Here is a 70,844-nt window from a genome sequence, read left to right as displayed (position 1 = left end):
AATATTATCAAACTATTAGAGCATTTTCAAACGGTGTTGGCTAAATTAGGCCTGTAAGATATTATATAAAATTTTCTGCACATGTATGACATTGTGTTTCAATGGTATTGCTATATCGGTTGATTATAATTTAAAAATAATATATTATTAATATTTAGATTGTTATAAATCTAAAATATCAGTTTAATATGGTAATAAATAATATGTAATTTTTTATAAATTTCTTGCAAATCGATAGAAGTTAGACAAATATAGTCATTAATGACAAAAGATGCATGTGGTTGGAGTGTGTTTTTCTCTAAAAGATTGATTATATTTTTTTATTAATGATACGCTAACATAATTTTTAGTTAAGAGTTATTTATGACCGGAAATACTGTTATACATGTTATATTTGAAGATGCTCTGAAAAATAACCGTACTCCCTCCGTCTCAATTTATAGGTCCAGTTTGGAAAGAAAATTTGTCCCAAAATACTTGTCCCTCTCTTCTTTCAATACAAATTTATCTACATATTAACTGTGATTTTTTTGAAACTCAACATTATTCTCATTTCTCAATGCACTAAATCCCTATATTTATTGTGATTTTTTTGAAACTCAACAATATTCTCACTTAATTAATGATACATGAGATAAGATTCCATCTAACTAACTTTTTTCTTAATATGTGTGTTTATTCCAAAATGGACCTATAAATTGAGACGGAGGGAGTAATCTGTTTCGTAAAGGGTGAGGAAGTAGTAATTTAAAGAATTAACATACGCAAGTAGTATTGCTGTACTGCTGCTACTAATAACATTCGGTTCATTAATACTTAAGCAACATTCTTCTTTTTTACAGCTTTCCAGACACTATGACTTCTTTAAACAAGTAACTTCACTATATTTAATTCATTCAATTAATGGGTAACAGCGTGCATCAGATCCGAGGCACAATCAAAGTTAGGACTTTATCACGTCCCCAACACTGCACGTGGACTCCTCTTTATCGTTATTACTCGTTCCTCTTTATCGTTATTACTACTCGTCTACTCCCATGACCCATCGACTGTAAATTTTAAGCACGGAGAACTATACTGTAAATCTGTAATACATCATCCGAACCAAATTTCATATTAGTACAACATCAATTGGGCGAGGCGAAAATTTGACAGCACTCTAAAATTAAAATATATCAGGATTTTGTTTACTTATAAATTAGTTTTCAAAAATTTAAGGTTAATTTGTCATAAAATAATCGACTTTTAAATAATATTATGCGTAGAAACTCGGAATCATCACCTAAGCTGGCTCAGAGATACTAATATACATATACTCTTGATTATGCAAATATGTGTCACTTGACTCACTTCTCATACTACAAACCTTCTTCTTATGAAACGCTGCTGAATTATAAACAAAGGGTCGACCCAAAAACGACTGTGCACTTTCACATGAGATTGGTGGATCTGTACACTAAAGTTTCTCTTTTTCTATTTCAGTTACAGCAGTGTATGTGCATGCATCTATCTGTTTACTTATGACATTTGATTATATTTCCCATGATGCCCTTGTCACCTTCTAAATTATGACGAGTCTTCACAAATTCTGTCTTGCGGGGCTCTGCTTGTTTCCTTTATACTTCGACTTATTTGTTAATCTCTGTACTTCAGATAAATAATTGCTTTCATATTGCTACAAAATTCATCTTAGTTCTAAGTAATTTAATAATATATTGAACTGAAATTTTGTTTCTAAAATTCGGAAGCCTGCAGAAACTCAGAGATAAGTTTTTCGTTCGTTCCTTAAATAATTCTGATTCTTGAAAGTGAATATTCAGAAAGAATGGAGGAGTTTCTGCATATGGAATTCTCAAGAGGTTACAGAGAAAAGAGTAGTAATTTGATCGGTTTCTTCGTTGCAGTAGTCACTGTTAAGTTGTGACAGACTTGCAGCTCAGCTGAGTAGCATAATGAGATGAATAGGAGTATTTTATATTCACATGCTTGCTAGTAGTAACATGCAGAATTAAAAAATTTGCAAATTAAATTAGTTTAAAACTGTTCTATGCATTATTTTAAAAGCTATAAAGAGTCCTCACAGAGTTAAATTTTTCGGAAGCTACTTTTTTTTTTTTTTTTCAAAAAGTTACATTCGCTGCAGATGTGAGTATGACTATATAAGAAGCTACTCCTGCACTGGTACAGCACAAGTGGGAGTGGGTTTAAACTTTTTATCACAATCATCACCAAAAAAACACGAGACATGAAGCAATTGAAATTGAGCATAAATGTCATGGTGAAAACAAAATGACCCCACTGAAACTCTGATTTGCACAAAAGAATCAATTCACTTTACAATGTAGAGAAAGGAATATATGCAATTTAGGGCTTGAAAATGCAAAGAAACTGACAAAATAACAAGAAAAAGCCAAAGCACACCCAAACGAAACTTGCTTTCCAAACGTAACAATCAAACTCCAAAACAAATTCCCCACAAAATTAATGTCACTCTGCTACCACTATCAATACACCCGGCCCAGACATGGATAGACAAAGATATCATCATCATCTTCTATACATACATGTTTAAATCTTCTGCAAACAAATGGGGCTGTATATTGTTTAATGTGTGTTTATATATATTGTCATATTGATTGTGAATATTCATGTCATACCAACCAAAATGGACGTTGCAGAGAAGCGAAGCTTCTGCTTGTTTCCATAGTACCTAAATATATCAACTTTTTAACATAAATACTGCTACATATTTAGATAGAGATGTATCTCTGTACATATTATTTTCAAAAATCAAATTCTTTTGAACAATGCACATACTTGGATTCCTGTAAACAATTTGAAATTTATAGATCTGTTATCGTTTTCACAATTCACTGCTTTATACGAACCCACTGGTACTTTCCTTCTAAAGGCACATCCTTCACAATATCGAAATTGTACCTGTACCAAACAATGCATATTCATCAATATCTTGTTGAATTAATTTAAATTAATTTCACAATTCTGTTACATGTATCATGCATATTGAACACACTCACTTTTCGGCAAATCGTTTAGCTTCGTACTTCTCGGCTACGGAGAAAAACTCTTCGATCTCCGCCATAGACGGCTGCTGCGCAGATGAAGCCTTGCTCTTCGTCGTCCTCTTTGTTGTTGTTTCCATCGCGTCCAGCCTCAATTCTCTTCTGCAACCAACAGTTCAGCGAGATATTGAGATATACATATACTAAAACATTAGGAGGAAACTGAAACGCTGAAATACTCAAATTCACAATTTGCTGGAAAGAAACTGTCGGTTTAGATTTTACACAATCGAAGAGATTTATGAGGAAATTAAATACAAAATTCAGTTATACCTGTTCATAAATGTTGAATTATTAGCTTTCGAATTCTCAACCTGAAAAATTAAACATCAAAAATTCAAAATCAGCAATTAAAGCGATAAGAAAGGAAAGTACAAACAACAACACAGAATTATGTATACGCTGTACAAGTACATACTAACATTCATACAAAACCTAGCTATAATACATGTAATTAATTAACTAATTATAATGCTAAATTACGAAGAATTCAAGCAATTTAGACAAGATCATGCACCAATATTTAAAATTCCAAGCAAACTTAAAAATTGTGACCTGCAAATGAGCGGATCTCGAGCTGTTGTCGCATAATTCGTGACTACAAGGCATGTCAGCCGGACTTTGATCGGAAGAAGCTGAATTTCTCACCGGAGACTTTGAATTCTCAGGTGAATTGATCAGACAACTGCATTTACTCAAATTGTCGAAACTCGAAGACGAAGATTGGACAAGCTCTCCAGCATCAAGCTTTCGTCTTTTAGTCGTGGAGTTGGCAGCGCTCTTCACCTCCGCAGCTCTCGCATGCGCGATCTCCATATCTCTACGAGCTCAATTCTAAATGTAAAGCTGGAGAGTGTTTGTATGTATATGCTGTATGTAGTTGCGGCGTGTATACGGTTGAAAAAATGGATGGAAATCAAAGGCAGGTACATGTACATATAGGAGAGTAGTGTGGGAGAAGGAAGGGTAGGAATGTAATTTGATCGAGCAGAGTGGTCCCGACTCCGTTAACGGTGACGGACGGAATTACAAAGCCATGTGCAATGGGCGTTACGAAGATCTGGCTGTTGAGTGTTGAGGATCACAGAATAAGTACTGCCCATGTGAGCACAAATTCACCGCCACGTGTCTTTTACACCAAGATAATCACCGGATGATCCGGTCTTACTCGCCAGATTGACAAAATTAGTGGAATCTTTTTGTTTTTTTGGAAATTTCCTCCATCATAATTTATTAAATATATTTATTCTGGACGAATCAAAATTTTATTTTTTTTCTCGATGATTAGTATACCTAAAATTGTGCCAGAAAAATAAGTTATTTTAAAAAAATTTCTGGCTTGGCCAAAAGGTTGGGTTAAATCAACAACATTTGAAAAAACATCTAAAAATAATGACTGCTGTATAAGATGGGGCCAGTACTTTACAACGACTTAACAGAATTTTTACTGCATCGGGATTTGTGAAGAGGCAAAGTCCTTTTAAAATGGCTGGTAAAGTGTAGGTTATGTGAGCTCCACGGAATTGGGGACCGTTATTTTAGGACAAAGTCTTCACCGAAAATGCATGTACAAAATATAGAACTCATGCATTTTAGTGTAGAATTTTGTACTTTTTCTTGTCTTGGACTAGAAAGAATTCATGTACTTGGTGTACGCTTTGTTATACAGTTTCATTTTTTTGTGTTTGGTGGTGGGACTTCAAATTTCAAGCTTAATTTAGAAGCGGCTGAAGATTTCACAAGTTAGGCCGATACATATATTCTTATATCAGCTGTTACAGTTTATATTTATATGTATGTGAAGTAAACATAACATATGTTACATTTTTGTTTTACAGAAGCATCCAAACCGAGGATTTTGAGCTCATGTGCTCAAAATAAAGAACAAAATGACATTCATAGTGACTGACATGTGGGGTTCAGTTAATCAATTGTTTTAAACTTCAGTAGTTTGTGTGTACTTGTGGCAGGGAAAAGAAAGTTAGAAGAAACTTCAGTCGTTTATTATTGCATAGTTAACCTTTAATCAAGACATTTTGTAGGCTAAAAATATAATAGGATAACTATGTTATCAATTTTTATTTTTTTTGAAACTACTATGTTATCAATTTTTAAAATGAGCTTAAAACTGATGTCGGAGCTATACGTTCAAGCGCAGAATTCGTAATGACGGGCTTTAAATTTTGTTCTGTAAAAATTTTATAAGATTATGGTTAGAGCGAGGGTTTCGAATGATGCTCATGAACAAAATATATTCGGGTTGTATTTTAAGTGAATTTTTTTGTTAGAATTTTTAAGTGAGTCTAGTACTCGATTCTTAATAAAATTTGAATTTGGACATTAAACTCAATTTGAAATACCTCGATTCTTTTAAAAGGATCTCTTAGTAAACAAAATCGTCTAGTTGTATATTTTTTTAACTCCAACTCGACACATATAGTTCGAGATCAGTTCAAATTTGTTTGACTGGACTGAGCTCAAATAAAATTGTTATTTGAGATTATTAGATAAATATGAATAGTTTATATATTATGATTTCATCCTAAAAATACTTAAATATTCACCCAAAAATTATACATAATTTTACATCTTGAGCTTATAAAATATAATATAACTATGTGTATATAGTCATTTCAAAGTTAGCTAAATAAATCAGAATTTTATTTTGAAGTACCTAACTTCAATTATATATGACATTTCTAATTTAAATCAAAATTCATTTCATATTGACTTGATATCCAACAATCACCTCCTTACTTTATAATCAAGACATAAATTTTATAATTATCATCTAAACATGTAATTATTATTCATATTTTTGATTTCTCAACCATGTCATTAATATAACAGGCTAATACTTAACAATCTTCCTCTTGAACCTAATACAATTTCATAATTAAATATCCATCTATGCAAAATCATGTGCATCAATCATAAGTGTCCTTCAATATTATGAGTCCCTTGGTTCTTGTTTTCACAATCATTCGGCCTCTCGAATAACATCATTAATATCATCCAAATAATTCATATGATTGATTAAGATATTAAAACAATTTTGATGATCCTTTTCATTTCGAATCCGAACAAATCTTTCTTGGTAAACAACTTCTCAAGAACATTGCGATCGATCCACGTTGCAAGGGTCAAACGCCATAACGTAAGTAACTTTGTTTCTTCCCACTTTCGTTGGTTTCTTGTCAACAAATCCTTTAGCGTCACTAGTCATATCATTTGAATTTTGAACTTCCTTCCAACCTAAAACATCACAAATTTGGACAGTATGTTACCAGTTGTTAGAGATAAAATTTTGCGAGATTTACTTTATAATGTATAACACACACAAAAATATGTAACACAGAAATCCACCTTCTGTCTTATATTATTAATTAAAGTCTTTATTAAAAATACCATCAATCAAACTAGAATACTGAGCATCTGCGCACAAGCGGTTCATAAGTCTATTTATTGAGCAAACATAATAAGTATAATTATGTACATATAATCATCTTAATATTATCTGAATCAGAATCTTACTATGAAATACTTAATTGTTAAAATCCAATTCTATAATTTTAAACTAAAAAAAAAATCTATTTCATATCGTGTTGATATCCAACAATCTTCCTCTTATTTTATGATCACAACATGTCTTTTAAATATATCTCCTCTCTGCACATAATCAATTTTACCTTTACCGATTGTTTCTTAAACACTAGTACATTGACCGAACAATAAACTATAGGAAGAAAATGGGCATAACAGGCTAACAGCAGCCAGCTACACACATGATACACATATTTTGTACCAGTCCCAGTTATAATAACCTAACATCGGATTCCTTGGGTATATTTGTTGGGATGTAGATGGGATTTGTGTAAAGGAGCAGTGGATGGGGTTCCCTATTGTGTGGGCAAAGTCCACTAAAGTTATTTGGGCAAACCACATTCACCCCCCTAAAGATAAGGATACTTGTCTACCTTCTCTAACTTCTCTGTCTTGGAAATTGTCACTAAGCTCCAAGCTTTTCAAATTTGATGCTGCTTAACTCTATGTCAGCATTTGGATCTGGTCCATATGAGAATTTTGGTTATATTAACCTTTTATATTCAAATGGATAAGCTATTCAAAATAGTAAAAGAATCCCGTGTTGTGCAGGTATTTTTTAGAAGCGTAAAAGGTCAAATAGTTGATGGGGTTGTTTGGGTTAGTTTAAAAGAAGTGATTACTTACTTAAATTAAAAAAGTGGAGTAGAAGTGAGAAATAAATAAGTTAATAAAGTGTTTGGAAAATAAGCATAAGCTCTGTGAGAAAAGCTAACATTCTCAGTTTTTTAAAAGTGCTTCTACTTATTTACAAAAACGGGTCAAGAAAAGCAGAAGCCAGAAGCAGGAGTTGCTTCCGGGAAACAAACACCCCCTTAAACTCAAATTATTTAAATTTCGATTCAATTTTGAGCTTAAATTACTCAGCTCATGAGATTATGACTAATCAAGCTTATATTTATTTATATATATTTATAAATATAGATATATAATTATAAATAAGTTAGGGTAACACCCTAGTTCCACATTGAGAAGTGCAGAGACTTCAGTTCATTTTATAACACAAGTACAGTACTACCAATTGCACCAACAAATCATGATCTTTTAGGGGCATGCGGTGGGCTTGTGGATTACCGAAGTTGTTGCAGTTGAGCCAGTGTATTTGGCTTATTTTCGGATTTGGAGTTCGAGACTTGACCCGATTTTTGAAAAAGACTCGGGATTTGACTTGGATTTTCACATATAGTATCAGAGCTAACTCTCGAAAGCTTGATTCGTCAAGTTGCCGGAGGTGGGGACACAAAGGCTGGCAGTATTATCCCACAATGGACAGAGATCCGGAGGCGGGAACACGAAGCTAGCCGGTATTATCCCACAATGGCTACAGAGGTGCGATCTGGGCCTATAGGCTATCCGTTTCGGCCTAACGTAGGACATTAAGAAATTAAGTGGGGGAATTTGTAACACAATAGTCTCACATCAAGGAGTGTGGAGATTTTAGTTGAGTTTATAAGTATATATACTACTACCAATTTCACCAACAAATCATGATATTTTGTGCGCCTGTGGTTGGCTTGTGGATTACCCAAGTTGTTGCACTTGGGCTAATGTATTTGACTTATTTTCGGACTCAGAGTTCGGGACTTGACTTGATTTTCGAAAAAACTCGGGATTTGACATGGGTTGTCAGAGTTAGAATCTGATTTAAAATCAAGAGTTACGTAGAATGTACTTTTTTGATAACTTTTTTTTTTGATGCAAACTTTTTTGCACAACTTAATTTATTTTTTATGATGTTTTGTAATAAAAAACAATTCCAATACTAAAATAAATAATCTATCAAATTTATATTTTAATCATTATGTTAATAACTCATAAATCATCTATAATATAAAATTATACAAATATACATAATTTAAATTTATCCCACACATACTCTTATTCGGACCGGCTTATTCAGATAACATTAAGGTCTGAACTAGCTCTTGACTTCAAAGCCCATGAGCCTCCGAGACAACCTCACCGAGTAGTAATGGGCCAAAGCGACAAGTGACACTTGCTTTAGTTCTGAACATTTCTCTGATATAAACATGTTCCACCCTCTCACAGCAAGTCCAATGCTAAATGCTATATATTTATTGCTATTGTTATAATATAGCACCAAAAAATGTTTTTTATTACTAAAATAAAACTTGCACTCCAATTCTAAGTTTTATAGTTAGTTTCAAATTTAACCAACACTTTAACTTTTATCTAATTTTTATAACTTTCATTAAATATCTCAACAAATTTTCACCAATTTCTAGTTGTTGATGATGTGGCGACATGGATGAATCCATCCTTAGTTTCAAATATAGAACCAAGGATGCAGGATGCATTCAAATATAGCATCTTTTTGGAGTTTGAGATTTTTTTGTTTTGATGCTATAATATAGCAATAGATTTAAATATAGCATTGCATTGGAATTGCTCTACATCCCATTAGAACTCCATTTTACTTGTTTCTACATTTATACGATATGCATAGTCACATAATCCCAATAATTGTTGGAAGTGTTTGGCAAACAAGCCAAACTCAACATAAACATATATAGTTTGTGACGCAAGCCAGGTCTACTCCTGATTAATGAAAGAAGCCATTTTCTTGAGAAGAGCCAAAGCATTATCAGAAGCCGGATCAAACAAGTAGAAAACATGGCCCTCTCCTTCACACTCCATGATCTCTATATTCCCTTTCCAACCACATTTTCCCAATACACCACCGTAATGCAACTGCCATTCCCTCATAAAATCATGTTCAGCCACCACAAGCAACACTCTTTCGCACCCGAACCTCGAAAAATCGGCTATCTTATCAGGATTCAGTTTCGGGTCATCAGTCCCGCTAGTCTCCGGATACGTAAACCGCCATAATTTTTCCATGAATTCTTTTATTCCAGCATCAATCACTTTCCCATCAACACTTGCATCACTTCCCCAAACCATCGGATGGTTCAAACAAACTCCCCTAACTCTTATATCATCGCGTGTTTCATTTCCCACGGCCATTGCCACATTGTGCGCGAGGTTACCTCCTGCACTATCACCTCCTATAAAAACTCGTCCGAAATCAACATGCTCGTTGAGCCACGGCTCTTCACCATTCCCCGAGGAATGAGAAGCGACCCAATTAAAGGCGAACCACGAATCAAAATACGGGATCGGGAGAGGATGCTCCGGGGCTAATCGATAATCCACCGAAACAACCACAATATTTGCTTGTTTCACAAGCTGATTTAAATGCGTGTTGTAAATACGAGAGAAAGCGCTCTCCACAACAAAACCTCCCCCGTGAAAATAAATTAGAAGAGGGAGCTTTTCACCTGGTTTTATACTTTCGGGCATGTAGAGCCTAGCTGATACATTCGTTTCTTTTGTGACCACAACATCTTTCGATTGCACACCTGTGTTGGGATCATTGCCAGCAGGTACAATCTCCGTGCAAGCGAGTCTTTCGATTTTACCATCTCTGTATACTCGGATAAAAGGAATAAAGTCTCGGAGAATTTCGTTGCCTTCATCATATTCGATAACCTTTGGTTGTAATATATTTTTTGCCGCATCGTTACTGCTTGAGTCCATGGCAAAGGATAAGAAAGAATACAAGAAAATGTGTTTAGAGCTCAACTGTCATGAATTATTAGAGAGCTGATGTTTATACAGTCTGTACCTAATTTCACGGCTAACAATTGCAATTGAGTATTAGGTACTAATATAACGGCTAATAATCGCATTTGACGGTGAACTAGCGAAGAAGTACGGGATGTTAGATCACGGATGTAGCTGATCATGCAAATTAGGACGACTATTTCATAGTCGGTAGAAAAATAATTGAATGCACAACAATATGCTAATCAGTTGATCGCAAGAAAATGGATGTTAATTCGAATTAATTAAAAAACTAATATATTATTTATTAAGATTTATATTTTAACATGAAGACTTTCTCCGTGCCTTTCATATTTTGAAATCGCGGCATTGACTAAAATTTTTATATCTTTTTAAAATTTAATAATATATCAAGTGACGGAATTAGTCGTTTAACTTAATTGACAGATTTTCAGAAGTGTATAGAAGGGGTGAGATTGATTTTTGAATAATAAAAGATTATGATTTTTGGAAAGTTTTGAAATGTGAAGTTGAGAATGACATTCAAAAATGAAAAATACAAATGTGATAATAGTGAATTAACATACGTGTTTTCTGAATGTATATACCTTCTGTTTGATGATTTTCTTATACTTTTTCTTCAGATCTCAGTTTTAATTCTAATTTTTCAAAAATTTCTAAAAATAGCAAAATTTTATAATATAAAACTAATCTAACTAATTATTTTCTTCCAACTTTCACAATAAAATATAATGGGTCTCAATATTTTACGGATTATAGTTATTCTTTGATATAATTTTATATAATGTTTTTGACATCTGTGTTTAATATCAATACAAAGAACCGTAGGACAGAGTCGGAGGTAGTATTAATGACTTTTTAAAAATATAGTATTTTCCCATTTTTCTAATATCAACTTTGATCAATTATATCATATCGAAAATGTTAATTATGATTTGAACTGATATTGTGTAACACCCTTATACTTTCTAATATATATATACACGCATCCTGTTAAATCCAAGTTTTCGCCAAGAATTTGTTCACAAAACCGTACTTCTATCGATATGGCAAAAGCATCATCCTTTTGTGTGGTCTTCGGAGGCTTAAAACTTTTGTAATACGTGCAAACAAATTTAAAATCAAAAATTAACTTAATGTTGGAGGTTTTTTTTTTTGAAAGAAAAGATTTTATTAACTAGAATCAGAAAGCAAAGTCTCCAACACATATTGTGGAGGAGCAGAAAACAAATTGAAGCTATCCAACAAATAGAGAATTCTAGCCATAACATGAGCTATCCTATCTGCTTGCCTCCTAACATGACTGATGACCAGGCAATCTCTATGTCTCATTTTAGCACGACACAAATCCAGAGTATTACCTACTTCTGAAAAGTACTTCGAATTCTTGTTTAATGCATTAGCAAGTACTTCGAATTCTTGTTTAATGCATTAGCCACCTGGAGAGAATCAGTTTCAATCACCATCTGCTGCTGAGTTGATCTTTCTTCCATCCAAATCAACGCCTCATGAACACCTATAGCTTCAGCCTCAAGGGCTGTCACTACTCTACTTATCTTCATATTTTTGCCCACAATAAACGCACCTGCACTATCCGTGAGGACCATTCCAACTGAGAACAATGTAGCGCCCTCATACAATGAAGCATCCACATTGAGTTTCGTGCACTCTGCATCTGGTTTTTCCCATTTGACTTCTACCTGCGTTGTTGTGTTTCCAGGCCCTCGGTCATGAGCTTGTTTCCTTCTTTGCGCGTCCTTCCATTCGGTTATTTGACGAGAGCTAAGCAAAATTATAGTGTCTGGGGCAATCAACTTAGACTCCCACACTTTTTTATTTTGACCAAACCAGATACGCCATAGAACCTTAGCAATAGTAGTCAGAGTTTCTGCTATGCCATTGCTTAGTTTGTCCAGAAGCCATTGGGGTGTATCCTCCACTGCTCTCATATCGTAAACCAAGCCAGCTTCTTCCCAGCATTTCTTAGCATAATGGCAGTCAAAGAATACATGTAATAAATGCTCCACATTAGCTTCACACACTGGACATGTAATCGGACATAATACTCCTTTATGCCTTAAAAGATACCTGATAGGTAAGTTATTCCTGCAGAACCTCCACATGAAAATTTTGATTTTATGAGGCAAATCAAGATTCCAGAGCCTATTCCATCCTCTCGATTCAACTACAGCGGTCATGTCTCCATTACGGTCGTACCAAAAGTGATATCCAGATTTAACAGAGTACTTGCCATCAGCAGTAGCCATCCATGCAACTCTGTCTTTGACTTGGTTTTGAGGAATTCGAGTTTGCAGAATACACTTGACGTCGTCATCGTGAAAAGTTTGGCGTATCTTATGCTCGTCCCACTCTTTAGTATTAGAACAGAAATATGCACTAACTTTATCATTTCTGACACTATTAACATGATGATTCTCCACACAAAAATCTCTTTTTCCCCGTAGCCATTGATCACTGAAAATATTGATGTCATTTCCATCTCCTAAAACCCACTTGAAACCTTTACATAGCTCTTCTTTAGCTTTCCACAATCCGGTCCAGATAAAGCTTGAGTTAGAACCTTTTTTCGCTTTCAGTAAGTGGCCATCATGAAAGTATTTAGCTTTGTAGATACTAATAACCAGAGCATTAGGATTTGACATAAAATTCCAGACATGTTTCCCTAGTAAAGCCAGGTTGAAGCCAGTGAGGCTCCTGAAACCCATCCCTCCTTTACTTTTTGCCATGCACATCCTTTCCCAAGCAAGCCATCGAACTCCTTTATTGTTGCTATTACTAGACTGCCACCAGTACCCGTTCATCATTCTTTCGATTTCTTGACTTAAGGATTTCGGGATTAAAAAACAAGACATACAGTAAGAAGGTATTGACTGAGCAATATTCTTGATCATGATTGTTTTACCTGCTCGTGACAAAGTTTTATTACTCCATCCTTGAATTCTCTTCCACACTCTTTCTTTTAGGAAACTGAAGACCCGTTTCTTTGATCTCCCCACCAGCGAAGGTAGCCCCAGATATTTGCTATTTCCCAACGCATTCGAAACACCCAGAATATCCGTTATCTCCTTTTGTTTGTCACGCCTGACATTCACACTGAAAAAAAACCCTGACTTCTGATAATTGATCGTTTGTCCTAAATAATACTCATAAGAATTTAACAGCCTTTTGACAGTGTTAGTTTCCTCCTTCGAGGCTTTGAAAAACATGAAGCTGTCATCCGCGAACAGAAGGTGAGTTACAGCTGGTGCTAGTGGACTGATTTTGCATCCATGTACATGCCCTGCTACTGCACCTTCGTTAATATATGAGACAGCCCCTCAACGCATAGGAGAAAAAAGTAAGGAGATAATGGATCTCCTTGCCGTAAACCTCTGCTAGGAGTTATAGGGCCTACTAATGAACCGTTGAAGCACACGTTATATTGCACTGTAGTCACACAAAGTAGCATCCAGCGAATCCACTTATCAGAAAACCCCATTACTTCCATTCTGTGTCTCAAGAAAGACCAATCAACACGATCATAAGCCTTACTTATATCTAGCTTTAAGGCCACCTCACCATCGTTTCTAGACTTTTTCAGTTTCATGTGATGAATGATCTCAAAGGCAATAAGGACAATATCAGTTATGCTCCGGCCTGGAACGAATGCAGACTGATTTTTCAAGATTGTGCTAAGGGGAATCATCTTCAACCTATTTGCGAGAACTTTTGCAAGAATTTTATAGAGGACATTGCATAGAGCTATAGGCCGCAAATCTGCTAAATTTTCCACATTTTCTTTCTTTACTATAAGAACCAGATTCGTATTATTCAACTCAGCAGGGAAAGAAACATCATCCAGCCACTTTTTACAACAGTTGAATACCTCCAACCCCAGGAGCTGCCAAAAATGTTGGAAGAAAGCCGGACTAAATCCGTCCGGTCCTGACGCCTTATTAGGATGCATCTGCTTAACAGCCACGTCAAATTCTGCAAATGTCAAGGCTGCAATCAGATTAGCATTCTGAGTATCCGTGAGCACACCCGTCTCAGAGTTGTTTTCATGGTGAATTCCTGGCCTCGGGCTGTTAAAACACCTTTATAGTACTCCTTCGTCAACTCACACATCGCATCGTGGTTATCAATCAAGTCCCCCTCATCATTTTTCAAATGACTAATATGATTGAGTTTCTTCCTCGATGATGCCTGGGCATGAAAAAAATTTGAGTTAGTGTCTCCTTCCGTAAGCCAAAAAACCTTTGCTCTTTGCTTCCAATATTGTTCTTCATGAAGCAGTAAATCATTCAACCGATCCCTTTCCTCGAAATACTTTCTGACACCATCTTCATCTTCTCTATTAACAAACTCATTCAAAACCTCTTTCTGTTTTTTTGACTTTTTCTCTAAATTTGTGAAATAAATTCCTTCCCCATTTAGCCATAAAGGAAGAAACCGAAATGAGCTTTGGTAGCAGATGAGTTGGAGGTAAATCTTTCCAGAACGTCGACACCTCTTCATGAAAAGTTTGCTCCTTTAACCACGTATTCTCAAATCGAAATCTGAACTGTTTCCTAGAAAAAGAGAAAGCTGCAAGGTCTAGTTTTATAGGATCATGATCAAAGCGAGTTGTGTGTATTACAGAGAGATTACACAGGGGAAATTTATGCCACCATGTGTCCGTTGCAAAAGCTCTATCAAGCTTCTCCCGCACCCAATTCGGGGTGCCTTTGCTCTTTTCCCAAGTAAAGTCACCTCCAGTGGGATCAATTTCAGAAAGAGAACAATCTTCAATAGCCGATCGGAATCCATCAAAGAGAGCTTGAGGATGAGGATGAATCCCCTTTTTATCAGTGACATACAACATGTCGTTAAAGTCTCCGAATATGCACCAAGGGATTTGATCCTGCCCTGCTAAGTTCCTTAAAAAATCCCAAGATTCTTGTCGATGAGCTCTTTCTGAAAATCCGTAGAAGCAAGTTAATCTCCAAGCAGGGAGATTCCTTTCCATTACATGAACATCAATGTGATTAGAGGAAGAATTCACTATCTTACAGCTAAAATTATTCCTCCAGAAAACTGCCAAGCCACCTCCTTGGCCAACTCTATCCACAGCAAAGTAATCTGAAAAGCCAAACTTCGAGCATAATTCTGCTATACTCTCACCTGTTACTAAAGTTTCTGACAAAAATAACAAAGAGGGTTTATGGGACTTAATCAAGTCCCCTAGAATCCGAACTGCGCAGAGGTTCCCCATCCCACGGCAGTTCCAGCTTAACAGAATCATTGCGACTGGCTAGCTTGCTTAGCAAGCTTAGCCAAAACATGATGAGAGGATGCTGAACAATCCATTTCAGAAAGAACAACTTCCGTATGTGTACCCTTTATGATTTTCGAACTATCATTAATATCCATTACAGTGTTTGATGCATGACCACTTCTCCTTCTCTTCATATCTTCTATATTCAGCCCACTACTTTCCTCCGCATCAGGTCCAATATAATTATTTGAAATTTGGATAACTCCCGCCACTACAGATGGTGATAGCTGATTTTCCGCAAACACAGGATTGCTAACCATAATTGGACCAGAATCCCTTGAAACTCGACTTACAGTTATATCTTTATTTTGTTCTCCTGAATTCTCGCCCGTGAAACCTGGGCCGTTATTATCTCCCCCCATTTTCGCCTCCCAATCCTTATCTCCCTCCTCCCTCAGCCACTTGCTCCTCCCCTGCCCGGCCACCCTTCTCGGCGGCGCCCTTAGCCAGACACCCCACTCCTTAGCCACTTCATCTCCTCTTTTGTCCATGAATCTCCTACAGAATCTCTCAGTATGTGTTACAAGTTCGCACACAAAGCAGAAATCTCCAAGTCTTTCATATATACAAGTAACTGTAAATTCCGAACCATCTTTTCTTTTAATCTTCTTTCTCCTCTTGAGTGGCCTCCGGACATCAATCCTTATTTGAATGCGCATGAACTCCCTCCTTATGCTTGTATTGTTCTTAGCATCATACATAAGAAACTCTCCAAAAAAATCCCCCAGTTGCTTGCCCACTGCCTCCGACATAAACCCGGATGGAAGGTTATGAATCTGTACCCATATGTTCATGAACCACAATGGAACTTTTAATGGTTCCTCACCCGATGGAATCCTCTCAAGCAGTAACATTGCATTATCGAATGACCAAGGCCCTTCATTCAACACCCACAACATGTCTTCCTTATGGTAAAACTGCAGTAAAAAGATGCCTGGATCAATTTCTTTAATAGTCATTCCCATCGCCGGTTTCCAAATATCTGTCATCTTTGTCTTCATGGCCCTAGTGTTGATATTCTTCTCCGTGAGATACCTCACAATCAAGCATAACTCATATTTATTGACTTCTTCCTCCACATCCTCATCAAAAACAAAATCCTCATTCTCCTCTTCTTCGATATTCAAATCTGCCATTTGTTCATCTAGATTTTGATATCGAGCCATCGAACTCTCACAATTCTGTATGACTAGAAAGGAGAGAAGAAACAGAACTCTCACAAAGAACTTTGGAGAGAAAATTATTTTAATGATTTACTTTCGAAAGAAACTTTTGATAAAAATTGCTTACAAGTTACAAGTTACCTGCAAATCATTTTTTTTCATTATAATATTTTTAATAATCTAATAATTAATCATAAATTAAAATTAGTCAAGTAAACATATCAAACTTCCAATTTAAATTTATCTGGCTAAGTCACGTTCAATCATGTCCAAGATACAACTTTAAACTCAAACAAACTCTCTTATACTCGCTTATGTAGATGACATGAAGGTAGTGTTTGGCGTTATTGTTGTAGACAACAGTAGTTTTTTGCTGAAAAGCACATAAAAAACTGTTTGGTAAATCATCAAATTCTACTATTTTTTTTCTCTCTTTTCATTTGTACTTTTGACAATTCTTAAATAAAAATTTGTTCCAACGGTTGGCACCCAAAAATGCCACAACTTTGTACAAGTATAAGTATCATAAGATAGGAAACTATATGTTTTTAGAGTGATATATACAATTTTTCTATTTTAAGAGGGCGTCAAAATTTGACAACTTTACTTGACATTTCTTCCACTCCAACGGAGTTCCAACAAAAATGTCATGCCACATAACACTTTAACACTCTTTTTGACACCACGACCGGAGTTGTTCTAAAGTCTCAACTTGATCTAGCCTTAAAAGCCCGGGAGCCTTTGAGACTCCGTGCACGGAGTAGTAATGGGCCAAGCAACAATTGACACTTATTTTAGGTATTGTTGGGGTGGTTGTTTCAGACAGCAACAACAGTTTTTTTTGAAAAGCAGGTGTTAAACTGTTTCGTAAACCTGAAAACAGTGTTCCTGAACAGCAGTTTTTAACTGAAAAACTGCTTTTAGGAAAAGCAGGTCCTCTCATGTTTTTTGAAAAACTGCTTTTCAGCTTTTGCAAGAAGCTTTTACAGATTTGACTATCAAACCTCATAAAAACATTATTTTTTATATTATAACTCAAAATAAGCTTTTATATATAAAATTACCAAATAATTATTTAATTTGTACAACAACACTTCTTTTAGCAGCATTTTTTTTATAGCACAACAATTTGTAAGAGCACTCCCTAACAGACCGAATATTTCTCTAATAAACAATATTCTATCATATACCGTACAACATATTAACATATTCTCACATGATTTGAGCTCCTTAAACATAACTGCCTGAGTACTCCATTTTACTTGTTTCTACATTATTATACGATATGCATAGTCACATAATCCCACGTAATTGTTGGAAGTGTTTGGCACACAAAGCCAAACTCAACATAAACATATATAGTTATATATATAGTTTGGGACGCAAGCCAGGTCTACTCCTGATTGATGAAAGAAGCCATTTTCTTGAGAAGATTCAAAGCATTATCAGAAGCTGGATCAAACAAGTAGAAAACATGGCCCTCTCCTTCAAACTCCATCATCTCTATATTCCCTTTCCAACCACTTTTTTCCAGTACACCACCGTAATGCAACTGCCATTCCTTCATAAAATCATGCTCAGCCGACACAAGCAACACCCTTTCGCACCCGAACCTCGAAAAATCTGCTATCTTATCAGGATTTAGTTTCGGGTCATCAGTCCCGCTAGTCTCCGGATAGGTAAACCGCCATAATTTCTCCATAAATTCCTTTGTTTCGGCATCAATTGCTTTCCCATCAACACTCGCATCACTCCCCCAAACCATCGGATGGTTCAAACAAACTCCTCTAACTCTAACATCATCGCGTGTTTCATTTCCCACGGTCAATGTCACATTGTGCACAATGTTACCTCCCGCACTATCACCTCCTATAAAAAGTCGTCCGAAATCAACATGCTCGTTGAGCCACGGCTCTTCACCATTCCCTAAGGAATGAGAAGCCACCCATTCCAACGCGAACCACGAATCAAAATACGGGATAGGGAGAGGATGTTCCGGGGCTAACCGATAATCGACTGAAACAACCACAATATTTGCTTGTTTCACAAGCTGATTTAAATGCATGTGGTAAGAAGGAGAGAAAGCGCTGTCCACAACAAAACCTCCCCCGTGAAAATAGAGTAGAAGAGGGAGCTTTTCACCTGGTTTTATACTTTCGGGCATGTAGAGCCTAGCTGATACATTTGTTTCTTTAGTGACTACAACATCTTTCGATTGAACACCTGTGTTGGGATCATTGCCAGCAGGAACAGTCTCGGTGCCAGAGAGTCTTTCGATTTTACCATCTCTGTATACTCGGATAAAAGGACTAAACTCTCGGAGAATTTCGTTGCCTTCATCATACTCGATAACCTTTGGTTGTAATATATATTTTTGCGAATCGTTACTGCTTGAATCCATGGCAAAGAATGAGAAAGAACACAAGAAATCTGTTCAAAGCTGAACTGTTTATTGCTACAACTATGAATTGTTAGAGAGCTAATGTTTATACACTCAGAGACTGGCTTGGTGGTATATATTTATAATGCCACCACTTCTACTTGTTATGTAAAAGGGTAACCAATTTCACGGCTAATAATTGCAATGAAGAAGAAGAAGTATTAAGTACTAATTTAACGGCTACTAATTGCATTTGACGGTGAACTGGTGAAGAAGTACCGGATGTTAGATCTTGTTAGGTCACGGATGTAGCTGATCATGCAAATTAGGACGACTAGTATTTCATAGTCGGAAGAAAAAAAATTGAATGCACAACAAATTGTTAATCATGATCGCAAGAAAACGGAAGTTAATTGGAATTAATAAATTAAATTAAATATTATTTATTTTAGATTTATATTGTAGTATGAAGACTTTCTTAGTGCCTTTCATATTGAAATCGTAACATTCATTAAATCTGTATTATTTTTCAAGTTTAATAATACATAATTAAAAATTAATTATTATATATCAAACTCTAGATATAAAATTAAAAATTATTAATTCATTAATTTTGTGATTCATTCCCCACCAATCAAAACTTTCTTCTTTTCGGCCAACAAAATCATAAATCTTCCCCGCGAGGACAATTGATTTACAAACGCTGTGTCACTTGTCTGTTTCGTTTGTTAATGTACGTATCTTTTTATACGAAAATAGAATGATATATTGATGGTATTTATGATTGCAGGTCTAGTCTATTAGGTCGTATTTTTTTGACACAAACAAAAGCAATTCCATTAATCAGAACATAATACAATCGGGACAAACCCCCAACTGACTATACAACCAGGTTGGAAAACAAATATCATACTAAAAACAACTAGCTGATTTGTTTCCTGATCGTTTGACACATAGAATTTAAAAATTCTTAGAGTTAAAAATGAAATCAAAGATCTTCCAAGCGATCCAAATTGCACCAACATCACAGAAAGCAGCAATATCACAATTGACCTTATCACATAAAAACTGGTGTTAGAACAGTGTTCGAAAACCCTAATCTCATAAACTGAGATTGAAATAACGGCACCCCAGCTATCTACATGCCGGATACCAATTACGTACGATTTGTAAGTTGCGTATATTGTCAAAATTGATGGTGGTGTGGTGTTGTGACAGATTTGAAAATATTATTTAAAGTTTTGAACTTTTTATATAATTTTTTGCATTTTAATTCGGGTATGTTTTTAGTTTGTTGGTTATGTTGATAAGGATATCAAATCTTTTTTTGTAATAATGATCAATTAGTTATCAGTGATAATTATTAATTGTAACTGATTTTTATTATTTTTAGGTTGAGTTTTAATTTTAGTAATATTCGTATTGCCATACTAGACTATTATTTTGTATAATGATATAAATCAAGAATTCAATATTATTTTTGTACCATTTGTTGTGATCATAAATGACGACATATATATGGGATCATTTTCAATGTCCGTGATTGATAGTGTACACACACATATCGTTGACTGACAATCTAGTGTGATTTTAATGGTTTATTTATATATTTTATTTTTTTTTATAATTTTATTGTCTGGTCTTTTTATTTATATGCATTATGATATATGTATGTATTATTATTATTATTTAAATTTTCATTATAAAATAGTTAAATAAATTGAGAGAAAACAAAATTTTATGTTTTCTCATTAAAGATAGTCCCTCCCCTTAATTGTTTATACTTTATATTGGGGGCTGGAGCTCGACACGCATTTTAATGCTCTCATATAATATATTTTGATAAATTATTTTGAACATTTTTTTCTTTTGAATAAAAATTCAATATCTAAATTTTGATTAGAAAAAGAAATTTTTGAAAAGAAGTCATCAAATTATGTTTTATACGAGTCTTAAAATGCGCGTCGAGTAAGGCAAAAAATTTGTAAAGAAATGAGAGGGACAGAGGGAGCATGTGATTAATATATTGTCCTACAACAATTTTTTAGCATTTTTTTATAATTATTAGATTTTTTATAAGTTAGTCAAGTGTCTAATCAATGAAATTATTTTGATTAAAATATTTTTTCCAATCTCTTTACAAAATTTTATAGTTTTCTTATGTGTAGCAGTTTATATTTTGTCAAAATTTAGCCTTTTTTCACATGTTATAATTCCGCGACTTATATTTGCATCTATTTTTCCAGTTTGTTCACAGGACAAAACGATGGAAACCTCGGTGTAAACAGGTGTTTTCATATGAGAAACTAAAGTTTTACTATTTAAATATTTTTCCTCAATATCTGCAACAATTAGATGATTAAATTTCTTACACAAAATAAAGACGGAGATCCTATTATTATATGCTGATATAATTTATTGATATTATCATCTGCTCCCTCTGTTTTGTTTTAAAGAACGTTTTAGAAGCTTCTGCTTTTTTAAAGATATAGGTTGTTTTCAGTTTTCAGGGGTGGGTCATCAAAATTTAACCAAAACTATACTTATTTTTATTTCTATTATCACGTGCTTATGCATCTAAAATAACTTAAACGTCTGCTATGATGAATCTCATCTTGTTTTTATATCATCCTAGTCTCTTTTTCCTTACTTATCATTCTTTCATACTGTACAATCTTTTCTTCCTCGTAATATCATTCTTCATATGAAACACCTTCAGATAAATTCAGTGACACATTAAGATCAAAATTATTATTACTGTCCATATTGCGAGCATATGATTTTTGTTCATATATTGTGAGTATATGATATTGGAGATGTATCAGATTAAGTGGTGTTTGCTCTTGTTATACATACACAACTATATATATTGATATCAGGTGAAGTAATATTGAAGGGATATTTGAAAATTTTAAAAATATAATGTAAAGTAGATCAAAATATTTGGAGGCAACTAAATTTGAAATAAACGAAGGGAAGTCTAGATAATGAGAAGAGGTTTGAAATATTTTGTTAAAATTTAGTGCTGCTATATTTATCGTGCATAAATAATGAAAAGAGAATATTGAGAATAATAAGGGTAAACGAGAAAAATAAACAGATATTAATGACACTTCTTAACCTCACTGCAAAAAAATTCATTTTTAATGACAGAATTTCCGTGGGCGGAATAGGGATTTCCGTTGGTAAATGACCTTGCCAACGGAATGATAATAGAAACAATTGATAATTGGCATATAGCACGTCGGGAAGTTCATGCTGACGAAACAAATTCGTTGCTAAATTTACCAACGGAATACGGACACACTAATAACAGATTTATGAGTTTTTACAATAATAATGTTACAGCGAGCATGCCCATGGCATGCCCACGGAATATGTGGTTAGTATTGGTAGTAACGTTTTCCCAACGAAATTCTCTTGGTATATTTAGTAACAACAATTATGTTGGTACATTTGGTAACAGAATTGCTAACGAATTTATGTTTATATTTAATAAAAAAAGTGCCATAGAATTATTGGGCTTTTTCTACGACCCAAATCAATTTAATCAACTAAAGCGCATTGGGCTTTAGCATTATACACATGTCAGTGAAGAATAGCATAGCATCCATGTATGTGCTCATATTAGTGTGATGAAAATCTGGAACAAGGTAAAACAGTGTAGGTGTTGATTACAACACCACAAACTAATTAATTAATAATAGCAAGGAGCGATCATATCTATACATAATGACAAACAAATTTAATTAATTTGACAAATAGATTATTAATCACAATAAGAAAAGTAGGTTGATAAATTAATTAGAAATAATAGGTTGATATATATTAATTGCCCTTCTAAAACTAACAAATTATTAACGAAACTATTAGTATTTATTAATGGAATACCAACGAATGTAACAATTGCTCTTTCCTTGGCGCTTTGTTACTATTTCATTGTGTGGCTATTGTCTGTTGCTCATTCCTCGGCACTTTATTACTATTTCATTGTAAAGCTATTTTTTCTAACAGAACGTCTCATTGGTAAAATAATCATGGGTATTTTGTTGCGAATTAGTTGGCGAAGCATTGACAAGTCAAATCGTCACAAATCCGTTGGGAACTACCAACGGACTAATTTCCCTTAGCATTTTCCATTGATAAAAACACTTTCTCTTGTAGTGCTCGATGATAAAGTTAGAACGTCTTTTAAAATAAAAGAGTGAGATATTTTGTTAAAAAATGCCCTGATATCACAAGGATAGCTGGATTTCTAACTTGCAAAATATTTTTAATTATTTATGACAAATAATAATTTAAAAGACATTACTGAAAGGAAAACATCATAAATTTCCAACTAATGAATTACACTTAACATGAGTCATGTGCTCCAATATTATCAATGAACCTTGTCATCTTTCACGAAACATGCTACCAATTTCATCATTGATACGGCTTTTTCACAGTGCGGATCAAACAAATGAAAAACATGACCCATCCCCTTTGTCTCCACAATCTCAACCTCTCCTTTCCACTCACTCCTTTTTAGTGCCTCGTAATAACTCCAACCTCTTGTTCTTAAACCATCATTCTCAGCCGTACAAACCAACCCTTTGCCACACCCAAGCCTTGCCAACAAACCCGGGTTCGCAGCTGGGTTCAGTTTCGGGTCATCTAGACCCGTTTCGTCGGAGCAACAAAAATCCCACAACTTGTTGGGTTTTCCATCCCCGAAAAACGGATGGACCAAAATAATACCCGAAATCTTAACACCCGAATCGAGTCCTTTTACCCCCGCCCAAGTAGCCACTGTATGCGAAATAGTCGCTCCGGCACTATCACCCGCCAAGAAAACCCGCCCGAAATCAGCATGCTTGTTTACCCAGGGGTCCGGACCCGACCCGGATGCATGAGAAACAACCCATTTCAAGGCTTCCCATGAATCATCATAACAGGCTGGAATTTTATGTTCCGGGGCGAGTCGGTAGTCAACGGAAACAACAACCGCATTGCAATTCGAAGAAAATGACGCAGCATAAGGAGTGTAAAAATAGGATAAGGCGGATTCTACGCAGAATCCGCCACCATGAATATACAGTATCACCGGGAGTTTCTCTCCCGGTGTCAAAGACTCCGGCAAGAAAATACGAGCAGTAACTTTGGGATGAGATGAAACCACCACATCTTTTGTTCTGACGCCGTTTAGATTTTCCGGGGTAGGCATAAATGGGCTGCCAACGTTCCTCTTAATGGTTCCATTTTTGTACACGGTCATGAATGGAGGGAAGTCATGAGCAATGTCAGTGGTTTCAGTGTTAGTTTCCGGCAGAGAATTCACCGTATGAACAAGAGAAGTCATGGTAAGAGAAGTGAGAAATTATTAGGTGTTGGTGTTTTGAAGGGTGAGAGAGAATGATTGAGAATACTATGCAGCTCTGTGACTGTGAGTAGGGCTGTTTAACGAACCGAGCTGTTCGCGAACAAGCTCGAGCTCGGCTCGTTAAGAGCTCGTTCGGCTCGGCTCGTTAAGTTAACGAGCTCGAGCTCGAACACAAAAAATTGTTCGTTAAGTAAACGAGCTCGAGCCGAGCTTTTAGTATGTTCGGCTCGAGCTCGGCTCGAGCTCGGCTCGAGCTCGTTCGGCTCGAGTTCGGCTCGTTAAAGCTCGAAAAAATGTAATATTTTCGGGGTTTTTTTTATAATTTATATATGTTATTGGACTGAGAATTCAACATAATATATATATATATATATATATATATATATATATATATATTTTAGTGATGTAAACAAAATTTTAGGAAATAATAATTTTATTTGGTTTTTAACAGGCAAGTAGAAGTTTGACTAGTACCGCTAACTAGTGTTTAATCCTAATTTAGTGTTTCAATATTTTAAAAAATATTTTTTACCGATCCAACTGTATGGATGTTAACATATATACATTTTAGTGATATAAACAAAGTTTCAAAAAAAATTGAAATTATTAGGTTAGCTATTTTAAGAGTCAACTAGCGGTTTGTCCTTATTTTTTTCTGGCTCGGCTCGACTCGACTCGACTCGGCTCGGCTCGTATTTGTTCGCGAACAAGCTCGTGTTCGGCTCGTTAGTTAACGAGCCGAGCTTGAACACAATTTTTGTTCGATTAAAAAGCTCGGCTCGGCTCGGCTCGTCAGAAAAAAAATTAAAGCTCGGCTCGGTTCGGTCAAAACTCGGCTCGGCTCGGTTCGTGAACAGCTCTAACTGTGAGTAGTTTATATAGACATGCTACGAGGCTCAACTCTTGTGAAGAAAATTACGAGGTTGTCCGGGTTAATTTTAAAAAAGATAGAAGTCCTTAAAATGTTTAAGAAATAAGTAGGAGTTGTAAATAAAAATTTTACTTCCGATTTCCTTCTGACGACTTCTTAAGAATGTTTATTTACACAAAAGACTTCCTTCTTAAGAGTGTTTATTTACACAAAAAAAATCAAGAAAAACAAAAATCAAAAGCCGAAGTTGCTTCCTCCGCCCAAACAAGGGCATTTATAATGATACATTATTTGTCGTTTTATTGGCTCGAATTTATTAATATTTACATAAACTTTTTTATAATTTAATATAATTTTCACAAATTTCATGTTAATAGTAAATTATAAAGCCCTATATTAATATTAACTATAAATGAACCAGTTTCGTTACTTGTGATATATGTTACTAATTCAATAGTAATATTTTTTCATTAAAACCCGGATGATGACATTAACCTAAAGCGTTGATTAAAATGAAAACGTTAGTATTTCTAAAAAAAAGTTACAGAACAGACTCATCTCCCTTGGCCGCGTTGGTTATAATCGTTGGCTAAATTATACGTGCAAGACATTACACGTAAAATTTGCTCAACCTGTAAAATATTGTGCTTCAATAGTATTGGCTATATTGACTGACTATAATTTAAAAAAAAGTATGTTATTAATTTTTAGATTGTTATAAATAGAATATATCAGTTTAATATGATAATAAATAATATGTAATCAGCGAGAAGGAAGAAAATAAATTGCAGGAGATTAATTGGAATTCAGTACAGATCTGTAGTGGTTCGACAAATATTATCATCCATGAGATGGCTATAATTATAAATAAGAGGTTTTCTATGGTTGAACTGCTGTTATTGGTTATAATTGTTAATTTTGGTGAGCAACCTAGACTATTAGCTAAGAGTTTCTCATGATCGGAGATACTAAACTCTCTGGCCAAGGCAAGACTTATTTGACACCAATTGCCGTCTAATTTGGGTCATGTCTATTTTTCCATGCAACTATTATAATTGAGATTAATAAAACTGTAAAAATAATACGTTTGGTCAAGAACGGGCGTCACAGCCTCACAGGCACCCGACTTCCCCACAAACATTTAGAAATGTCGTTTTCATTTTTGAGTAAAATTTGAAAAATGCTCAAGAAACACAGATGAGAAAGATACATGCATGTTGATGTTTGGTAATAAAATATCAAAGTATTTAGAAAACAACATATACGGACACAATTTGTGACGCATTTGTTTCTCATATTCAGCGAAAGCTTACTTATTTAAGTAAATTAGTAAACCATAACAAATAATTTGAAAGCTGGACATCAATTAGAAAAACTCTGACAACTGACACTATTTTAAATAAAAAATCAAATAGCTGAGCAGCCTAAGTTTTTAATTTCAAGAAAATACAAAAGATAAAACTTTCTCAACTGCTATCTACCAATATGGTGGCTTAAATTCTACGAACAAGCAGTGCCAGCTTAGAATAAATGTTGCTTAAGAAAATATTGAGTTATCACACGATCTTGCTAATATCATGGATCTTTTATTAACAAACGGAAAAATCCAAGTTGAGAGTGAATAATTAGGTAAAATTTTAGTAACAAGGAAGATCTTGATTCCTATTTTAATTAGGAATAGATGATATCGAGAAACAATTCGATATAATCCCTTGTCTATTTGGAGGTCACCATCCTGGGAAAAATTATAATCAGATAAATTATAGATATTTTATTTAGATAAACCTTTCGAAGTGTATACTTTTCTTAAAAATTAATATCCAGTCGAAAGAAAAACAAAAAAAAAAAACATTTGTATAATTGTATCTATCGACGACATTTGGAAATTGTTTTGGTATAAAAAAGGACTAGTTCTGGAAAGAAAGACTTGGTTGACGTCTTGTTTTCAACAGGTATATAATATATAATTACTGATGGTCTTGATTAAAGGTGAGTGTGTGACCGTGTCAACGAAGAATTTGAAATTTTCGCATGTTAAAAGTCTTTCACCAGATGAGTGCATGACTCTGCGCTAATAAAAGTGCAAGCTCGAAATAAAAATTATCAACAAATATAAACAAAATTAATATTGATCTGTAAATATTAGTGTTACAGGAATCGGGAATCGAACCAAATCGGTTGAGCTACCGATTTAGGATTGACGAAAAATCCGGAGATTTATCGGAAGGATTAATCAGATGAAAATCGGTTGTATTTTAATATTAAAATATTATTTTTAATATTTAGTTATTATTATATTAGTTATTTAATAACAAATATATTTACTATATCATAAATTCTATAATTGTTAATATTTAAAGTAATATTGTTTTCTATTTTAATAAATTATTATGTATACTTCGATTGAGAAAAATTTATAATTAAGGATTAATCGGATTTCAAAAATCAGAAATTTTTAGAATCGGAAATTAATCGCGAATTTATCGGTTAAATCGGAAATTTTTAGAACACCGGTAAATATATATACTCATTGATCACCCTTATCCTGCCTATATCAATATTTTATTAGCAAACGGAAATATTTAGGTGGAGAGTAAATAATAAGGCAAATTTCGATATTATTTTGGTCAAAGACAAAATTATAATATTTTTTTTGACAAATATGGCTTATAACCTTACAAATGAGTATCTGTTCTACGAAACTCTCGGGGTGAGCCAGGGTCGAACCCAGGACCTGGGACGACAGAGGATAAGCTCTTTACCACTGAGCTATCCAACCGTGCTCGACAAAATTATAATATTAGAAACTTTGCAAGAGTATACTGTAACATAAAAATTTGGATATCTATCTATATTATAAAGCCTGTTGTTTTTTTAGGCTCCAAATGACCATTTGACCCATATGTATTTACTGTATTTTCAAAAGCAGCTTTGTACAATACCCGTATGTATACGTACGTGCTGATACTCTAAAGGTTTTGATGATAACACTAACAGCAAGCTAATAACATGAAACTGATATGTGTAAGCATGCTATCAAAGGTTGTTTATGCGGACTAACAGTATTTCAGGATGTTAGCATGATTATAGCTGTCAGCAAGCTTACAGGAATATTTACGAGCTATCAGCAGGCTTACAGCGTGATCAGAGAAACAATCGGATAAAGATCAAAGTCTATTTTCAAGGAGATTTAATAGGAAACGACTTTGTAAGGATTCTAATATTTGTATATATCTTATATAAATATTAGAGCTCGGTTTTATAAAGGGTTTTCATTCAAAAACGTTTTCCTAACAAATAGGAGATTTTATCTCAAAGAATCTTATCTTTAACAAACTCCTATTTTGTTTCAAACGGGTTTTAATTTAAATGTCTTACTGAGATGATTTCAAATGGATTTTATCTTTTACTCAGTAAACATATATCATCCAAACATTCATCATTCAATTCAAATTTAAACGTGAGGTTGTTACCAAGATCGTTGGGAAATTTGTTGGATTATGACCGTTGGTATGATGTATATAAATTTGTGTGTGCTTTCATTTTCGGAAGAGAACAAGGAGAACACACCAAGCTTTCTGAAATACAACTCTTTACATTGCTAAATCTTTTGTTGAGCTCTAGTGCTTATATTCGTATATATATCTATATTGAGAGTTCATAGTTTCGGTTGTATTACACTTATTCATTGTATTGTTCAAGGTGTAATGTTTTGTTGCTGTGTATCGAGCTTGTGAAACAAGGGAACAAGGGGACTAGTTAGCTAGAAGAGTATACTTGGGAAGTATAGGTCTTGGAGAGCTTTTGGTTCGTGGTTCAGGGGTTTCAGCAGGCTGATAACAGGAACAAGGGAGAAAGGGAGTTATATTATTGAATCTTGTAATCGTTGACATTTCTTGATTAATAATATAATCTCTTACCAGTTGGTAGGGGACCAGGACGTAGACCATTAGGGTTAGGGGTCGAACCTGGCTAAAATTCTTGGTGTTGCTAGCATACTGCTTTACATTATCTGCATTGCATTTATCTTATTAGCAGGCTAACAGTTTACTCTGAAAATTAACAGCAGGCTGTCTTTGACAGATTAATTATTCGGTAACTTATAAAAATCGGGTATATTAGCCATAACACCTATTCACCCCCCCTCTAGGTGTGTAATTTCAATTGGTATCAGAGCTGTGTTTGTACTAATACTTCTGTAACAGGAATAGTATCGATCGATATGGCTGATAACTTTCAGGGAAAGTCTGATTTTAGAGCTCCTCTCCTCACGGGTTCTGACAACTACAATTGGTGGAAAGGCCAAATGGAGGCTCATCTATCCAGAGATCCCCTAATGCAAAGAGTTGTGCAAAGAGGCCCTTATGAATATCTTGATAAAGATGGCAAAGTCAAGGACGTTGATGTTCTCACAGCGGACGAGCTATCAAAGGTTGCTGCCAATGGAAAAGCAAGGAGTACATTGATCAATGGGCTGAATCAAGCTGAATATGACAAGGTCTCCTCTCTCAAAACAGCAAAGGAAATTTGGGATGCATTGGAAACGTATCATGAAGGCTCACAAGGTCTAAAGAAGGTCAAGCTCGGAAAGCTTATGAAAGAATTTGGAAGCTTCGCTATCAAGAAGGGAGAATCCATTCGTGAAAGCCAAGCTAGATTCCAAGTTACTCTTAACAGCCTTGAAAGACTTGGGAAAAAGATTCCTCAATCGGAAATCAACATGAATATTCTAAATGCAGCTCCGTTCGAATATGGTGCCAAGGTCACAGCATTGGAGTCAGCTCTCAACATTGATACTATGGATCACCTGGCTATATTTGCTGAGTTGGAACAATTTGAAGCTAAGATTGAAGCTAACAGCTCAGAAAGCAGCAAGCTGCCAACAGAGAAAATGAAGAATCTTGCACTCCACTCTACTGCCAGCAGGCTGGAATCAGATGAGGAAACAGAATCAGATGAGGATCTAGCTCTTATGTCCAGAAAAATCAAGAGAATGATCGAAAAGAAGAATAAGATGAAAAGAGAAAAGGGCAAAGCTTTTGGTGCAAAGAAAGATCCAAAAGATGATGCATGTTTCGAATGTGGCAAGAAAGGACATTTCAAAAGGGATTGCTACAAGCTGAAAAACAAGTCTAAGCCGCCTAAACAGCAAGCTGATTACAAGAACAAAAAGAAATCAAAGGCACTTCTCACATGGAGTGATGATGAAGATGAATCAGCTTCTGATGGTTCAAGTGATGAGATGGTTAACTTGGCTCTTGTTGGTCTCGATGGCTCAATAGAGACAACCGATTCGGATTCAGAGACTAATAGTGAGGTACATTCTATTAATTCTGAATTACATTCTATTGATACAACATCTTGTGAACTAACCATGCAGGATAAGAGTTGTCTATCAATTATGGAACTCATTGATCTAAAGAATGAGAACTATGAGCTCGAGAAAGAAAATGTTCATTTGAAGAAAGTCATAGGTGATTTCTTGAATGAAAAGAGTGCCAAGGCAAGCAGTGGAATCATTGCTACTCTCAAGGAACAAATCTCACAACTTGAAGGGAACAACATGCAAATCCAAAGAAGGAATGATACACTCATGAAGGAACTCAGCTCGCTGAGAGCAGATCTTAAATCTAAGGATGCTAGCTTGGAGGCATTCGAGTTAAGCAAAGCTCAAAGCTTAGCCGAAATCTCTATTCAAGCTGAAAAGATCAAATCATTGGAGCAAGAAGTCAAAGATCTTCAGAAAGCCATGGGAAAGTTTGTTCAAGGAGAAGAAAGTCTCAAATCTATGATGAAACAAGCTAAAGGTTCTCATGACAAAGGAGGCATTGGTGCAGCTTCTACATCCACATCATCAATGAGATATGAAGGGAAAAATGGCATTCCATATAATTATGCCATGCCTTGGGTGACTTGTCATAAGTGTGGAAAGAAGGGCCATCTTGCTAATAATTGTCCAATGAAGAGTACACAATCAGCAAGCTGGAGAAAGAAGTCAGTTCACAGACAGTATGCTGACAACAGAAACAGACAGAAGACAGCTCCAGGACAGTATGCTGATAAGACTGACAGAATATGGAAGAAGAGTTCTAAAGTGGTCCAAATGTGGATCAAGAAATCTGATCTAAATGTTCTATATGTTTTATCATCTAACACTGCTGGACCCAACAAAATTTGGGTACCAAAACGTTGAGTTGCTTGTGTTTGTTTTGTAGGTTTGTCTCGTGTCTAAAGTAAAGCCAAATCAATGGATATTGGATAGTGGATGCACTAGGCACATGAGTGGAGACAAATCTCAGTTTCTAAGCTTGAAGATGAAGAAGGGTGGACGTGTCACAATTGGTGATAGCAAAACTCTTCCTATTCTTGGCAAAGGAACTATAGGTAATAGTATCATTTCTATCAACAAGGTACAATATGTTAAAGGTCTTACTTATAACTTGCTTAGTATAAGTCAGTTATTTGATGATGGTCATATTGTTAACTTTGGTAAGGATGAATGTACTATACTTGTTGGTGCTAACAAAACTCCTCTAGTTGCAAAACGAGAAGGAAATATATATGTTTTGAACTTTGAAGAACAGGAGGCAGGTGTTTGTTTAGCAGCTGTGGATAACAATCCAGAAATTTGGCATAGAAGGCTTGGACATGCTCATATGGATCATCTCAGCAAGCTGTCAGCAAAGAAGCTTGTTCGAGGACTACCAAAGCTTAAGTATGTCAAGATGGAGACATGTTCTGCTTGTCAATTGGGAAAGCAAACAAGGACTCCACATAAGGCAAAGAAAATGGTATCTACTTCTAAACCTTTAGAGCTTCTTCACTTGGATCTTTTTGGTCCCGAAGCTTATAAGAGTATTGGAGGTAAACAATATGCCTTTGTTATTGTTGATGATTATTCTAGATTCACTTGGGTATTATTCTTGCGTACTAAAGATTGTGCTTTTAGTGAATTTGAGAAACTAATCAAGTTGCTTGAGAACAAACTAGATACAAGACTTGTAGGTATTCGAAGTGATCATGGTGGGGAATTCCAAAAAGACTTCATTACTTATTGTGAAGAAAGAGGAATCTCACATGAGTTCTCAGCACCTCGTACACCTCAGCAAAATGGAGTTGTAGAGCGTAAGAACAGGTCCTTACAAGAAACAGCTAGGACAGTGCTGCAGGAGAGCAAGCTGCCAAGAAGTTTCTGGGCAGAAGCTGTCAACACAGCATGCTATGTTCTTAACAGAGTGCTTATCAGGCCAATTCTCAACAAGACTCCCTATGAATTGCTAAGGAAAAAGAAGCCTAACATCAGCTACTTCAAAGTTTTTGGATCTAAGTGCTTCGTACTCAAAACCATTGATAGGGATGGTAAATTCGACTCTAAATCTTATGAAGCTATATTCTTGGGTTATTCTTTAACAAGTCGTGCTTATAGAGTGTATAATCTTGCTAAACATACTGTTGAAGAATCTATTGATGTTTCATTTCAAGAGTCTACTGATGATCTTGCAAGAGATGAGGAAGAATGTGCAGGTACAGGTACTGGCAGCAAGCTGACAGTGCAGGAAACTGGAAATCAGCAAGCTGACAAGTCAACTGCCACAACTTCAGAAGGCAATAAAGCTACTGAATCCACTCCATCTCTTGAAGAAACCTTGGATAAGATGTCAAAGCTCACATTGGATGAATCCAGAGGTCAAACTTCATCAGCAAGCCAAAATGTTGTCGATCAGACTCCTCCTAGGCAGACTACAAGGAATGAAGAGGTCATAGCTCAACATAATCTACCAAAATCAACTAGAACAGTGAAGAATCATCCTCCTCAGTTGATCATTGGAGATAAATCAGCTGGAATCAAGACAAGGAAAGCTCAAGCCAACATTTGTGCTTATGCTGCCTTCATAGCTCAAGAGGAACCAAAGAATGTTCAAGAAGCTTTACAAGATGAAAATTGGATCATGGCAATGCAAGAAGAACTCAACCAATTTGAAAGGTGTGATGTTTGGGAACTTGTAGATCCACCAGAGGATGCTTCAATTGTTGGAACCAAATGGGTGTTCAAGAATAAAGTTGATGAATTTGGTACTATCACTCGGAACAAAGCTAGACTTGTTGCACAAGGATACAATCAACAAGAAGGAATTGATTTTGATCAAACATATGCTCCGGTTGCAAGATTGGAATCTATTAGGATGCTGTTATCATTTGCATGCTACAAGAAGTTCAAGCTACATCAAATGGACGTCAAAAGTGCATTCTTAAATGGATATCTAAAGGAAGAAGTCTATGTGAAGCAACCACCAGGATTCGAGGATGAAAAATATCCCAACCGTGTCTACAAGCTCAAGAAGGCACTATATGGATTAAGGCAAGCACCTCGATCATGGTATGAAAGGTTAAGTGAATTTTTGATCAAAAATGGCTTTATAAGAGGTAAAATTGATCCTACTTTGTTTACCATTATTAAAGGTCAAGATATATTAGTTGTTCAAATTTATGTAGATGATATTATATTTGGATCTACTAATGATTCTTTGTGTAAGTGGTTTTCAAAGTGCATGCATAGTGAGTTTGACATGAGCATGATGGGAGAGCTCAATTATTTCTTGGGGCTCCAAATTAAGCAAACTCCAGAAGGAATTTATGTGCATCAATCCAAGTATATCAAGAATCTACTCAAAAGATTTGGATATGAGAATATCAAGGCGAAATCAACACCGATGAGCGTTGTCAGCAAGCTGACAGCAGATGAAAATGGTAAAGATGTTGATATTCGAACGTATAGAGGTATGATTGGTAGTTTACTTTATCTTACAGCCTCTAGACCTGATATTATGTATAGTGTTTGTGTTTGTGCTAGATTTCAAGCAAAACCAAAGGATTCTCACTTACAAGCTGTTAAAAGAATTTTTAAATATTTAAGTGGAACAATTACTTTGGGCTTATTCTATCCTATCACAAATGCTTTTGATCTTGTTGGGTATAGTGATGCAGATTATGCAGGTAGTCAAACTGATAGAAAAAGTACAAGTGGTGTTTGTGCATTTTTGGGTCAAAGCTTAGTTTCTTGGTTAAGCAAGAAGCAAACTTCAGTTGCTCTATCTACGGCTGAGGGGGAGTATTTAGCAGCTGGTAGCTGTTGCTCTCAAATGCTATGGATGAGACAACAATTGAAGGATTTTGGAATCAAATGCAAGCAAACTCCTATCTTTTGTGACAACACAAGTACAATCAACATTTCAGAAAATCCAGTCAATCATTCAAGGACAAAGCATATTGATGTTCGACATCATTTTCTGAGAGACAATGTTGCAAAGGGTGCTGTCAAGCTTATTTTTGTGGCTACAGCAGATCAGCTAGCTGACATCTTCACAAAACCTCTTCCTGAAGAACGTTATGTCGTGCTGCGAAGGGAATTGGGTATGTGTGATGTGCAGTCAGCAGGCTCTTAAGCATGGTCCGGGTACTATCAGCTTACTCCTAGCATTTTACATAATTTTTGTTTATTTTGCATGCCGGTCAGTTCAAGTGTTAATTTGAAATCTGTGCTCTTAAATGATATTGCCGTTGTAAGTTTAGAATGTTGAAATTTTGTGTTGAATTTTGATACGTGATTATGTGCTTATCTGTGCAATTTATGATAAGTTTAAAATTCAAATGTTAATTCTAGGGATATATATATGTGATAAGTGATAAGTACTGTTAACTATTTTGAGTTATTTGGTATCTAGTCGATAAACATGAATTTTTTAGGAATTTTAGTTCGTTTAATTTTATTCCTAAAAATACTCCCCTGATAATTGTTAAAAGAGTTTTGAAATACATACTCTCTCCACGCCTCTTCAACTACATATACAATCCTCCCCGAGACGCTAGGGTTTTATCTCACCTACTCCGAAAGCTCTCTGTAATCACAATTGCATCAATCGGTTTGAGACTAGCGATGAGGAAGAAGACTAGAGCAAACGTCAAGGCTCACACTCCTCAGCCTACTTCGACATCTCAAAAGCGCAAGTTGATTGACGAAGATGACGATGAGCTGGTGACTGTTGACAGTGGTGATGAGTTATCTGGAGTGAATCGCGATGAGGTCGGGATTGAATCATCTCAGAAAAAGCCCAAATCGGAGATGTTGGCTGTTCGAGGTCTTGCCGGCCGCAAGGTCATCTTGGGTAAGCCTCTTTCTGGAAAAGCTTTGTACTCTTGTGGTATAGTTAAGCTTTTTGAGGATTTAGGGTTTCAGTCCTTTTTGGTTGATTTGCCTAAAACTTGCTATCCTGCGTTAGTTAGAGAATTTTATGCGAATCTACAGTTGGTTGGATCTGATCAGTATGTCTCGTTTGTTTCTGATGTTAAGATCTGTTTGTCCTCCATGTTTTTGGGTGCGATTTTAAAAATACCACCATCCACTCTGTCTATTCACACTAAGAGAGGTCCAAAAAGTGTTGAGGGGTTCTCTCACCAAGATCAATTAAAATTGATAACTGGGTCTGATAATGTGTCTGAGAATATGTTTCCTTCCACTACTCAGTTGCTTCCTCTTGCTCAAGCACTTTTTAAGCTGTCAATTGATAATGTTAGTCCTAGGCTTGGTACTAGGTCTAATCTGTCTTCACAAGATATTGTGGTTGTTGCTATGATCATGGCGGGTCGAAAGTTTGATTTGCCAGATTTGATTCTTAAAAACATGTTGGATGCAGTTGAGGGTAAATCTTCTGGGGGTTTACCATATGGGTTACTTTTAACCAGAGTTTTTGAATGGTTTGGAGTGTCATTTGTTGATGAGGACACTATTACTGCTAAAGAATTTTTGGATGTTAAGTTTCTATCTCAGTCAAATTTGAAGTTGGATAAGGATGGGAATCTGATTGTGGTTGAAATTCCTCCACCTCCACCTCCTACACATTCTGTGAACGTTGTTGATTTGGGAATCTCTGCACAGGAGATTCAGGAATATATGGAAGAGCTTCGTACTAATCATCAGCAGCTGGTGGACGGGCAGAAGCAGTTGTCTGAGAAGATGATTGAGTTAAATTCTCAGTTTGCTTTCTGGAAGGACATGATGTTTGGGGCTAGAACTTCAACTGCTTCAGAGAAATGCAGTTCGGGAAGCTTTGCTTATGAGCTCTGCAAAAGGATGTATGGCTCCGGGGGTTCATCTGATGTGAAGGCTACTTTCACTTCTGAGGATGATGTTACTGATAGCCCACGGCCAAGAACAGCTATGGATGCTTTGAAGGAGGCTGCTGGAACGGACTCCAAGTATGCTGCTGCAGGGGAAGAGATGCTAGCTCGGAATGTGATTGCGGCAGAGCTTGCCAAGAAGTATGGATTGGAGAAGGATGAACAGGACAAGCCTGGAACTTGATTTTCTCACCTTTTTAATGATTAAGGGGGAGGAAATTAGGAAATTAATAATACTTTGCTTAAGTTTGTGTTATCTGCTTAAGTACATTATTGGCCCTAAGTTTATTTGCTTTAAGACTGAGTTTTTGTTGGTTGGTTTGGATTTGATTTGATAGTCTCAGGTGGTTTATCCTGAGTTAACTTGGTTTGTGTTTGGATAATTTTTGTTGGATACCAGGTGGTTTATCCTGGTTAATTATCTATGCATATTTGCTTTGGTTAATTGCTTTCTGTGTTAAATTTTGCATATCTGTGAAATAGATATATTTGTTAGATTTTATTCTCTGTGATAATTGTGAAAGTTCAGTGATATTAGATTGCTATATTTAGGGGGAGTTTATTACTTTTCCTAATATAGTGTAATCATCAAAAAGGGGGAGATTGATACTCTCAAGGTTTTGATGATAACACTAACAGCAAGCTAATAACATGAAACTGATATGTGTAAGCATGCTATCAAAGGTTGTTTATGCGGACTAACAGTATTTCAGGATGTTAGCATGATTATAGCTGTCAGCAAGCTTACAGGAATATTTACGAGCTATCAGCAGGCTTACAGCGTGATCAGAGAAACAATCGGATAAAGATCAAAGTCTATTTTCAAGGAGATTTAATAGGAAACGACTTTGTAAGGATTCTAATATTTGTATATATCTTATATAAATATTAGAGCTCGGTTTTATAAAGGGTTTTCATTCAAAAACGTTTTCCTAACAAATAGGAGATTTTATCTCAAAGAATCTTATCTTTAACAAACTCCTATTTTGTTTCAAACGGGTTTTAATTTAAATGTCTTACTGAGATGATTTCAAATGGATTTTATCTTTTACTCAGTAAACATATATCATCCAAACATTCATCATTCAATTCAAATTTAAACGTGAGGTTGTTACCAAGATCGTTGGGAAATTTGTTGGATTATGACCGTTGGTATGATGTATATAAATTTGTGTGTGCTTTCATTTTCGGAAGAGAACAAGGAGAACACACCAAGCTTTCTGAAATACAACTCTTTACATTGCTAAATCTTTTGTTGAGCTCTAGTGCTTATATTCGTATATATATCTATATTGAGAGTTCATAGTTTCGGTTGTATTACACTTATTCATTGTATTGTTCAAGGTGTAATGTTTTGTTGCTGTGTATCGAGCTTGTGAAACAAGGGAACAAGGGGACTAGTTAGCTAGAAGAGTATACTTGGGAAGTATAGGTCTTGGAGAGCTTTTGGTTCGTGGTTCAGGGATTTCAGCAGGCTGATAACAGGAACAAGGGAGAAAGGGAGTTATATTATTGAATCTTGTAATCGTTGACATTTCTTGATTAATAATATAATCTCTTACCAGTTGGTAGGGGACCAGGACGTAGACCATTAGGGTTAGGGGTCGAACCTGGCTAAAATTCTTGGTGTTGCTAGCATACTGCTTTACATTATCTGCATTGCATTTATCTTATTAGCAGGCTAACAGTTTACTCTGAAAATTAACAGCAGGCTGTCTTTGACAGATTAATTATTCGGTAACTTATAAAAATCGGGTATATTAGCCATAACACCTATTCACCCCCCCTCTAGGTGTGTAATTTCACGTGCAATCTAAACCATTCTTTCTCTTACCAAACTTCCACGCGTCGCTCATCCCTCCCAGATTCTCTTACCCCAAATCATCTTCCTACATTCAAATTTTTCAAAATTAATACGACTGTTGCAGGTAAAACTTCTTCCCCCGTTTTCTTTTTTGTTACTTTTCATTCTATTCTCAAATATCTCCATTGATTGTATCACTTCTTCATTTTTCAAGTTTTTCAGATGTATTTGCTTCAGCTGTAATAGATGGATTCTCTTGAAAAGGCTCCTCTCAAGTCACCGGCACCGAAATTGGGTAATTTTCTGTGACCCATCTCTGCCAATTATAAATTTTTAAGCGATTTTGTTGTGATTCTGTTGTTTGCTCCAATTAGTGTTGTCTGACTCCATTTGTTATTTACAGTTTGCACGCCATCTGTTTGCATAAAGTGTTAATTGAGTTTGCATATTTTATGTTTGTTTATATAATAAATCAATATTAAGTGATAGATTTGCTACAAATTATGAGTTGTCTTTTGTTGTCATATGAATTTTCGTGATTTCTATAATTAATAAATATTTCATTTTTTCAGATTTTGTTTCTTTATTTGTAGTATATCTGTGTGATGTCGTATTTGTGATTTTATAGATTATTATTGAGGGTCGAAGTTGGTTGTCTAATTGGAGATTGAAAATCAAAACTGGGTAACAATTTTGGTATGTTAATTTTACAAGGTTCTTACATAGAAGGTATACAATGTATTTTCACGAATTTTATTTTAATATCATCTATTTTTCGTATAGATTTTTGTCTAACAAAAGTATGTAGTCATTGACATATTAGATATTACCGAACTATTTACTGTTGTACTCCTATCTGTAATCTCTCACTCTTGAACTCTATCATTTTTGCAGTTAATGGCAGGGATGGTTCTAGAGGATGGATGGTCATCTATAAGCTCAACGCTTCAGTTTTTCTCCCTAATGTCTCTTTCACTTGGCATTGGATCACCTTATCCATGGCTCAGAGAAATGAAATTAGAAAAAATAGGTTTATATCTGATCCATCTCATGTTTATATCATTGGACTGATTATGAAGCATTGCAATACACATCTGTAATGAAAACGATTGTTAATCTACTAATGTAGTTTATTTAATCTAATCATTTTCATATTAGTATACAGTAAAGTACTTGAGTAGGCTTCTGAGATCGAATCCGAGACATATTAGACTAAAGTCGTATATTTATGTGTTTGTGGTATTTATGCGCTTCTTGGTTTACAGATTGTTGGGAAGAAATATGTAAGACTCTATCCTACTTCATTGTCAGAGGAATTTTGCCTACATTCTGAATCAATACGATGCAATTCTAGCAAGGTATGCCTTCCTTAGACTCTGTGTAGAAGCATATATATAATACAAAGACCTAAACTGGGGACCTTTGAATTTATTTTGGATTAATTTTATGAGGGTAGGATATTAAGGTTCCCATTTAAGTTTGATTCCATACAACATAGAAATCATTTATACATTCTGTCTAAATGAATTATAATATATTTTGTGTAATTTATTTGTAAATATATATTATTTGTATTTTGTTTGTAATTATGTTACAAGAATAATTTATAGTATATTCATCTTAATTATATTAATTCCAGTCCTTTTTAATTCCCTATCCTGTTAGGAAGTATTAAGAGATTTCCACTCACAAAAATATTAGGAAAATGTTATAGGAATTATATTTAAAGAATTTGCCCCAATTTCCATTTGCACAAACAGCTTCAGTCACATAACACTGAAAACTTCTATTTGCTTGATTTCTTTCTTGATTCCTGTCTTTAATAAATTTATATTTGCTTGATTTCTTTCTTGATTCCTGTCTTTATTAAATTTCTATTTTCTTGATTTCTTTCTTGATTCCCGTCTTTAATAAATTTCTATTTGCTTGATTTCTTTCTTGATTCATGTTATTAACAGTTTATAATAAATTTCATTTTCTAAATGAAGAGGGTTTTTAACCGTTTGACTAAGAGGCTTTCTACTGTGTTTAACTCTGCTTATAATTTTGGATGGAGTCAGCAATCTGCAAGATGATAAGACGCCAATAAGATCTGGGACTGAATGAGTGGAGTTCTGGCAGTGATCTGATTACCATGTCATTTTCACTTGATGAAATCAAGAAATCAAGGCCAAGCTTGGAGTGGTATGTCTTACTTTTACTTCACTATGATTTCATGATTCCATAATATTTAAAGAATCTCTTTACTCATCCAAATAAGTAAAAAATATTTTTAATTTGATTAAAATACATACAATTCGACAAATTTGCAACTTTCTAAGATGTAATCTGTCAATAAAAATGATTGCATTTCCTGTTGTAATTTTGCAATTCTGTTTAGAACTTAACTGTACTGTATTATATGCTACACCTCTGTACGCCTATATATTATATAATTTATAAACATAATGTTGGCAGATACAACCTTTCAGAAGAGTAATCTTTCTAGGGATAAGACTCTAAATGGATGCAACAAGCCAGAAGTCGAGAAATGGAGTTGTTATTGCATTGGTCTTGCTCACTAGGAACATTGGTGGCTACAGAGTGGCTGAGATGGCTGATGCTTCTAGAGCCGTGAAGCAATGGGGAAATCAATTTCATTTCTTACACGTCTTAGTTCCAGAAATAAATGGAATAGAACGTTCTAACCCGATTCAGTTTCTTCACAAGGCATAGGAAATCATCAAGAGAAAGAGAGAATATGCAGCTGTTTTTCTCACTAGCAGAATATCAAAGACAATGAGGATATAGAGGCCATGAGGTATGCACACAAAAGAGTAGCAATAAAGACTTCTGAATTTACACCATTTTGTTCTATTACAAAAAATGATCTAGCATTTTTATTGCTTCAACAATGCTGTATTTTGTGAATTAGACCATGGCTCAGTACATTCATGACATGCTGAACAACTCGAGCATGACTATATATCAAATATGATCAGACCACTGGAACAAATGTTGTTAGCTGATCATTTGGTCAAGGGATTTATTTCATGGTAGTTGGGTTCAGCAGGTATGTATATGTTAACTAACACATGTTTTTCATCTTTTTCATCGGCTTATTTGTGGAAGTTTTATTTATCATCAACTGTAGAGCCTTACTATGACAATAGTTAGCTGTATGAAAGTTGTAAGAATTGCTATCGGAATGGAGAAAGGCATAATGCATCCCCAGAAATTCAGGTCATCTGTTGAGTGCTTTCAATATGATATATAAAGTAGTCATCAAGTCTTGATTCATTTAACTAAAAATGGCATTCTAATTATACTCTTATTTCTACGTAATTATACTCTTTCCGTCCTTCTGTCATTCTCTCGCCTAAATCGTCTATTACATTTCAAATTTTCAAAATTAATTGAAACTCTGGTAAAGCTTCTTCTCTCTTTAGGTTCTTGCCTCTTTTTAGTCTAATCTGAAATGACTCCTTCGTTTTTGTAATACTATTTTTAGCTTTTTTTTCAGCAATGCATATATGTTCTGTTTGCTTTCTGCAATACCTGTCTATAGTTTCCAACTACCAATGATTTATATTTGACATATTTCCATTAAGATCCAAATCCTCCATTTGCAGGAAAGTAGTGTGTACACTATAAAAGCTTCATTAGAAAGTTGCATAAGGCTCAACACCAGTTTTGGTCTGAATGCACACTGGCATTTAACAAGTAAGAAGACATTGCAACCTACACTATATAAGCTGTAGATGACCCGAGGACATTACACTTTCTTTCAATGATGTTCTGTCTTTGTGGGAGAAAAAGATAGGCAAAACTCTTGAGAAGATATATGTTCCAGAAGAGCAAGTCCTGAAGAACATTGAAGGTGAGGAATTATTTAAATTTTTTTGCTTCACATTATTATAATAATTGACCGGAGCAAGTCCTGAAGAACATTGAAGGTGAGGAATTTTCTAAATTTTTTTGCTTCAAGTTATTATAATAATTGGCCATTATCTTACTGATCCTGGCAAAGTTGTTTACTAAGTTTTTTTGTCCTTTATGTTAAACTCTTTGTAGAATCCCCCAAATCCGATCAATGTGCTGCTATTTATCAGTCATTCTACATTTATGAAGGGAGATTGAACCAGCTTTGAGATTGAACCTTCATTTGGTGTGGAGGTTTGAGCACTATATCCTATGTCAAATACACAGCTGTGGACGAGTATCTCAAAAAATTTGTCTATACCAAATCTATTTTGTCTGCTACATTAAGCATAATACTACCTTTGTACTGAACTTATATAGTTTTTCTACCTGTGATATGTCGAATACTTCATTGGTTTGGGTTCGTTTCTTGCGACTGTTTAACACAGCAGAGCTTTAGAGTATGCCCTTTTGTTGAATAAAATTATGATTATGGGATTGTCTTTCCGCCAATGCTTAGTACTATATATTTGGTTGTTGTGGTGAGCTTCTGCAGCATGCATGAAGTTCTTATTCATGATATTATTGCACTTAATTTTTTTTTATTTTGGTCATATAAGCTTTGTTTCTTCGTAGAGATTTGAGCTTTAACAAGTTATTTGGACAAATCCCATATTTACTTCAGTCGCTAGAGTCCAGTCTAAACTGTTGGCTATCACAATCAACGCTGTTAAATTATTGCTTTCATCGCGTAAATTTATTAAATTTGACAGAGAATAAATGATGTACTCACTGGAGTAATCATTACGAGGCCAAGACTTCTTGGATGCAACAAGTCAGGCGCTTCTGATCAAAAACAATATTTGAGATTTATTTAACAAAGAAGTAACAAAACTTACTTTTTAAATAATAAATATGAAACTTTATTTTAATATTTTAAAAAAATTAAATGTACCACCCGTAACACTGGAAAATATTTATTTTATACCGTTCCTATAATATAAAATAATTTTCTTATTAGTTAACATTGAAAAAATATTAATGTGCGGGGAATGTACATTAAATTCTTTACATTTCAAAACCAAAACCAAAAATCTAATTGCAAAACATAAATTATCCGCAAAAACACAATTAAAGAGAGGAGAAAGAGAACATAACGAAAATGAACAAACTATTTCTTAAAATAAAAATTAAATAAAAATTTATTATTTAATTAAGTTAAATTAAAGATTTATTGTAAAAATTTGGAAAAATAAATATAAAACTTTTTCCATAATATTGAAAAAAAAATTTAATTGTACAGCCCGCAACGCGGGCAAACATACTAGTTTATATTTTAGTTGGATGATATCAATAGACGATCCATCAAGTCTTAATTCTTTGTTGGACCGTATATTTTATTTTCTTCCTTTTATTATTACAGTATGTTTATATTTTAACTAAACTAGATTATATAAATCTTATTATGTACTATTATTTTCAAAAAAAACTAAATTAGATTATATAAATCTTATAATGTACTATTATTTATTTCTTAAAGATTTGTACCTAGCAGGTTTTGAAAAAATTTGTATCTAGCAACAACTTTTGGAAACTGATCTTGCTTCAAATAAGTTTAGATGTACGAAGAAAGACTTGGCTGGTGTCCTGTTTCCAACACATGTAATTCTAGATGGCCTTGTGACCATGCCAGCAAAAGACATAGAAAAACACATCCTCAAACGAGTGGATGACTTTGTAGTAATAAAGTTTTTCACGGGAACAATTTTACAAAATTCATGTAAATGTATGAGAAAACACGAGAAATCATATAAACACATGTAAAAAACAAATACACCAATTAAAATGTCTCAAATATATAAAATTTAGTGTTTAGAACCAGTACATGGGTACATCATACAAATCCTTTTATTATTTAGGATCCGCGGATGTCCATCCGAACATGGGCTCCGTTGCATCTAACATGTCGAAGACTCTGAGCGATGCATATGCAAAATTACTAGGCTTGTTTAGTAAGTTGATAAAATGAAGAAATTGCACATGAAATGAATCTCAGTGAAGCTCGCCATTAATTAGACGACTGCACAAAAGATTTTAAATGTTCAGCTTGTTATCTTAAAAGTTGAATAGCCATATTACAAGTTTGTCTTGTTAGGCTGGTTTAAGCCTTTGAACTTCGTACCTTTTCTTTTCGTATAGATTTAAAACATTGATGATTGAACTTTCTATTTGTTACGGTTTACATCGACTAAAAGTATTAAATATCTCTTAAAAAATTAAACATTAAAATGAAGTCATTTCTTATGACATGGTGAGAATATTGTGTGTGAGAGTTCAATTTATTTTGAATTTCTTTTTTAGATTAGTTAAGTTTGAATGACTACCCAACACAATGAGTTTAAAGAGATGGAGGCATTTAACATGATTACTATAGAAGATGAGGAACAAGAAAGTAAAAAAAACAGAGTCATTAAATGAAATTAGGCACACTCTGATACCTGATACCTGTTAGGTAGATTGTTCGTAGACTTAGCAGTTAATTATCAAGCGATGCAACACAAAACAAAATAACGTCATTAAGTGAAATCGACACAAGATACCTACCTGGTAGGTAGATTCTTTATAGGAGCAGTAGATTATCAAGTAATGCAACACGAAAAAGACTTTTTTGTGGAGGCCGAACAAGAGTTTGAATGTTAAACAATTAAAATCAGACGCGTTCTTATTTTAACTTTGTCATGAAATTGATATAAAGAGAGTGTATGACAAAGTCGCTGAACATTGGTCACATTCAGCTGATTATTTAAAGATTAAAAGATATAAAGAGAGTGTGTGACAAAGTTGCTGAACATTGGTCACATTCAGCTGATTATTGAGAAATTAAAAGATGATGTCAATCCAAAAATCATATTTATCAACAATCTAAATACGTTCTCTCAAAAAAAAAACAATCTAAACACGTAGAAACAATCGGATTTCATATCTCAACAGATTATCACTGAGGATTACATATACAAATTTATCGAATACAAGTATTTTTATCAAATCCATTGAATATCTTTTAAAACATCGTAAATACATGATAAATAAATTTGTCAACTGATATAATATTACAAACCCACAAACCTCATCAGCATATCTCGTTCATAAGAACATATGATTATATCTACCAGCACAATGGCATGTCAACATGAGCTTGGATATACAAGCTTAGCGATCTATAACAAAGAAAGGACCTTGTCATCTTTCATGAACGATGCTACCAATTTCATCAGTGATACGGCCTCTTCACAATTCGGGTTGAACAGGTGAAACACATGACCCATCCCCTTTGTTTCCACAATCTCAACCTCTCCTTTCCACTCACTCTCTTTTAGAGCCTCAAAATAACTCCAACCCCTCGGTCTCAATATATCATTCTCAGCAGTACAAATCAACACTTTCCCACACGCAAGCTTCTCCAACAGAGCCGGATCCGCTGCCGGGTTCAATCTCGGGTCATCAAGCCCTGTCCCATCGGAGCAACAAAAATCCCATAAACCGTCGGGCTTGCCATCCCCGAAAAACGGATGGACCATAATCACACCCGAAATCTTAACATCCGATTCGAGTCCTTTTACCCCCGCCCAAGCAGCCAATGTGTGCGAAATATTAGCTCCAGCACTATCACCCGCCAGAAAAACCCGCCCGAAATCAGCATGCTCGTTTACCCATGGGTCCGGACCCGACCTGGATGCATGAGAAACAACCCATTTCAAGGCCTCCCATGAATCATCATAACACGCGGGAATTCGATGTTCGGGCGCGAGTCGGTAGTCAACCGAAACAACGATAGCGTTGCAAGTGGAAGCAATGGACGCAGCGTAAGGAGTGTAGAAATACGACAAGGCGGATTCTACGCAGAATCCGCCACCGTGAATATAAACCAACACCGGGAGTTTCTCTCCCGGTGTCAAAGACTCTGGCAAGAAAATACGAGCAGTAACTTTGGGATGAGATGAAACCACCACATCTTTTGTTCTTACACCGTTTAGATTTTCCGGGGCAGGCATAAATGGGCTGCCAACATTCCTCTTGATGGTTCCATTTTTGTAAACCGTAAGAAATGGAGGGAATTCGTGAGCAATGTCAGTGGTTTTCAAGTCTAGTTGATCAGGAGGAGAATTCATCATTTGGACAAGAGAACTCATGTCAAGAAATTTAAGACAAGTGTGGTTTGTATGTGTTTGTGTTTTGCTTCTTGAAGTAGTGCGAAAGGGTTAGATGTAAATGTGATGCAGCATGGTTAGTTTATATAGAGAAGAGATACTACATCACAAGTCCGAAACTTCGGTGTAGAAATTTATATGGCCACTACCTCAATGATACAGTGATACAGAGTATAGTCCATTTTCAACGACACATGTTACTCATCACTTATTGGCCTCTAAAATTATATTTCATGTGTCTTTTTAACATTACATCTTCGTCGTCAAAAAAAAAAAAAAAAACATTACGTCTTCATAAATTATTTTTCAAGTGTCTTTTTAAAATTATTTATTTCATGTCTAATTTTAAAGAAGAGCTGGGTAATAAAATTTTAAAATACTGTTGATAGAATCAACTTAGAATCTTTTTTTGTTGATAGATGGCTATGATATTTTTGGAATGAAAGTTTCATTTTTAGAAGCGGGTTGACGGATGCAAAACTTTTAATACGTTGAATTAATGATGTCAACAAGATAAGATTTATTTAGATGGATGTCCGTGATATTATAGAAATGGAAGTTTTACTTTCTTTTTCTTTACTTTCTTTTTCAGACGATTGTTGAAGATTGTGTTGATATTATTAAACACTTTGACGAGGTGTTAATCTTGTTTGTGTATAGACGTGCGAATAGTGCGGCTTATAACTTGGCAAGGGTGGCATATTCTATGTCAGGTCTAATGGGGTGGCTAACTGTTGCTCCGGATTCTATCTCATGCAAGTACGAATTTTTCAAAAAAAAAAAAGATTTATTTTGCGCCTATAATGCCGGTTTATTTGGATCATGCTGGTGTGTAGAACCTATTTATTTTCAGAATAAGAAAAACCGTAAAGGAACACGCTGCGGATAGGAGGGACGAAGAGGGCTGCACACAGTTCATAATCTGACCGAAATGTAATATTTTTGTTAGATGTTGTATATCGGAAGATTTGATAAAATCCTTTCTCTAGAAGGAGGGGGCCGTACAAGGAAATATTTATCTTCTTCTTATTTTTTCTTTTTATGGCCACTGTAATATAAAAATATAAAAACCTTTGATATGTCTGTATATTTCTTGAAGACCGGTATATATCGGAGAAAACAATGTTTGGAATTTTTCTTGTATGGGAAAATTTGGTTTAATTCTAGAAAGAGAGACCTGGCCGGGGACGTTCTGTTTAAGTCTAGGCCTCCTCAGAGTGCGTGTGACCTTGTCAATGAAAGACTTCAAAACGCCCTAAAATTAACACTTTCCATAGCTCCCGATTATTCTATAATTTTGACAAAGAAAAAAACGTGACTTCTCAGTAACAGAAGTCTTTTATGGCAGCAATTTTGCATTCACCGAATGTTAGAATTCAAAATTGTGTGACGGTAAGAAAGCAACGGCCACAGTGAGGTCTAGGTAATGGCATGTAAGCATTTACTCCATCAGATTTTTTTTCTTTATTTGTCATTTCATATTTGTGCACGTGTATTTTGATTGCATAACTGAAATATAACTTTTTTAACAATTATAATATTGATCTATATATTATTTTATTTGCCAGCAAATAATATCATTATTTTAACCGTACAACTTAAATGTGCGCGCATAAAAGTTAAATAAAAATAATAAAATCAGAGAAATGTATACGTGGTATGTGGGAACGACAATTTGTCCCCCAACAAAATCGCGATGATAGCCCCAGCTCCCACCGCAAGTGATAAACGAAAAAAACATGAAATTTCCAATGATTTAGCGATAAGCAGAAAATAGTACTCCCTCAATTCTATACAGTTTTCTTTTTACAGTTTTCTTTTTGGAATGTGTCATCAGTTCTATACATTTCCAAAATAGCAACTTTTTATAATATAAAACACTACTACACCCACTGCATTCTCCCACTATCTCCATTATATAATAATAAAAACACTATTACACCCACTACTTTACTCCACTATCTTAAATCTATTATTAAAAAATATGTGGGTCCCACCACTCTACCCACCTTCCATCTAACTTTACTCATTTCTTACCATTTTTCTTGGTCTCCGTGTCCGATCCCAATGTATATAATTCATTGGGACGGAGGGAGTAGTAGCTAGTAGCTAGAGTAAAATGTGATAAACACATATCATATTTAACACATCCCATATTCAAAAGCCTGTGAACATATTAATTAGTGCGTGTGAGAAAAATGCAAATTAACATTTGTCTTTTGACGATAATATACAGAATTAGTAGTAAACTGTTTACAAGTACTCATTTCAAGATTTACAACCTAAAACCTCACTTTTTTAATTTCCTCACCCACCCCTGGACAGGTATCATACTTTTATTTATTTAAGTCAACCGCACGTCAATGAATTTTCTAGTTCATTCTGGGATAGTTAGATCACTAAAGTTTAGGTAAATGACGACTCCAAATTAACGGGGTAGGTATTTGGTTTACCTCTTCTTCGGGCACCTTCATGGTTGGTTGAATGGTTGTCAGGTTATCTTCTCTTTGTAAAGTTTTTAAGGGTGTTTATTTTGCTTTAGACAAAGAAATGGTCAAGTTTTTTTGTTCAACGGAAATTGCAAACATCGGTGAATTCAGATTTTTTGACAAACGAGAGCATGACTTTGCCGTAAGAAGTCTTTTATGGCAGCAATTTCACATTCGCCCAACACTGAATTCTTCAAAAACGTTTATATAAAGGGACTAGAAGTTTTAAGCTTACAAGTGAAACTGTATATGAATGCCCTTGTTCCCAAGTGCCAGAACCCTTCCTCTATGCTTGATTTTAGGCCGATTTCTTGTTGTAACACATTGTATAAATGCATATCAAAAATCTTAGCAAGGAGACTCAGAGCAACCCTTCCTGGTTTGATTGATAATGCTCAAGCAGCTTTTGTGAAAGGGCGTAACATTTCTGACAACATTTTGCTCGCTCAAGAGGTTTTTAAAGGGTACAATGTTCGTAATAGTTCTCCTCGGGTGGCTTTTAAATTGGATATTAGCAAGGCGTTTGATTGCTGTAATTGGCAGTTCATTATTGATGTTCTGATTCTTCGGGGTTATCCGTATCCCTTTATTAAATGGATATATGCTTGCATCTCCTCTGCTCGCTTCTCGGTTAAAGTTAATGGTGAGGCAAATGGGTATTTTTCTGCTTCCAGGGGAATCCGCCAAGGGGATCCCATCTCTCCTTTTATCTTTGTGATCTTGATGGATGTGTTGTCTGAGCTCTTAAACTCGGCTGGTGCTAATATGAATTTTAAGTTCCAGAATAACATGAAAGCTTCAAAATTGAATCACTTATGTTTCGCTGATGATTTACTTCTTTTTTGCAAAGGAGACAAGGATTCTATAATGCTTTTGATGCAGTCAGTTGATACTTTTGAGACATTCTCTGGGCTAAAAATTAATGCTTGTAAAAGCACCTTTTTTGCTTCCAACACTTCTCCAGAACTTAAAGCCTGGATTACCCAAGAGTATGGAATTCAATTGGGCAATCTGCCTACAAAATTTTTGGGAGTGCCCTTGCTTGCTACGGGGCTTCATGCATCTCATTGCCAACCTTTGATATCTAAAATTACTGCTCGTATTGAATCCTGGGTGATGAAGTTTCTATCATTCGCCGGCCGTCTTCAACTTATTACATCTGTTCTGTTTAGCATTCAGAATTATTGGTCTGCCCATTTTCTTCTTCCTGTTGCGGTGCTTAAATTGCTGCAAAGAAAAATTGCTCACTTCCTTTGGAATGGTCATGATAGTCGGCGCACAAAAGCAAAGGTTTCCTGGAAATCGGTGACTTTGCCTAAAAGTGAAGGAGGCTTGGGGATAAAAGATTTGCGTGACTGGAATAAAGCATTCATCCTCAAACATCTTATTGCTGTTGTAAATCCTTGCTCCACCTCTCTTTGGGCTTCCTGGGTGAAAAAAACTATCATTAAGGGGTCGTTATGGTCTATGCAATGCCCTTATAATGCTTCTTGGATTATTAAGCAAATTTTTTTGCTCAGAGATATTGCCTTGCAACACATCTCTTACTCCATCGGAAATGGTCGAGATGTTTCTCTTTGGTTTGCACCTTGGTTTAATAGGCAACCCATCTGTTCTTCTTATGATAATCAACTAATTAGTCTATCTGGACTAGGCAAGGAGGCTGTTGTTGCCGATATCATTTCCCCTGGAGGTTGGATGCTTCCTCATTCTAATTTCCATGAGCTTGTCGTTTGGAAAAATCAATTCGATTTTAGCACTCAATTTGATCTTGCTCAACGTGACAAAATTTGCTGGGATAATATCTGTGGGAGCAAGATTCGTGTTACTCATCTTTGGGATTCTATCCGGCGTCGGGGGAATAATACAATCTGGGCTCCTTTTGTTTGGCATAAATTAGGAGTTCCTAGGTTCTCTTTTCACCATTGGCTCCTTATGCTTAACCGAGTTAACACTGCTGATAAGCTGGTTAATCGTGGTGTCACCTCTTTTGATGCATGCTTTTTCTGTATTAATGGTACGGAGTCGAACCACCATTTGTTTCTTGAATGTCCCTTTACTCAACGTATCATCCAGTTGGTTTTTTCTCATCGCTGTGCTATGCCCCCTGATCTTTGGTCTCTATGGTATACTTGGCTTACTAGCCTGAACCTCAAGGACATTAAGGATTGTATTTCTATTCTGGCCTATCAAGTCATTATTTATTCTGTTTGGCGTGAACGCAATAGTAGATTTTTCAGCGAGGAATATTCATCTCCTGCTAAGCTTGCTTCGAACTGCCTCCATTTAATTAAGTGTCGGCTTCATTCTTCTACTTGGTTTGCTGTTGAGAGCCTCCGCACCACTTCTCTTTCTGTATGGAGTCTTGATAACTAGTTTTTCCCTCTGGCAGGTTGCCTTTTTGTTTGCCCATGATGACAATATTTGGTATTAGTATGTTTAGTCTCCTAGATTAATTTAGTCTATTCATTCTGGTATTCTGCTTGAGTGGTTGTGGTTGTACAACACTCTCTTTTAATTCTCCTATGTTTGTAATTATTTCTTTTCTTTAATGCAAAAAAATCTTTAGCAAAAAAAAACTGTATATGAATAATAGAGCCTGCTATGTCACATATTCACTAAGGTATTTTTTGACATTACAGATAATAATAATAATAATTTTTTGTTAAAAGACGGATGAGAAATTGTTTAATAAATTTTCAAACAGTTTTTTTGAACACCAGTTCCGTACTTCTGTAAGAACTTTCTTTTCAGCTTTTGTGAAAAACTGTTATAATTTTAATATCAAACCTCGTCAAAACATTATTTTCTTATATTATATTCAAAAAAATTGAATAATACCTGGTATTAATTATTAATTTCAAAATAAATGAGAAGTTCTCAACTAATTTCTTTCGGAATCCTCATTCTAATTGTTTGTTTCGTTGTTTGGTTGTGTCAATGATACCTAATCATTTCAACTTCTTAAGAAGTATTTATACATTTTTGTTATACTTTTTGTTATGAATTTGTATGTTGCGTAAGAAAGGGAAAATTTGGGGGAAAATTAAAGGTTCCGAATGGTATTGAGAACAAGCATTTCTATTTGATTGTGCGCTAATCCCCTAAATAATAAATCCTGTTGCCTAAATAACCACTTTTTTCCATCCACTGTCCTCCAAGTTGCAACATAATTACACAATGTGCCATTCAAAAAATGATAAGGTTCACACACTGTTACTAAAGAATTAATTAAAAAATGAACCTCTTCCTTTGTTGGCAGCTGTCACGTGGGTGTACTTTCCTAAAATGAAGTAACATTCAGTCCACTACCCCTCCTCGGCAGTACGACCACAATCCATTCTCAACATAACCTGCAGAGCGTAGCTTCGATGTTTGGTACTCATTGCTGCAAAAGGAATGTTTCTAACCTGTTCTCCGTAAAGTGTAAGTCAATCCCGGATGTTTTCTCTGAATAAACCAAATTTACACACATACCAAGCTGTAGAGTTGCATACGCTTTGTCGATTGAACTTTAATTTTGAATTCGAACCACCATTCCTCATTGTTTTCTTTATGTTTTTTTTCTTTCTCCTGCACATTCAAACTTAGATTGACAGGATGAAAGAGGTTTGAGCCCATAGCACTGTTTTCTCTACGATAACATAGCTCATTGATTTAACGATTTTTTCTTTTTTTGTTGTTTTCAGGCTAATTACAATCACCTCAAGCTTGATAATTTTACCTCATTCAAGTCAGAATTTGGTATGTGTTGTCTTATTCCCATGATTCTTGAATAGCCCTATATCCGAGCTTTGTTTGTTTGTTGTTTTGTTTCAATGAATATTTTTTGGTAATTTTTTAGGAAGCACTACAGGAAGAAGAAGAAGGAATACACCCACTCCTAACCCAGAGCAAGAGAATGTTCAACCTTCTAATGTTAACATTTTTCCAGGTTCTTTGTCTCACAGCTAATGTTAACCTGCTTTTGTTCCTGTTTTTGTTTTTGCATATACCATATCTTAATAGCTGTTTCTTTTTTTGCATATACCACCTTAATGACTTATCTGTACCTTTGATTGAATAAAATCAATATATTGCTAATGTATGATGATATGAGTTTTGGTATCCAGTACTTTTGATTGTAGCTTATGTGTTTTGGATGACTATTTATTTAGGCAACCTCACATCTACACCAAATTCAGCATATCATACTCCTACCAGGACCCCTGCTTATTCCCAAACATTTCAACCTACGCTGCCAAATACCCAGTGCATTCCTGTGGGTAATATTTTCAGTCAGCTCAACCGGGATGTAACACCTCTGTCTAATATTTCAAACCTAGGTAGCAATGGTTTTAAATCAGTCTTATTGTTTAAGTCATGTTTCTTAAGTGTGTAATTTAACCATGTCTTTTACACCAATTCAGGGGAAAACACTATTACAGGCATGCATCGTACTGCTGTTTTCTCTTCAAATGGCCACTCACCAAATATGAATTCCCCAAATATGCATTCAAAGGAAAGATCATCATGCCTAACTTCTCTACGTGCAACAGGGTCTGCAGGGTCTGCAGGTTCTACTCCTACAGGTATTTTAAACTTATTTTTGTAAGCATTGTTGGTGTTTAACTCTGTGATGTTTTTTGGAGATTTATAGCCCCTTACTTCTATCGTATTGCAGAGACTGATAAAATTGGTGCCAAGGACCGTAGTACTTTGTTATATTCAAATACAACTCCTCTTGCACGCAACTTAAATTCACCAGTTGTACCCTCAAAGGAAAGATCATCATGCATAACTTCTCTACCGGGATCCATTCCTAAAAGGAATCCCCTGTCAGATATATCCAATACTCCTGAACAGAGGCGCGGTGTTAGGAAAGGAGCTCAGATTATGAAGCCTACAGGTAGAATCTAATTTGAAATTCTTACCGTTCTATTTTTAATTGTACCGAAATATTGACTGGCCCTCTTGAAAACAAATGACAGAAGAGAGTCAACCCAGGAAACAACTTAAAGCCAACAAGTCAAGGAGTAGGATTAAACCTACCGATTCAGCCGAGACAAATAGACAGTTGTTTGGTCTACTTGAGCTTAATGATGATGACACTATAGGTTTTATTTCAAGCTTTACTTTTTTAATTTGGGACCCCTGAATCTGAAATGAATTAGGATTCTGATAATCTTTTGTTGTTTGTTGTTTTAAACTTTTGTCACAGAGCATTCCTCAATTGCCTCTGTCATGGAAGATGCTGATAATCTGTTTGCTGACAATGGTAACTTAGCCCCAACAACTACAACAAAGGCATTCCAATATGTAAAACTTGATTATTTGTTTTTTTTCCTATAGGTTGTGAGACTGATTATGCTGAAAGTGAGAATGTTGATTCTGGTGTCCAGGATGCTGTACCAACAATTAGCAAATGTAATCAAGTTTCAGTTTCCCCACAAATTGTTAAATTTTCAAAGTTATCGCTCTCAGAATTACATGATCAAATACTATTGGTTTGTTTCAATCACAGGTAACAAAGGGTATGTGTCTTTGGGGCCACCTTCTGAATGTTGTTCAAAATGCAAGGCTCTTATGTGGAAAGAGGAGCGTGTGAACAAAGATGTCAAGAATGGTACTCCTGAGTTTACTATCTGCTGTTCTAAAGGACAAATAAAGCTCCCAAGAACACCTCCTACCCCTGCATACCTGTTAAAGCTGTACAATGATCCAGTGAAGGGTAGGAGATTTCGAAATCAGATTCGTTTATATAATACCATGTTTGCATTCACTTCTATGGGTGGTAAGGTGGATCACTCCATAAACAATGGCTCATCTCCTTATGTCTACCGTCTTAATGGACAAAATCACCACCTCTTTGGTTCTCTCATACCTAACGAGGGTGAAGACCCCAAGTTCTGCCAACTATACATATACGACACGGAAAATGAGGTGGAGAATAGGCTGAAATGGGTTAGTGTTTCAGATGGTCAACCTGTTGATGTAGAAGTAGTGAAGGGTCTGTTGACAATGTTGGATGAAACAAATGAATTGACAAAATACTTTCGCATGGCCCGGGACCGTTTCAAGGAACAACCAGTTCAGGATTTGAAGATTGTTATGAAAGTTTGTCGCAGTGTAACTGGCCGGGAGAATTTCATAGGACCATCAAATGAGGTCGGAGCAATTATGGTTGGCGATTTGGAGGACACATGTGGTGAGAGAGACATTATTGTGGAGAAGACTAACAAAAAGTTGGAAAGGATATCGGATATACATCCTAAATTAATGGCGCTACAATACCCTCTCCTGTTTCCGCTCGGTGAAGACGGATACCATGATGATATTCCATACGTGAGAAATGGAAAGCAGGTAGAGAAGAAGCGTAAGAGGATCACGATGAAAGAGTTTTACTCCTACAAGTTGCAGTGTCGATTGAATGAAGGTATATTGTACTGATTTTGGACACTGTTTCATTTTGTGCATTACGACTCCAAACTCTATTAATTGCTCCGTCTGATTTTAAATTACTGTATTACTTCCCAATTCATGAAAGCAGGTAATACTCCTCGATTAGGTGGTCGCCTTTACCAACAATACATTGTGGACGCATTTTCAGCGATTGAACAGGCTCGCTTGTGGTGGTTTCGTACACACCAAACAACTCTACGTAATGATTTATATAGCAATATTCAGAAGAGCATCCGGGATGGTCAGCAAGACTCTTCTTCTGTTGGTAAAGGCTTCATCTTGCCTGCAAGTTTTCTCGGTTCAAAAAGATACATGCAGCAACATTTTCAGGATGCACTCGCGGTTTGTCGCTACATTGGTCACCCGGATATTTTCTTGACTATGACAACAAACACTGCATGGGATGAAATCACAGAGATGATGAAACTATATCCTGGTTGCTTGGCTGTTGATTCTCCTGATGTCATCGCACGTGTTTTCAAACTGAAGCTGGATCAAATTGTTGAAGACATAAAAAACAAGCACTACTTCGGTGTTTGTAATGGAAGTAAGTCAATTCTTGACTGTCAAACATCTTCAGTTTAGTGTCATTTCTGTGAAAAATATTTATACATACAATTTTGTCATTTCTTTGTAGTTATGTATGTCGTAGAGTTCCAAAAACGTGGACTACCTCATGTCCACATGCTAATATGGCTTGACGCTGCTTCAAAGAGAAAGCTCAACTCTGATGTTGATAGTTTTGTTAGTGCTGAAATTCCTGATCCCAAAACAGACCCCGATGGCTATGCTGCTGTTGCCTCATTTATGATCCACGGTCCTTGTGGTTTCCAAAGGAAAAACTCCCCCTGCATGAAGGATTCAAAGTGCAGCAAATTCTTTCCGAAAAAGTACATTACTCAATCCTTATCTTTAGTTGCTTTTCACAATAGAAGTCCACTTAAATGAAACAAATAATCAATCTCACTACTTATCCAACATTTATGTCTTTGTTTTAGGTATTGTCCAGAGACATATTTTGATCAGTCTGGGTTCCCTGTCTACCGAAGGCGTGACACGAAGATAACTGTTTTAAAAAACAATGTGGAACTTGATAATCAGTTTGTTGTACCATACAACCGTGAGCTTCTGCTGAAATATCAATGTCATATGAACATTGAGATATGCTGCCACGCACGTACTCTTAAGTACTTATTCAAATACTGTCTCAAAGGGCACGATCGTGCTACAGTTGAAGTGTCTTCCAAAAAACAGCCAGACATTGATGACAACAAAGCAATAGATGAGATTCAATCTTATTTTGACGGAAGATACATATGCGGATGTGAGGCCGCCTATCGGATATTTGGATTCGATATACATTATCGTTCCATCTCTGTTCACCGGCTATCTTTTCACTTACCAGGGAACAAAAATGTGACATTCAAAGAAGACGAGAATTTGCAAAAAGTTGTCCAACGTGAAAAATGGAAGCTGAGTCAACTGGAGGCCTTCTTCAAACTGAATAGAGATGATCCAACTGCTAGGAAATACACTTATGATGAAATTCCACAGCATTATGTGTGGAATGAAACTGATCGAGTGTGGACAACAAGAAAAAGAGGCAGACAAATCGGACGATTGTTGTATACACACCACAGTTCGGGAGAGATTTGGTACCTGCGGTTGTTATTGACAAAGGTCAGAGGCCCTACTTCCTTTGATGCTCTCAGAACTGTCGACGGTGTCATTTACAAGACTTATAAAGAGGCCTGTAGAAAGTTGGGATTGCTCGACGATGATAATGAATGGCACGAGGTCATGGAGGAGTGTGCCAAGTGTGGTTTTCCCCCTCAGATAAGAGAGCTTTTTGTTCATATCATGATCAACTGTCAAGTAACTGATCTGTTACTTCTGTGGACAAAGCACTGGAAACACATGGTTGATGATATTATTCTACGTAAGAGGCAACAATCTGGGAATGCAAACACTAATTTCAGTGACAAGCAGCTTCAGTTTTTTGCATTAGCAGGTATGCATTATTATTCATGCTTATAGAATTCATTCAATATTCCTGAAAATCATGATATAAGCTACTGTTTACATCTAAACTAAATATTTATTTGCATTCTTTTGAATCTAAACTAATTTAATCATCTAAATATTTTATTATGTTTTCAGAGATTGATAAAATGCTGAGAACTATTGGCAAGTGCTTGAAGCAGTTCAACCAGATGCCACAACCACCATTGAGCTATATCCAAACTGATGCCAACAATCTCATAGTTGATGAAACCAGTTACAACATAGAGGAGATGGAGAAAGAGTTTCAAAAACTGTATCCTAATTGCAACCCTGAGCAACTTGCTGTGTATAATGCAGTCTTTGAATCTTGCATGGAAAACAAAGGAGGTCTTTTTTTTGTGTATGGCAGCGGTGGCTGTGGTAAGACATATGTCTGGAAGACGTTAATTTACAAGTTAAGGTCCTTAGGCAAGATTGTTCTACCGGTAGCTTCAAGTGGTATTGCAGCGACCTTAATGCCTGGAGGAAGGACAGCCCACTCACGCTTCAAGATCCCAATTGTGTTGGATGAATACTCTTCATGTGGCATCAGTATCAACTCAGACATTGCAAATTTAATCAAATGCACAAGTCTGATTATATGGGACGAGGCTCCCATGCAACATAGGTACGCATTTGAATGTCTAGATCGCTCCTTAAGAGACATTATGAAAACTGTTAGTGCCGACAATTTCAACAGGCCTTTTGGAGGTATTACCGTGCTACTTGGAGGAGATTTTCGGCAAATATTGCCTGTTATTAACATGGGAGATCGTGCTGACATAGTTGCTGCCTGCATTACGCGGTCACGGTTATGGAAAGAGGCCATAATTTTCATCTTAAAACAGAATATGAGACTGAACCAAGGACAAAATGAAGAAGAAAAAGAGAATCTTCGGAAGTTTGCTGAATGGGTATTGAACATCGGTGATGGTAAGCTAGCTCCTCCCACTGATAGCGTAACTGCTGTTGATGAAGATTCAATTATGATTCCTGCTGATTTCTGTGATCCTGAGATTGAAAATTCAGTTAAGAACATGATTGAATGGACATATCCGAGTTTTTCTACAAACTTTCAGAATCCAAGCTATCTCAGTGAGAGAGCGATACCGACTCCAACAAACGTCACAGTGGCACATTTAAATTCTAATATTGTGGAGACAATTCCAGGAGATCAAGCTTCATATTATAGTGTTGACAGAGCAGAGGAATTTGGCGGGAGTGAATCTGATCTTAGTTTTGCATTTCCGCCCGAATATATCAACTCCTACAATATACCAGGACTCCCTCATCATGAATTGAAACTAAAGGTGGGTGTGGCTGTGATGTTAATGAGGAATCTAAATCAGACACTTGGACTTTGCAATGGCACTAGAATGATGATTACTAAGTGCTTGAAGCATTGTGTTCAATGTGAGGTCATATGTGGAGCATTTGTAGGTACCAAGCACTTCATTCCGAGGATGGAGCTTTTTCCAACCGAAACCAAGCTACCATTCAAGTTGGTTCGTAAACAGATGCCACTTCAAATTTGTTATTCCATGACCATCAACAAAGCTCAAGGACAGTCATTAGAACGAGTGGGTCTGTATCTTCCAAAATCTGTCTTTACACATGGACAGATGTACGTGGCTGTGAGTAGAGTTACTTCCCCCCAAGGTTTGAAGATGTTCATCGATTCTGATCAAGCAACTCCTACCGATGTAACTAGAAATGTTGTCTACAAGGAAATTTTTTACAACCTACCAAAACATCAATGAAGACAGTGTGAGTCATGGTCAATAGTTATTGAGCTGTGTCATTTTAATCTTGCCATTTTGTTTATTTCAGACCTGAGTATTTAATAGAGATACATTGTGTGTTGCAGGATTAGAACCTCCATTTGATGGAATCAATGTTCAGTAGAGGAAAAAATGCCAGCAGCTGTTAAGGCCTTTTTGTTTGATACCTGTTTCTATCTTCGAATCATTTTGGCAGAAATTATTTTTTGCTGAACAGAACACTCCTATTAATTGTTCTGCTGAACTTCTTTTGACACAATGTTTAAGTGTAATGTCTTCAAATTATGCAAATTTGAACTCTATCTTTTGAACTCTACGTTGTAGTTATTGAATGTACTTGCATGTTTGCACTTTTGATCTATTTGATTAATCATTCACATAATTTCATTTCTAAGATTAATTATTGATGTTCCTTTATTTTCATGGTCTGCAATTCGAGTTTTTAAGGTAGACTGATTGCTTTACATTCACGAAAAAAAGATAATCAGTTTCATACAGACCAAGTTAAAGGTTTGGACAATAGATTATATAATTGGAAACTACATCAAACTGATGGTCAAACATTTAAGCTTACAGACGTCTTTGTACTCTGTGAAAGTATGCAAAATCTTTCTCAGGACATTGCCTACCCTATTTCAAGCTGACACCCCACACATTACACTAGAATAGATATTTGTTTTATCACAATATTTTCTATCCTGTAAGTTTGTTTCCATTTTTATACTCCATCTTATCTTCTTGGTCTCTTAAATTCAAGAAAGCATTCTTGACCACCCATCAGTTATTACACTACATAGACTCTTCATAGTTCATACTCACCTAACAGCTTTCAGATTCCCACATAATTTCTTCAAGGTATGCACATCTACTCCATTCAAATCGAAATCAATATAGCTGTTAGTTACAACTCTACTAACATGAGGTTCATATTTATTGCAGTTCAACTCTATCCACCAAGATGCTGTTTAACAAGATTCAGAAACTGCAGAGTCTTCAAACAGAAAAAACGGAATGGACCATACGCGTTCGAGCACAGTCCATCTGGGAAGGTGTGAATCGTAAAACTAACGAATTTAAGGGACTCAACCTCATCTTAATTGATGATTCGGTAACCCGAAAACTGAAATTTTATTCATACATTCATTTATGAAGCTCATATACATAATATGTCTGAAATAAATATATTGTTCCTGTAGAGTACTCGAATCCATGCTTTTCTGAATGCAAATTGTTGTGAGAGGAATTGGTACAACACCCCCAGAACCGTATAGCACAATTATAGGGATATCTATTACAACTACGAAAATCACGGATAGCTCTTAGGGGCTACCGTTAACATAAACTAAGAAAACAAATGAGAAACAAGTGTGTTTAAGGGCTGAGCTTGCAAAGAATCAAACAACGAGGCCGGAATTATGGAATTCCGTCCTGCAATTGCCCGGAAATATCTGTCACAAAGGTTACACGTGCCTCTCTTTAGAGTGTAGAACTCGTGAAAAATGATTCTCGTCCTTTTGCAAGGTGCCTACATACCCTATATTTATAGGGATCAAGCCCATGTAGTTCTTGATTTAGGACTCTGAAGAGATAAGCTCTTATCCCCTCGAGTTTAAGATAAAACAGCCTTCTTTCAGTAGTTATCCAGCGGTATCCCACTCCAAGTAGGTCACTTGAAGCCTTCATCTTGCACAATTATCCGAATATTCTTGAATTATCTTCCCCGATTGTAATTATCTCCATAATGCACGTATTTATCTCTTAATTCGTAGATAAATAATAGCTGATACACTCCCAATATGTCTCCACTTCGTCCTCCTAGAAACAAGGAAGAAGAGTCCTGTTTGAAGTCTGCCTGCCATTCTGCCCAGGCGGCGGAAGCCCTGCCAGCGGCATCCCCTAGCTGCGGCCCCATAACTGCAAGCCAGGACGCACTTAGCGGTAACCCCTAGCAGCGGTAACCCCTAAAGCGCCTTCAGGTGCAACCCCATTCTGATGGCAGCCTTCATTAAGTTTCCAATGTAAGTCCGTACACCTTCTTACACACCTTCAATGATCCACCCAGCCATGGTGAAGCCCATTATTCTTAACCAAACGACTCCAATAAGCCCAAGTGAAGCCCAAATAACATGATGGGCTATAAAATAAGCCCAGGGAGATTTTATGGCACAACAACTACCCCCCGGTTCCTTGAAGTATTAAATACGAGAGGAACCTAAGAACGGTAACCCTCAATCATCCAGCTGCAAGCCCTTAAATTATGTCAGAAATCAATCGTAAATTATTTCTAAGCTTACGTGGGCGTAGCCCGGTGCAAGAAACAAGAAATAATTCAGACATGATTTCCTCACATAATTATAAAACCAATTATATTAATTCGGTACAACCACCACAAGCCTTGAATATTTATCCCGAAATAATAAAAATTATTTTCCAAAAATATGTCCAAGCTTCCACAATTTTATTCCAACTTTCTAGCTTCCCGCGTATGCCATGTCAGTTTGTGATAAGGCTGATCCCAGTTATCCAGGGGTTTAATTCGAATTCAAATTAATTTAAAACCCAACTGAACTCCTAATAATGCGGCTAGTTGTAGAGTTCCAGCTAAACTCTCCCTCTTCACCTGCCTAGCCTCTCCTCGGGAAGCCGTGCATCATCAAGGCTATCTTCACGCCTTTCCAATCCAATCGTGCCACCTGGCGCGTGTGTCTCCCACTTACCACTACTATAAATTCACGCCTCCGAAGCCTTGTTTTACTTTTTACTTTTAACTCTCACATCTTCACTCTCCCACTTCTCACACTCGAAGCATCCCAGGCGCAGAGCTACTTCGTTTTTCCGGCGTTCTCTTCGGCTTTTCTTCTACTTCCGACCAAAGGTATGTTTCTTGACCTCCGGCTTTCCTTTTCATTACATTCATCCATGTTTGTGGCTAAATGCTTGTATGATCCATGCCTGTTTGTCTCTTCTCTGCTTTCCAATTGCTCACCTCGGTATGCGCGCACACACCCACATTTGTCCATCTGAGGCTACTTCAGTAGATTAAACCGCCAATATGCTCTGCATGCCAGTATAGTTAAATATGTACACTCGTTCTCTGAATGCACACACACCACATGCTTTGATTTGGCCCTGATTATGTTATGTGTATCCCGTGACCTGACTGCCACTCTCGGCGTTGCTGTGACGCCTTGTCGATTCGTAGCCCCAATTTCGATTTTAGGCCATAAACCCTAGGTTCCCAATTAGCCTCCAGAGGAAACCCCTCTTTTGCGATCGAAATCCCTTTGTGTGTCTTTATCTGCCTTGGATGTTTTATTGTGTGATTTGCTGCGTTGTACTTGCTTAAATTGTAGCCTAGGGTAATTATTGGATGTTGACTGTTGTGGTTGGGGTTAGGATCAGGATCAGGCTTCCCGCTCTAGGTCCCTTGTCAGGCTTCCCGGAGAAGACGAACCGTCCTCCGCGGCCTGTGCTACTTCCTGTGAGGGACGTAGCCCTCTTACACTTCAGGGCTCCAACTGAAGCCTTTTCATTCCTCCTTCACACCCGTAGGGCTCCACCCTTACAGCCTAGTCTTCCGCAAACCCTTTCTCCTTCTCCCTTTTTGTTTTTCTTTCTCTCGACCGCTCCTCATCTTGCTGTGTCCTTTCGTTAACCCATCCTTTCCTATTGTAGATGTCTCAAGGATCCATGTCCTCACACTCTTCTCAGTCTGCCACCAGCAAGGCTCCCGTGGTTGCGGTTGACACGGGATCCTCTTTTAGCCAGGACCTTCAACCTGCCCGGCCCAGTTTAGGGGTTAGCTCCAGGACCCGCTCCAGGCGCAATTTGGTGGTGAAGGAGCTCAACTGGACCACCTCTGAGTCCAGTAAGGCGGATGGGACCTCGGGCCTCCCGCTGGACCCTGCTGCTGAAGCCCTCGAGGGGAGCCCCGAGGAGGCTGAGCGGGAGGCTGAGGCTTCCGTGGAGGTGATCGAGCCTCCAGCTGTAGTCCTGGCTTGCGAGCATATGGACTCCATCATGACCCCTGTTCGGCTGCAGTCCCTATTGGAGTCCTGCAACCCTGGCTGCACCTTGGGGATCCCGAAGCCAGGAGAGAGGTGTCACCGCTTTGACACCCTCAAGCCAGGCACTGGCTACCCCAAAGCCGTGCTTTCCGCCCAGTTCTTCAGGCTGGGTTTGTCTCTTCCCCTCCATCCTTTCATCCTGGAGGTCTTGGACTTCTATGAGGTCTCCCCCATGCAGCTCACCCCCAACTCCTACCGCATGGCGGTCTGCCTCTACATCCTTTATGACATCCACCATGGGGTGAGGATGTCTGCTTTGGAGTTAGGCTGGTTCTTCCAGCTGAAACTTACTGGCAGGACCCCAGGGTTCTTCTACCTCACTGCCTGGAACACCCACCACAAGAAGGGCATCAAGGGCAACCGCCAGTCGATGTCGGACTGGCAGAAGCTCTTCCTTTACTGCTATGACTGCCCAGTCTACAGGAAGGACTTCAATCTCTCCCCCAGTAAGCCAGCTTTTCCTTAATCCATTGTCCAGTTTAGCCCTTTAGGGTCCCCGTTTAGTTTCCTTATGCTTGTATTTGTTGTAGACATGCCAGTGCAGACTCCTCTGGCGGGAGAGTCCCTTGAGAGGGCCAAGCATGTGTTGGGGCTATCCACCGGGCTAGGTGATGGCTCCAGCCTGCTTACTCCAGAAAATCTGGAGAGGCTCGGTTTTTCCACTACGGTGGTAGATGCATCCCCCGTTGACGAGGGGGGTGCAGATGTGGAAGCGACGGGAAGCCCAGGTTTTCTCTTAGCTTGCACCTTACATGATATTTACTTTATAAATTCCCTTCCTGCATGCTTTATGATTTTTATGCCATCTGCTATGCATGCATCTTCCCATATTTCCGTATACGTTTGCATATTATCTAATTATTTCCCCTTGTCTCTTTCCACAGATATGGCTGCCAACATCCCACGGTTCATCAAGCGTTCCACCAAGTACGAGGATCTGTTCGGGGAAGCCTCCGATTCTCAGGCTCCCCTCTCTGTCAAGCCTCTCTCCCAGCTTCCTTCTCCCTCCTTAGAGCAGAAGAAGGCCTCTTCCGGGGGTCGCAAGCGGGACCCCTCTAAAGCTGTCGAGGCGGGGTCTTCAGCTGAAGGCCGCTCCAGCAAAAAGCCCAAGCTGGCCCTGGCACGTAATTCCCCCGCTCCTTCCTCCACTCAGAAGACTCAGCTCTTCCAGAGGATGCTCTCCGACCAGGTATCTGAGGCCACTATCCGGGAGTGGGATAGGCTTTCCATTGCTGAGGCCACCCGAGACAAGATGGTGGCCAACGCCAAGAGCCTATTCCTCGACCTGAAGATGGGGGAGCACGTCGCCGATACCGCCCGGGTGAATGAGACTATGAGGGCGGACCTGAAGCAAGCCAGGGCCGATCTGGCTTCCGCTGTCAAGGAGAGGGACACCTTCCGGAAGGCCAACCTCAAGTTCAAGGAGGCGGAGGGCGAAGCTCGGCGGCTGAAGGAGAAGGAGGACATGGTGAGGAAGGGCCTTGAGGAGGAGGTTGACGGCCTGCGGAGGCAGGTTAAGGAGCTGGAGCTGCAGGTGAAAGGCCTTCAGGATGCGGCTGCCACCATGAAGGCAGGGAGGAAGGAGAGGGAGGCTACCATCTTCGAGGCCGGGGTAGCTGCAGGCATCAAGGACTGCGTTAAGTCGGCCTACAGGTTCTTTCCTGAGAATGACTGGGCAAAGTTGGGGCCTGACGCTGCGGTGGCCCTGGAGGAAGCAAAGGCTGAGGATGAGGCCGGCATGGATAAGGCCCTGGCTGCTTCTCAGGGTCTCTCCGGTGATGGTGGCGACAAAGGGGTTACGGCTGAAGATCAGCCAAAGCCCGCAGAGCTGGTTTCTGCGGGTCTTGTGGTGACACCCCCGGAAGGGGTTCCGGCCGTAGCCCCGGCGGTAGCCTCTCAGGATCCCCCAGCCGTTGATGAGAAGGACTCCTCCTCCCCTGCTGCTCTTTGACCTCCTCTCCCCTTGTTTTAATCAACCTTTTTCATTACGAATATTTTTGCTTGGCGCTTGTCGTCATGAATTGTTATTTTGATGAGGGTGCGGGCACCTCGGAATGCCCCGCAAGATATTTTTTTGGGGCTACAAGGGCCTCCCCCTGTTGGTGTGGGGAGGAATTTCCCTCGTAGCTTATTTTATATGTAACTGCTTTCATTTCTTCATTCCTTGCCTTGTATTTCCTTGGATATTATTATGTTAGTCGCCTAACTCTTCCATGCAGGTAGAAAAGATGAACATAGGGGATAACCCTTGTACTGAAAGTGGACACATTGTCCACCTTATGGGGGGTTGCAACCCTTGGGGCCTTGTTCTTCGAGGTTGTTTCCTTCTTCGTGGATGTATGCTGACGTATATGCTTGTGTTAACTCCCCAATAGCGTATATAAAAGTACTTAGTCTTTCCTTGCAATAACCCATTTAGGCACAATTGAATTTGATCTCACATGTGTAACAATCTAGGGACACCATTGGGTGTAAGCCTTTAGAGTAGTCTCCGAATATAAGCCTTGAGATAATTTAACAACGTAGGCCTTGTAATAATTCCTCCGAATAAGTTCCGAAGTAACCCCACAAAGTTGGCCTTGTAATAACTTCACCAAGTAAGCCTTATGAGCCTGGATAGGCTTTAAACTCGAAAGCCGCGGTAAGCCTTCGGCCTTGAAAGCCTTGATAAGCTTGAAACCTTGAAAGCTTGAAAAGCTTTAGCCTTGAAAGCCTTGATAGGCTTGAAACCTTGAAAGCTTGAAAAGCTTTAGCCTTGAAAGCCTTGATAGGCTTGAAACCTTGAAAGCTTGAAAAGCTTTAGCCTTGAAAGCCTTGATAGGCTTGAAACCTTGAAAGCTTGAAAAGCTTTTGCCTTGAAAGCCTTGATAGGCTTGGAACCTTGAAAGCTTGAAAAGCTTTAGCCTTGAAAGCCTTGATAGGCTTGAAACCTTGAAAGCTTGAAAAGCTTTAGCCTTGAAAGCCTTGATAGGCTTGAAACCTTGAAAGCTTGAAAAGCTTTAGCCTTGAAAGCCTTGATAGGCTTGAAACCTTGAAAGCTTGAAAAGCTTTAGCCTTGAAAGCCTTGATAGGCTTGAAACCTTGAAAGCTTGAAAAGCTTTAGCCTTGAAAGCCTTGATAGGCTTGAAACCTTGAAAGCTTGAAAAGCTTTAGCCTTGAAAGCCTTGATAGGCTTGAAACCTTGAAAGCTTGAAAAGCTTTAGCCTTGAAAGCCTTGATAGGCTTGAAACCTTGAAAGCTTGAAAAGCTTTAGCCTTGAAAGCCTTGATAGGCTTGAAACCTTGAAAGCTTGAAAAGCTTTAGCCTTGAAAGCCTTGATAGGCTTGAAACCTTGAAAGCTTGAAAAGCTTTAGCCTTGAAAGCCTTGATAGGCTTGAAACCTTGAAAGCTTGAAAAGCTTTAGCCTTGAAAGCCTTGATAGGCTTGAAACCTTGAAAGCTTGAAAAGCTTTAGCCTTGAAAGCCTTGATAGGCTTGAAACCTTGAAAGCTTGAAAAGCTTTAGCCTTGAAAGCCTTGATAGGCTTGAAACCTTGAAAGCTTGAAAAGCTTTAGCCTTGAAAGCCTTGATAGGCTTGAAACCTTGAAAGCTTGAAAAGCTTTAGCCTTGAAAGCCTTGATAGGCTTGAAACCTTGAAAGCTTGAAAAGCTTTAGCCTTGAAAGCCTTGATAGGCTTGAAACCTTGGAAGCTTGAAAAGCTTTCCTTCCCACCGGTGTAGCCAAGTTATCAAGTTGTGTTTACGAGTTTTAGTGTATTTAGCATTTTCGATTTCCAAATTTATTTGAATTTTAAGCCAAATGAGTAATGTTGATGATACGCCTACTACCCCCCGAGTTCTTTAGCATAATTTTAATTATGGTGGAGGACTAGATGCAATTGAAGCCTTAAATAATTTTTAAAGCATACATGAAGTATTCAATTAACAATCATGGTAAGCAAGTAAGCATACACAACATTTTCATAACGGAAAGCTGTGAAATTTTATTGAACCACATGGTAGAAATTGACATAGTATAATATTGGGGGGTGCAACGACACTACCCCCCGAGCGTCCTAGCAAGTAAAGCAAATAGTAGCCTGATAATTCTCCTAAAAGCATAGCGATTACAACTAATAAATCGCCTTTATTTCCTGACCCCTAAGCCGAAGCCTACAGAAATACTACACGGGTGAAGCTACTGGTAATACCTCTTTAAGTGTTGGGCATTCCATGCCCGTGGTATGAGTCTTCCATCCATGTCTGTGAGGTGATAGGTACCTTCCCAAAGCACTGTTTTGATGATATATGGGCCTTCCCACTTTGCACCGAAGGCCCCATGAGCGGGAACCCTCATGTTAGGCATCATTTTTCTGAGAACTAGGTCTCCCGTTTTGAGGGGTCGAGCCCTTACTTTCTTATCAAAATATTTACGGGTCCTCTGTTGATATGCAGCAAGTTTCAACTGAGCCGTATCTCGTACTTCTTCAATCAGATCTAAGTAGAGCCTGTGGTTGACTTCATTATTCTCAGGGTCGTAGTTATCCCTTCGAAAAGATCCCGCTCCAACTTCCACGGGAACCATGGCTTCACACCCGTATGTTAAGGTGAACGGGGTTTCGCCGGTGGTAGACCTTGGAGTGGTATTGTAAGACCACAACACCATGGGAAGTTCTTCTGGCCAGCATCCCTTTTTCTCTTCTAATTTGGCTTTCAGGGTGTGCTTAATAATCTTGTTTACGGCCTCCGTTTGACCGTTGCTCTGAGGGTGGCACACCGCGGAGAAGCCTTTCTTTATGCCAAGGTTTTCACAAAAATTCATCATTTCATTGCTGTCAAACTGTTTCCCATTGTCTGATATGAGCTTGTAGGGAACCCCGTAACGACAGACGATTGCGCGACAAACGAAGTCTACCAACTTCCTTGCAGTGATGGAAGCTAGGGGTTCAGCTTCAGCCCATTTAGTAAAGTAATCTACAGCCACGACTGCATATTTCACCCCTCCTTTCCCTTTTGGTAATTCACCAATCAGATCTATACCCCAAACAGCAAACGGCCAGGGGCTTGTCAGGGTCTTTAGGGGTACCGCGGGGCTCTTGTTTGTATTAGAGAACCTCTGGCAGCTGTCACAGGCCCTGGCGAAGGCATGAGCATCCTTGTGGAGGGTAGGCCAGTAGTAGCCTTGACGGAGGATTTTGTGAGCGAGGGAGGCACCCCCCGAGTGATTCCCACAGATCCCCTCATGCACCTCGCGCATAATGTATTCGCACCTTACCCCAGCAACGCACCTGAGGAGGGGCCGATTGAATCCCCTTTTGTAAAGGATCCCATCATAAATTACATACTGGGCTGCTTTGTACCTCAATTTCCTGGCCTCATCCTTATCTGTAGGCAGGGTTCCGTTGGCTATGTATTCATGGATTGGGGTTGTCCAGAGGTTAGTCTCATCAGCTTCAACATCCATGACTTCAATTTTGGGGATGCTAGGCTGATACTGGATTTCGAGGGGGATCACCCCGAGCATGTGTGCATCCCTCTGAGAGCCTAATTTGGCTAAGGCATCGGCATCTGCATTCTCTGACCTTGGTATTTGCTCTAGCTTGATTTCCCTGAATTTCCCGATTAGTTCCTGGGCATACCGCATATAGAGATCGGTGCGGGGACCCCTAGCTTGGAAGCCTCCTCGGATGTGCCAGACTACCAGCATAGAATCACTGTAAACATTCATGTTTTCCACTCTCATTTCCAAGGCCAGCTTCAGGCCAGCTATTAGGGCTTCATACTCCGCGTCGTTGTTAGTGGCATTGAAGTCGAAATGAATGGAGCTTTGCAGCTTATGGCCTTCCGGACTGACTAAGACAATGCCAGCCCCGGCCCCATTTCCATTTACAGCCCCATCGACGTACAGGTTCCACCAAGGGGAACAATTCTCAGGTATGGCTACTGAAGACTGGGGTTCAGGTATGCATTCCATCCCTTCGACTTCAAAAGTGGGTGGAAATTCCAAGATGAAGTCAGCTAGCGCTTGCCCTTTTATTGCGGTTCTAGGCTTGTACTCTATGTCAAACTGGCCCAGCTCGACTGCCCATTTCATGATTCTTCCCGAGGCTTCCGGCTTGTGCAAGACCTGTCTGAGAGGGAAGGATGTTCGTACTTCAATCTTGTGAGCCTGAAAGTAAGGCCTTAATTTGCGGGAAGCCAAAATTAGTGCATAGGCTAACTTCTCCATGTTTGAGTAGCGGGTTTCAGCATCAAGTAATCTCTTGCTCACATAGTATACTGGCTGTTGGGCTTGCTCTTCCTCCTTGATCAGGACAGCGCTAATTGAGAACTCGGAAACCCCTAGGTAAAGGATCAAGGCTTCACCCTCCGTTGGCTTGGCCAACAGGGGCGGGCTTCCAAGTTGCTCTTTCAGCTTCAGGAAAGCAGCCTCACATTCTGTCGTCCATTCAAATTTTTGTCCCTTTTTTATGGCTGCAAAAAATTCTCTACATTTGTCTGAGGATTTTGAGATAAACCGGTTTAGGGCGGCGACCCGGCCTGTAAGGCATTGCACCTCCTTTACGTTCCTAGGCGACCTCATTTCAATTAAGGCCTTGATCTTCGCAGGGTTAGCTTCGATTCCCCTGTGATTGACAATGAAGCCCAAGAACTTGCCAGATTCAACCCCGAATACGCATTTTTGGGGATTCAACTTCATCCTGTAATCCCTCAGTATGTCGAACATCTCTGATAAGTGTGTAACATGATCGTAAGCTTCCTTTGATTTTACCAACATGTCATCTACATACACTTCCATAGTCCTTCCAATCTGATCTTTAAACATCTTATTGACCAGCCTCTGATATGTAGCCCCGGCATTTAGCAACCCAAACGGCATGCCTATATAGCAATAAAGCCCCCTGTCAGTGATGAAGGAGGTGTGTTCCTGATCTGGCTCGAACATGGGGATCTGATTGTAGCCCGAATAGGCGTCCATGAAGCTTAACAGTGCATGCCCCGCAGTGGAATCCACCAATTGGTCAATTCGAGGAAGCGGGAAGCTATCCTTAGGGCAAGCCTTGTTCAGATCAGTAAAGTCTATGCAAGTTCTCCATTTTCCGTTAGGTTTCTTCACCAACACCGGGTTTGCTAGCCATGTGGGGTAGAAAGCTTCCTTCACTAGGCCTGCCTTTAATAGTCGGTCTACCTCTTCTTGAAGAGCGGCAGCCCTTTCCCCACTAATTGGTCTTCTCTTCTGTCTGACTCCCTTCCTGTCTGGGTCAATATTGAGGTGGTGGCACATGACTTCCGGGTGAATCCCGATCATATCCGAATGGTTCCAAGCGAAGACGTCCAGATTATTCTTTAAGAATGCGGTCAGGGTTTCCCTTAGGTCCAGCCCCAATTGCTCCCCAATTTTTAGTTCTTTAGTGGGGTCGGACTCATCCACCAAGATGGACAGGGTATCCCCGGCTGCTCCAGTCTTCACCTGGGTTTCCGGCATCCTTGGGTCGAGGTCGATCTCAACGGTAACCTCTTTGCTGCCACCCTCTTGGGGTTGCGTACCCAGGATTTCATGAACGGGAAGC

At 37.3% G+C, this 70,844-nt stretch overlaps 8 protein-coding genes and 3 long non-coding RNA genes across 15 annotated transcripts; 6 read left to right on the top strand and 5 right to left on the bottom strand.

The window, feature by feature from the left end:
* Nucleotides 1-2,279: 2,279 nt before the first annotated feature.
* LOC108225797 (cyclin-dependent kinase inhibitor 7) lies at nt 2,280-4,082 on the bottom strand. 2 transcript variants are annotated; one of them, XM_064079020.1, is made up of 4 exons: nt 3,639-4,082; nt 3,357-3,397; nt 3,039-3,182; nt 2,280-2,940 (listed from the first exon to the last, which is right to left on the bottom strand). In XM_064079020.1, exons 1-4 carry the CDS (start codon nt 3,897-3,899, stop codon nt 2,871-2,873), a joined length of 516 nt encoding a protein of 171 aa, XP_063935090.1. In that variant the 5' UTR covers nt 3,900-4,082; the 3' UTR covers nt 2,280-2,870. The 2 variants fall into 2 exon arrangements, with proteins under 2 accessions (XP_063935090.1, XP_017256245.1); XM_017400756.2 differs by having other exon boundaries at nt 3,039-3,185; nt 3,639-4,012.
* A 5,011-nt stretch (nt 4,083-9,093) lies between these two features.
* LOC108225761 (probable carboxylesterase 5) lies at nt 9,094-10,330 on the bottom strand. The gene has a single exon (XM_017400712.2). It carries the CDS (start codon nt 10,245-10,247, stop codon nt 9,240-9,242), a length of 1,008 nt encoding a protein of 335 aa, XP_017256201.1. The 5' UTR covers nt 10,248-10,330; the 3' UTR covers nt 9,094-9,239.
* A 7,604-nt stretch (nt 10,331-17,934) lies between these two features.
* LOC108225760 (probable carboxylesterase 5) lies at nt 17,935-19,318 on the bottom strand. The gene has a single exon (XM_017400711.2). It carries the CDS (start codon nt 19,174-19,176, stop codon nt 18,169-18,171), a length of 1,008 nt encoding a protein of 335 aa, XP_017256200.1. The 5' UTR covers nt 19,177-19,318; the 3' UTR covers nt 17,935-18,168.
* Nucleotides 19,319-23,403: 4,085 nt separating this feature from the next.
* On the bottom strand, nt 23,404-24,582 carry LOC108225768 (probable carboxylesterase 13). Its single transcript, XM_017400719.2, has one exon. The coding sequence runs from the start codon at nt 24,494-24,496 to the stop codon at nt 23,537-23,539; it is 960 nt and encodes a 319-aa protein (XP_017256208.1). The 5' UTR covers nt 24,497-24,582; the 3' UTR covers nt 23,404-23,536.
* Nucleotides 24,583-35,322: 10,740 nt separating this feature from the next.
* Nucleotides 35,323-36,747, top strand: LOC135147246 (uncharacterized). Its single transcript, XM_064080132.1, has one exon. It carries the CDS (start codon nt 35,323-35,325, stop codon nt 36,745-36,747), a length of 1,425 nt encoding a protein of 474 aa, XP_063936202.1.
* A 1,603-nt stretch (nt 36,748-38,350) lies between these two features.
* Nucleotides 38,351-40,411, top strand: LOC135146990 (uncharacterized). The gene is made up of 4 exons (XR_010284217.1): nt 38,351-38,491; nt 38,582-38,662; nt 39,262-39,397; nt 39,633-40,411. It is a non-coding gene; the product is annotated as an uncharacterized LOC135146990 (long non-coding RNA).
* Nucleotides 40,412-40,425: 14 nt separating this feature from the next.
* Nucleotides 40,426-42,774, top strand: LOC108225815 (uncharacterized). 3 transcript variants are annotated; one of them, XR_010284216.1, is made up of 6 exons: nt 40,426-40,551; nt 40,825-41,167; nt 41,282-41,419; nt 41,501-41,589; nt 41,979-42,226; nt 42,421-42,774. It is a non-coding gene; the product is annotated as an uncharacterized LOC108225815 (long non-coding RNA). The 3 variants fall into 3 exon arrangements; XR_010284214.1 differs by lacking the exon at nt 41,501-41,589; XR_010284215.1 differs by lacking the exon at nt 41,501-41,589 and having other exon boundaries at nt 41,979-42,302.
* A 2,711-nt stretch (nt 42,775-45,485) lies between these two features.
* LOC108225765 (2-hydroxyisoflavanone dehydratase) lies at nt 45,486-46,457 on the bottom strand. The gene has a single exon (XM_017400715.2). The coding sequence runs from the start codon at nt 46,455-46,457 to the stop codon at nt 45,486-45,488; it is 972 nt and encodes a 323-aa protein (XP_017256204.1).
* Nucleotides 46,458-49,120: 2,663 nt separating this feature from the next.
* Nucleotides 49,121-51,340, top strand: LOC135147245 (uncharacterized). Its single transcript, XM_064080131.1, has one exon. The coding sequence runs from the start codon at nt 49,121-49,123 to the stop codon at nt 51,338-51,340; it is 2,220 nt and encodes a 739-aa protein (XP_063936201.1).
* Nucleotides 51,341-52,212: 872 nt separating this feature from the next.
* Nucleotides 52,213-59,513, top strand: LOC135147012 (uncharacterized). 2 transcript variants are annotated; one of them, XM_064079167.1, is made up of 14 exons: nt 52,213-52,390; nt 52,654-52,708; nt 52,809-52,898; nt 53,122-53,289; nt 53,374-53,535; nt 53,628-53,852; nt 53,935-54,060; nt 54,165-54,221; nt 54,296-54,370; nt 54,468-55,379; nt 55,494-55,952; nt 56,043-56,295; nt 56,404-57,416; nt 57,566-59,513. In XM_064079167.1, the coding sequence occupies exons 5-14, from the start codon at nt 53,394-53,396 to the stop codon at nt 59,206-59,208; spliced, it is 4,905 nt and encodes a 1,634-aa protein (XP_063935237.1). In that variant the 5' UTR covers nt 52,213-52,390; nt 52,654-52,708; nt 52,809-52,898; nt 53,122-53,289; nt 53,374-53,393; the 3' UTR covers nt 59,209-59,513. The 2 variants fall into 2 exon arrangements, with proteins under 2 accessions (XP_063935237.1, XP_063935238.1); XM_064079168.1 differs by lacking the exon at nt 53,122-53,289.
* Nucleotides 59,514-59,518: 5 nt separating this feature from the next.
* Nucleotides 59,519-60,465, top strand: LOC135147013 (uncharacterized). Its single transcript, XR_010284290.1, has 3 exons — nt 59,519-60,084; nt 60,169-60,337; nt 60,426-60,465. It is a non-coding gene; the product is annotated as an uncharacterized LOC135147013 (long non-coding RNA).
* Nucleotides 60,466-70,844: the final 10,379 nt, after the last annotated feature.

Source organism: Daucus carota, chromosome 6 (genome assembly GCF_001625215.2).
Source record: "Daucus carota subsp. sativus chromosome 6, DH1 v3.0, whole genome shotgun sequence".
Classification (NCBI taxonomy): Eukaryota; Viridiplantae; Streptophyta; class Magnoliopsida; order Apiales; family Apiaceae; genus Daucus; species Daucus carota.
The sequence above is the reverse complement of the archived record's forward strand: the minus strand, read 5'-3'. Positions and strand labels throughout refer to the sequence as shown.

Coding starts and splice junctions, on each gene's coding strand:
- LOC108225765 (XM_017400715.2), bottom strand. CDS start 46,457: ATGAGTTCTCTTGTCCAAATGATGAATTCTCCTCCTGATCAACTAGAC.
- LOC108225760 (XM_017400711.2), bottom strand. CDS start 19,176: ATGGATTCAAGCAGTAACGATTCGCAAAAATATATATTACAACCAAAG.
- LOC108225768 (XM_017400719.2), bottom strand. CDS start 24,496: ATGACTTCTCTTGTTCATACGGTGAATTCTCTGCCGGAAACTAACACT.
- LOC135147246 (XM_064080132.1), top strand. CDS start 35,323: ATGAGGAAGAAGACTAGAGCAAACGTCAAGGCTCACACTCCTCAGCCT.
- LOC135147012 (XM_064079168.1), top strand. CDS start 53,394: ATGCATCGTACTGCTGTTTTCTCTTCAAATGGCCACTCACCAAATATG. Junction 53,853..53,934: donor TCAGATTATGAAGCCTACAG/GTAGAATCTAAT, acceptor AACAAATGACAG/AAGAGAGTCAACCCAGGAAA. Junction 55,380..55,493: donor GCAGTGTCGATTGAATGAAG/GTATATTGTACT, acceptor TCATGAAAGCAG/GTAATACTCCTCGATTAGGT.
- LOC108225797 (XM_017400756.2), bottom strand. CDS start 3,899: ATGGAGATCGCGCATGCGAGAGCTGCGGAGGTGAAGAGCGCTGCCAAC. Junction 3,186..3,356: donor AATTCAACATTTATGAACAG/GTATAACTGAAT, acceptor TGTTGGTTGCAG/AAGAGAATTGAGGCTGGACG. Junction 2,941..3,038: donor GCTAAACGATTTGCCGAAAA/GTGAGTGTGTTC, acceptor TGTTTGGTACAG/GTACAATTTCGATATTGTGA.
- LOC108225761 (XM_017400712.2), bottom strand. CDS start 10,247: ATGGACTCAAGCAGTAACGATGCGGCAAAAAATATATTACAACCAAAG.
- LOC135147245 (XM_064080131.1), top strand. CDS start 49,121: ATGGCAGCAATTTCACATTCGCCCAACACTGAATTCTTCAAAAACGTT.